The sequence below is a fragment of the Lathyrus oleraceus genome, chromosome 3 (genome assembly GCF_024323335.1).
Source record: "Lathyrus oleraceus cultivar Zhongwan6 chromosome 3, CAAS_Psat_ZW6_1.0, whole genome shotgun sequence".
NCBI lineage: Eukaryota > Viridiplantae > Streptophyta > Magnoliopsida > Fabales > Fabaceae > Lathyrus > Lathyrus oleraceus.
The window spans coordinates 432741233-432813321 of NC_066581.1; the positions used below are offsets into that span (position 1 = coordinate 432741233).

The following is a 72089-nucleotide window of genomic DNA, read 5'->3' on the forward strand; positions in this document are numbered from 1 at the left end:
TACAGTTTTAATCACAAATCCATTACATTTCAACCTTTTTTTTAGTCCATAAACCATTACAATACTACATTTCAACTGTCAATCATACTTTTCCATTAACTCATAAACCATTACAGCACACCATTCAAGATCCCATTAAAAGTTTCGATCAAATCACATTTAGCCATACATTCCATTTACATTACAACCCTATCCAGCTAAACCAAATCACTAAATCAACAAGTCAAATTGTGAATCCCTGCACATAGCAAAAGGTTAGAATCCATGAACCAAAGTTTGTGTGGAAGTAGAAGGCATTGAACGCAAAAGCTATGACATTCACCATTATTTAAACAGTACATTAAGTATAACATTTTTCAACATTCACAAACTGATAGCATCCACACGGCAGTAGCAGATCTCAAGTTGGCATGTTGAACCACTAACGAACTCACCATTAATCTTAGCCATGTTCATAACCGATTATGCCTAGCAGCCACAGCCAATTACATACCCGGTTTTCACAAATGGTTTAAATCCAAGGGCTCATCTCCTTTCCCGTGTTTTCTGAATTTTGGTTCCTAGCAGTGGGAACCTTCTCCTGGACTGGTTAAGGAATCCATAAAAGATATGCTCGGTGCATTCTCAAAAGCTACTCCACATTCCAATAAATGGGCCAAAGCTTGGCATGAAGGGGCATTGTCCAATACCACAGTGATGTCACACTTTAAGAGGTTTCCTAGACATTGCAGCAGTTTGGTGTTGCTGCTGTCGCCGGATACTTCTGTTCCATCGCAAGTAGAACTGTGATTTGATATAACCATCAATAAAATCAAAAGGCAAAGGGGCATCGTTCAGTTATATAAAAACGAGTTCTGATGACAACAATGAATCCAAGGGTAAAGGCTAATCGGTTGCTAGAGTCAGGGTCCTACAAAAGTTGTAAAAATTACCAAAGCAGGCCAAGTAATGCTGCTCTATCCTCATGAAACTCCCGACTCAAGTTCTTCAGATGATTTCCAGCTTTCTGAATTCAGAACATCATCACATGAAAATTATCCAGAATCCAACTTAAGTAGTTTATCATACATTTCCGTTCCTGAGGAGGATTACCTTGGCAATGTAGGTCCTGAAATACGACTTTCAAGTGGACATCGTTCAGTGGTTGAGGATACATCTTTTTCTGGATCAATGCAACACAACATTGGTGATGATCTCAGGATGAGTCTTTCTTCTGCGGTTGCAAGAAAAATGCCTGGTATACAATCTGAAGTTGCTTGCTTTGAAAAGGACACGTTAGAGAATAGGATGAGCACTCAATCTGCTTTCAATAATATGATTGAATCATTGGATTAAGAAACTGCTGAGCTGACTTCAAATGAGGGTATGAATCCATCTTCCCACAACCGTCGATTTAGCTTCAACTTAAGTCGAATCGGCAGAAGTTTCAGTTTCGAGGAAGGCCCTGCGGTTTCACAATTTTGTTCTAAGTATGTTTCTTCAAAGTCAGAATCTTCTATTCGTTGGGAAAATCCAAGCAAAGGAAAGATGAATAGCCAACTACGATCAACAGGCTGTCATCGGTTTGTCAGCAGCTAGCAGTAGCAAATAAGAGTGTCGATGGTGGTGTAAATGTGGTGCTTGCTGAAAAGGAAAAGGAAGGAACGGAAATGGATTTGGCCAAACTAGAATTGGATTTCATGGGGACGTCTGTAATACATTGGCTGACTTAAAGTAGTTTCAGTTCAATTGTCGCATACAATTACGTCAATATGGCCTCTCCCAGTTGGTTTATTGCTCCAGCAGGATGTTGAAGCAAGCATACTCATCACGGCATCCATGCCGCATACAATCTGCACAAACAATCCACATATGCAAACTTCAGCATACCCTGCATGATTCTCTCCAGTGGGACACCAACAAGTTCAAATAGTGAGAACTTCGGCGCCGGTTAAAACAAAGACAACAATGCATAAACCAGTCCCGATACATTCAACCTGTAACCTGCGAGAAAATCACACGTTACAACATCAATCATCAACATCCACTTAGAAACTAAACAGACATAGCAGGAAGTTCATGGTATGAGATAAGTAGTTACTTATCTGATTGTTTAGCCATTGGCCAAGACAATCCAAATCCTCACACTGTCTATGGATTACCAAACCACCAATTAAACAGAAATGGAAGAAATGGAGGTAATGGTGAGACTCCTCGAGATCTAAAAAGCAGGAATACGTGATGGTTTTAGTGAAACATAAACAAAACCTCAGGTTATTAGTTATGAAGATGACTCGTCTCGAATTTGCATGCAGTTTAAATACAAGCCTCCTTGAAGGATTATTCAACATCCTCGTTCCATCCGGTGCATAAGGATGTGTTTCAATATCAGCATGTTAGGACTAAACTGAACTTAAACCTTCAAACAAAACAATAGGCATGACAGTGCTGAAACTGTTCGGAGAGCTCTTCATCTTGGTGCCAATGTTAAAATGATTACCGGTGATCAACTTGCCATAGGAAAGGAGACTGGGAGGAGACTTGGGATGAGAGCTAATATGTACCCACCTGTTACCGTGCTTGGACAAGACAGAGATGCGAGTATTGCTGCACTTCCAGTTGAGGAGCTGATTGAGAAGGCATATGAATTTGCTGGGGTATTTTTAGAGCATAAATATGAAATTATAAAGAGGTTGCAAGAAAGGAAACACCTTTATGGAATAACGGGGGATGGTGTCAACAATGCTCCATCTTTGAAGAAGACCGATATTGGAATTGTTGTTGCCGAGGCCACAGATGCCGTAAGAGGTGCTTCTGATATTGTCCTTGAAGAACCCGGATTGAGTGTTATCATCAGTGTCGTCTTAACTAGTAGAGCTATTTTCCAAAGAATGAAAAAACTACACGATCTACGCGGTATCTATCATTATCCGTATAGTGTTTGGCTTCATGTTCATTGCACTGATATGGAAATTTGACTTCTCACCTTTCGTGGTCTGGATTATTGCCATTCTTAATGATGGAACGATCATGACAATTTCAAAGGATAAGGTGGTTCCATCTCCTTTACCCGATAGTGTCGCAACCTGAAAAATACAGTGTGCGAAAAAAACAACCGGCGAAAGAAAATGACAGAAGAGTCGCCACCGTGCGTTATTCATCCCAAAGGAGGGAAAGGAAACGCTCGAAGTAAACCTGAAAATAGGAAAGAAAAAGACAAGGTCTCGCAACCAAATCTTGGGTTCGGGAGTCGGTTATGCGAAGGGAAGGTATTAGCACCCCTACGCATCCGTAGTACTCTACGGGATCCACTTTTGTAGTTCTTGTCTAAAGGGTGTGAGTTTATCTTGTGCTGTTTACTAAAAGGTTAAGAGAAATGACTCGCGCGGATGTCGCATCCACTGCATACGTATCTCATCTGAATATGAGAATCAGAGTCTTCGTAGCTCGGCTGACCTATGGGTTGGGGGTAATTGTGCTCGCTAAGACATCGCGTCTTATGCCTACGTATCTCATCTGGAATGAGAATCAGAGCAAGCCGTAGTTCGACTAACTACGGGGTTATGGATTATGTTACGGGGTGAACAACGTTACTACGCAATCTACCGGATGCTCGACCTTTGGAGACTTACTCGCCTGTAGTAGAAGGAGTAAACGTGTTGCTTTGGGTTTTAGGTTTTGTTTGCGTTGTAGGAACGCGCATGCAAAGAGGAAGTCCTAGGCGGAGGAACAGTGCTACCTAAATTGGCATTGCAAACGGGAGACTATGCGAAGCCTCGCATCCTATGGGGAAACAATCACATCACACAAAACATATATCTTGAAATAGAAAAAATGCCACCAAGGGGCTCAAACATTGCCTCCTATCGAGGTCTTCCAGCTAAGAAACAGTAGAAATAAAAGGGAAGAAGTAAAATACCACACGGATCAAGATCCGAAGTTACAGCAATTAAAGGATAAGCGACCCTGAGATTCTCCCAAGCTGATGCCATCAAAGAAAACCAATCAGTACGGGAAATCGGAATAAACCTCCGGAGGGTATCCCTGCGAGAATATGTGAGCCCTCACAAAAACTCAACAAAAGGGGTTAGGCAAGCAGGATGAAATCAAAAGATAACAAGGCCATGGCAACACAAAGAACAGGTTAGAACAAAACGGAATAAAAGCAGATACTGTCACATTCGCGACTGCTTCGCCTAGCGAAAGCCTAGCGAAGCTTCGCTGCGTGCTCGCCTAGAGAAGTAGATAGCGAGCACCTGCGGGATTTGGATTTTCCATTGGTACCTGCACGATGTTAAAGATTCCAGATCCTATGGCATTCACCTCATAAACGAAATTGTTAAACAGTCAAGGCATAAATCACATATTCATACACAAATATAACCCTGTGGGCCAAGCCTGAGGTTACCTCATATATTCAGTATTCAAACCGAGGCATAGAGTAATAGGAACAGAGGCATACCTGATGAGAGACCTGTTAAAATTGGAAGGCAAGGCCGGATTGGCGAAGTAACGTTTAGGGTTTGCGTGAGGCGGAATGAACTTCTCAGGGCTGCCCGAAGGTTGCTGCAGAGTAGTTCCTAGGTTTGAAACTCCACGTGAACTCCACGTCTATTTCTCAGGGAATTTCCAAGTGTCTGAAACCCTACTGAAACTCTTATATTTATAGCTGATTTTCGTGGACTTGTGGGCTTGGAATGAGGGAGACCCAAAATTTGTTATATTTTAATTATTTATTTAATTTTTCTCTTTTTTTTTTTGGAAAAACTGAAGGGTAAATTTTGGGGTATTACAGCTGCCCCTATTCAATCAACTGGAGACCCGGAAAGAAGATAGCGGCGACTTTCGCATTCGAGGTATCAAGGGATTGAATACAATAAAAGCCCAAAAATTTGCACTGAAGTGAAGTGAAGTAACAATGTCTGTCAAAATCGGCAAAGAGATGGTCTTGAAAGAAGAATTCGTCTGGTACGGTGAAAGTCAGTCTGAATATCGAAAAAAGAATGTTAAATTGGATACCAAAATAAATGGTAACACAGAAATAACCATGGCCTGAATGCCGCTCATCAGTCTGAATACTGGAAAGGATTTCGATCTGATCATCGGAAAATGGGCCTGAATGCCACAAGTCGCATCGACCTGAACGTCGGAAACTTCTTCGATCCGAACACCGGAAAGACTTGGCCTGAATGCCACTTCGATCTGAATATCGGAAAAACTGGCCTGAATGCCACTTCGATCTGAATATCGGAACACTGGCCTGAATGCCACTTCGATCTGAATATCGGAACACTGGCCTGAATGCCACTTCGATCTGAATATCGGAAAAACTGGCATGAATGCCACTTCGGTCTGGATACCGGGAAAACTGGCCTGAATGCCACAAGTTGCATCGACCTGAACGTCGGAAACTTCTTCGATCTGAACATCGGAACACTGGCCTGAATGCCACTTCGGTCTGGATACCGGAAAACTGGCCTGAATGCCACTTCGGTCTGGATACCGGAAAATTTCATGCCTGTCAGCATTGGCAGAAATAGGGAATGATAATAGAGGCGGCGCACGGGCCAATGACACTTGTTGGCGATAACAAAGGCAAGTCATGAACCATCTTCAGTCTGAGTACTGGAAACAACTTCTAGCTTATCACTTGGGATACCGAGAATGTTTTATGCTTACATGCGTATGTTTGAATTTTTCAATGGCGTAATGCTCCATGAAAATGGAAATGCTACGCGATTTGGAATGATGCAATGCAATATGATTCTACATGCAGGGATGCGAAATGCTGGGTAGAATGCCAAGCTGAGGCAAGGGATCTGCTGGAGAAATGATCACCATCTTCTGGACTCTGGCCAGGCTGCTGAAGATACACACCACAATGAACTCTGTGGGGAGATGACTAGCCATGCGGTGTTCTGGCCATACCGAGACTCTGATCGGGGAAAGAATGGCATTGGAAGCCTGCTGCTGAGGAAAGCTACAATGGTTCTGGCAACCACGATTTGCGAGAGATGACTCAGCAGGGGGAGCAAACACTGATACGGTACCGAGGTTCTGCTTCAAGGAAAGAAACCATGGATCTGGCACTGGGATTATCGATCTGGCATCGAACTCTAAGGAGCAGCCACTTCTGCTGGAAAGATACAGTCTGGCACTGTCAACTCCGCTGGGGATATATAGTCTGGCACTGTCAACTCTACTGGGGAGTGTATGTCCTGAAACAAACGCTTGGGGAAGTACAGTGGTGAAAACCTGCTGGGGATTGAAGAATCCAACGCTCTAATCAGCTCTGCAGGGATAAGACACCGAATTTGTCTGTTGGCGACTTCACTGGGGAAGATATTCACGATCATCTGCAGGGAATTTTAAGGAAATGCCCCGAGGGTATCTGTTCTGAATAGACGATCCAAAGCACTTAAAATTTACAGTAATTTTAAATGTTTATTAAGCATGTACCTGTAAAGCCCTTATGTGTCATGATGCAATGTTTATCAAAAATTCGGACGTCATTTTTGCAAACAAAACAGTAAAATGAAAATGAAAATAGAGATATACTGAATAACGTGATTTTATTGATTGAACGGCCTCTGAATAGGCATTTACATCAGGAAGCAATCCCTAGAAAGAGGTAATCGCACAAAAGATAAAAACAGAAATTAATCTAATGGCAATGTGAAATGGATTTCTATTGGGTTCCAATTCTGCTATGACTTGCCCGTCTTCAAGATCCTCCAGATAATCAGCCTTCTGAAAGAGTGATTGGACTGTTTCCTATCCTTCAAAAATTTCCAGTCATTGGCACGAGATGAGATTCAGAACTACTCAGAACGCAGTCATTCGCTTAATCCCTAACTTTTGCCTGGATCGCCCTTTTCGGGTTTTCGATCCACCGGGATACCCATTTTTGCCTAAGTTGCCTTTTCAGGTTTTCAACTTACCGGGTGTACGATCTTTTTTTATTTTTGTCCCTAATTTTTGCCCGAACCTTTCCATTTTCTTGGTTCGTCGGGATGCCCATTTTTGCCTGGACTATTCTTTTTACTGTCCAGCGGGTCTATTTTATGCGAAGTATTTTTTAACTGCGTCTGAGTTCACAGGGGAAGCGAAGTCTTCACCCTCCATAGTTGCAAGCATTAAGGCCCCACCATCAAAAACCTTGGTGACAATATACGGTCCATCATAGTTAGGAGTCCACTTGCCCCTGTGATCTGTCTGAGGAGGAAGGATCCTTTTCAACACTAAATCTCCGACTTGGAAACAACGAGGACGCACCTTCTGATCAAAAGCTCTCTTCATCCGACTCTGATACAACTGTCCATGACAAATGGCTGCCATTCGCTTCTCTTCGATAAGACTCAACTCATTGAACCTTGCCCGAATCCATTCAGCTTCATCTAACTTGACATCCAACAGGACTCTTAGAGAAGGAATCTCCACTTCAACAGGTAGGACCGCTTCCATACCATACACAAGGGAGTAAGGGGTTGCCCCTGTCGATGTACGTACTGAAGTGCGGTACCCATGCAAGGCGAAGGGTAGCATCTCATGCCAATCTCTGTACGTAACGACCATCTTCTGCACAATCTTCTTTATGTTCTTATTTGCCGCCTCAACAGCGCCGTTCATCTTAGGACGATAGGGGGAAGAATTGTGATGCTGAATGTTGAAGTTCTGACACATCTCCTTCATCATTTTGTTGTTGAGATTAGAACCATTATCAGTAATGATTCTTTCGGGAATCCCATAGCGACAAATAATTTCTTTCTTGATGAAACGGGCAACCACATGTCTGGTGACATTCGCAAATGACGCTGCTTCGACCCATTTGGTGAAATAGTCGATGGCAACAAGGATGAAGCGATGCCCATTGGAAGCAGTCGGCTCAATCTTTCCAATCATGTCAATACCCCACATGGCAAACGGCCACGGCGAAGACATCACATTCAGAGGATTCGGCGGTACATGCACCTTATCAGCATAAATCTGGCATTTATGACACTTCCAAGCATACTTGAAACAATCTGATTCCATGGTCATCCAATAATAACCCGCTCTCAACAATTTCTTAGCCATTGCATGTCCACCGGCATGAGTACCGAAGGAACCTTCATGAACTTCCTGCATTAACATGTCCGCCTCGTGTCTGTCCACACATCTGAGCAAAATCATGTCGAAGTTCCTCTTATACAACACATCGTCTTTGTTCAAGAAGAAACTGCCTGCCAATCTTCTCAAAGTCTTTCTGTCATTGTTGGATGCCCCTGCAGGGTACTCTTGATTCTTCAGAAAGCACTTGATATCGTGATACCAGGGCTTGTCATCGACTACCAGTTCAGCAGCAAACACATGCGCGGCCCTGTCAAGGCGCATCACATCGATCCTGGGAGCATGGTTCCAACGAATTACCTTGATCATGGAGGATAGAGTAGCAAGCGCGTCTGCCATCTGGTTCTCATCACGAGGTATATGATACAATTTTACCGTTGTGAAGAAAGTCAACAGTCTTCTCGTGTAATCTCTGTAGGGGACCAGAGTGGGCTGGAGAGTATTCCAATCACCATTCACTTGATTAATCACCAGAGCTGAATCTCCGAAGATGTCCAGAGTCTTGATTCTCAGATCAATGGCTTGCTCAATGCCCAAGATACAGGCCTCGTACTCAGCTTCATTATTTGTGCACTCAAAAGTCAAACGAGCGGTGAAAGGTATGTGGGCACCTTTCGGAGTTGTAATGACAGCACCAATTCCACTTCCTCTAGCATTGACAGCCCCATCAAACAACAAAGTCCACTTTTCGTTCGGATCAGGTCCCTCCCCAACAACTGGCTCTTCACAGTCTTTCATCTTGAGAAACATGATGTCTTCATCAGGGAATTCAAACTTCATCGGCTCATAATCATCAATCGGCTGCTCGGCAAGGTAGTCTGACAGAATACTACCTTTGATGGCCTTTTGCGACGTGTATTGAATATCATACTCTGTTAAAATCATTTGCCAACGAGCGACCCTTCCGGTGAGAGCTGGCTTCTCGAATATGTATTTCACTGGATCCATCTTAGAAATCAACAAGGTAGTATGGTTCAACATATACTGCCTCAGTCGGCGAGCAGCCCAGGCCAAAGCACAGCAAGTTTTCTCAAGCTGCGAATATTTGATTTCACAGTCGGTAAACTTTTTGCTAAGGTAGTATATGGCATGCTCTTTTCGACCAGACTCGTCATGCTGTCCCAATACACACCCCATCGAGTTCTCAGTCACTGATAGGTACATTATCAGAGGTCTCCCAGGAACTGGAGGTATAAGGATCGGAGGTTTCTGTAGATACTCTTTTATCTTCTCGAAAGCCCTTTGACAATCTTCATTCCACCTGATAGCCTGATCTTTCCTCAGCAATTTGAAAATTGGCTCACACGTGGTTGTTAGGTGAGAGATGAACCTTGCAATGTAATTCAACCTCCCTAAGAAACTACGGACTTGCTTTTCTGTTCTTGGCTCAGGCATTTCCTGTATTGCTTTCACTTTGTCAGGATCCACCTCAATCCCTTTTCCGCTAACAATAAAACCCAGCAATTTTCCCGATCTCACCCCGAAAGTGCACTTGTTCGGATTAAGCCTCAGCTTGAATTTCCTCAAACGCTCAAATAATTTCTGCAAATTCACCAAATGTTCTTCTTCTGTCTGAGATTTGGCAATCATATCGTCCACATAAACCTCGATTTCATGATGAATCATATCATGGAACAGAGTTACCATAGCTCGTTGATATGTTGCTCCGGCATTTTTCAGACCAAACGGCATCACCTTGTAGCAGAAGGTGCCCCACGGGGTTATGAAAGTTGTCTTTTCCATGTCTTCTGGTGCCATCTTGATTTGGTTATAGCCAGAAAAGCCGTCCATGAAGGAGAATACCGAGAACTGAGCTGTATTATCCACCAAAACGTCGATGTGAGGTAATGGGAAATCATCTTTAGGGCTAGCTCTGTTCAGATCCCGATAGTCGACACACATCCGTACCTTTCCATCCTTCTTAGGTACTGGGACGATGTTTGCAACCCATGGCGGATAATTGGTGACTGCTAGAAACCCTGCATCCAACTGCTTTTGCACTTCTTCCTTTATCTTGACAGCCATCTCTGGTCTTGTTCTTCTGAGCTTCTGCTTGACCGGAGGACAACCTTCTTTGAGAGGCAAGCGGTGTACCACGATGTCTGTGTCCAGCCCAGGCATGTCCTGATAAGACCAGGCGAAGATGTCAATGTATTCTTGCAGCAATTTAATCAGCCCTTTCTTCACATTATCTTCCAAAGCAGCCCCTATTTTGATTTCTCTCTTGGCGTCTTCGGTGCCGAGATTAATCACTTCAACAAACTCTTGATGCGGTTGAATAACCCTTTCCTCTTGTTTCAACAACCTGGCAAGTTCTTCAGGGAGTTCACAATCTTCATCATCCTCTTCTTCAGCTTGAAAGATTGGATTTTCAAAGTCGAAGCGAGCCATAGCAGAACCGTTATCAATAGGATCCGGTGATGTGCATCTGCATGAGTGATGGTATGTGCTTATGAGTGTGAAAAAAAATGTGGAAACTAAACAAAACATTGCCATTTTTTTTTATTATTTTCTTTATTATATATTTTTTTTGAAAAACTGCAAAAAATAGAAAGACAAGGAACGAAATATTTGAATGCGAAAAGACGTCTTTTATTTATGATAAAAAAATGCAAGTGTCACATAGACGGGCCCTACAATGAGTCGTTACGCCCTGGGTGGAACGTAAGACTTGGATATGCATGAATAAACAAAGAAAATTACTCTTCAAGAAGAGTGACTTGAACAATCTCTTCAGAAGACCAATTGTTGATGACTTCACCCGGGATCCTCGGACGCACCCAGTTGTCGATGTCGCAGTCACTATCCCCATCTTCTTCGTTGACTGCAGAGACTTGACCATACTGAATGATGCCAGCACTGGAGAAAGTGATCGGCCCCTGAAGTGTTGAAGTTGTAGAAGTCAGAGCTGGCTGGTATCCAATCCCGAACTTATCTTCCTTAACTGGTAATTCCAACAGACGTCCCCAACCGGGAGCAACACCTGAATCCACCACGGCCTGTGCCTGCTTAAAGGATGAGATAGAGGCACCCGCTTTAACCTCTTCCACCGGAGCTGCATCCTTGATTTGAACTGACTCAAAAGCCTGACATAGAGTCTCATGAATTTCACCTCCTACTTCTACATACTTGAATGTAGACAGGTTACTGACCAGGATGTCCTCCTCACCACAGACGGTGATAATTCGTCCGTTGACCGGAAACTTAACCTTCTGATGTAGAGTTGAAGAGACTGCCCCAGCATTATGGATCCAAGGCCGACCCAGCAGGCAACTGTAGGAAGGACTGATATCCATCACGTAGAAGACAGTGTTGAAGGTTTGTGATCCAATCAGAATTGGCAATTCCACCTCTCCAAACACCGATCTCTTAGAACCATCGAAGGCTCTCACCATAAGATCTGAAGGTTTCAAGACCAAACCCTCTACTTCTAACCTCGACAGGGCCCTCTTGGGTAGCACATTGAGAGAGGAACCTGTATCCACCAGAACATGAGATAACATGGTGTCTCTGCATTCCAATGAGATGTGCAGAGCCTTGTTATGATTGCGTCCAGCTGGTGTTAAGTCAGCATCAGTAAAACCTAACTCGTTGCTTGTATGCACATTGGCGACGATCCCTTCTAGTTGGTTCACTGAGATCTCCTGAGGTACATATGCAGCATTAAGAACCTTCAGAAGTGCCTCCCTGTGTGCCTCCGAACACAATAGGAGTGAGAGAATGGATATCTTGGACGGAGTCTGAATCAACTGATCGACTACCTTGTAATCGCTTTTCTTTATGATTCTTAGAAACTCGTCCACGTCCTTTGCAAAAGTGGGCTCAGAACCATCTTGGGGTGCAGAGGTACCCTCATTCACGACTTGCTTGCCTTTGGTTTTCGCCACAGCATCAGCATTATCAGCTTGGGTAACCGGTGGTGAGAGCAATCTACCACTCCTGGTGAATCGCCAGATTCCACCAACATTATCTACTGCGGGACCTTCAAGTTCAGGCTTCTGACCCTCTTCTACTTTTAGTGGCCGTTCCACCTTATGATCGTGCGTATACACGCTCCCCCCATAATGCCACGGAATGGCCCTTTCACTGGTGAAGGGTAAAGGACCAGGGGTTGTGATGGTCATAGTAGGTCGTCGCACTGGTGGCGCGGGTTGCGCTTCTGGCACACTGATCTGATTAGTTGGATAGAAAATAGTTATAGTTGCAATGTCACAGTCGTACTCAGAAACCTCATTTGTTGGAGCATGAACATCCGAAACATCGGAATCAAGTTCAAATACAAAAGAGTCAACCGTATTGGAAAGAGTAAATACATCATCATGGACTGCAGAATCAGCAGGAACAACATCTAGGAACTCTTCAGTAGCACCTTCAAACCCTTCTTCCTCAACCCCTTCCATAAACTCTCGGACAGACAAATCTTCAACCTGGAGGATACCCTTGTCGAGCAAGGCCTGGATACCTTGCTGTAGTTTCAAACAACCCTTCTCCTGTGCAGCACAATCCAAACAAACTTTCCCACAACCGGGGAAAACATCGGCCTTCAGCAAGCATCCTTTGATATCCGACACCGGAGTCTTCAACTTCAACACATCCTTAATGAACTTGGCTTCTCCCTCAACCATGTTAACATTCGCACCACCATGCTGGGGCATGGGATTGTTAACGACATTCGGAGCCGGTGCAAGGTCGATGGCCTTTGAATCTATGAGGTCTTGAACTACGTGCTTAAAAGCTTTGCAGTTCTCAATGTTGTGGCCAGGTGCCCCAGAGTGGAAACTACACCTAGCGTTGGCGTCGTAACCCACCGGAAGTCTACCAACAGGAGGAGCCAGAGTGCGTAATTGCACAAGCTGTAGTTGTTGAAGACTAGAAAGCAACTGGGCGTACGACATTGGAATGGTGTCGAAACGCCGATCCATCATCCTTTGTCTCTGTTGATAAGCGGGTCTGTTACCCGGTTGTTGCTGCTGTTGATACTGAGCTGGTTGACGCTGCGGTGGTTGTTGTTGTAGTGGTGCTGCAGCTGGAATGGTCACCGCCGCAACATACGGTTGTTGATGATAATTCTGAAAATTATTCCTTCTAACACCTCTGTTCTGATAGGAAGCCAAAGAATTCACTCCCCCCTCTCTTTGCTTATGCCCTCCAACGAACGACTTTTTTACCCCTGACGAAGATCCTCCTCCACTTTGGATCTTGCAGGTCTTCAGGTAATTCTCCACCCTCTCTCCGGTAGAGACCACATCAGCAAAGTTGGAAGCATTGCACCCCACCAGACGCTCCAGATAAGGTCCAGGCAACGTATTCATGAACATGTTGGCCATTTCTTTCTCCAACATAGGGGGCTGAACACGGGAAGCTGTCTCCCTCCAGCGTTGAGCGTATTCCCTGAAGCACTCATTGCTTTTAAGAGACAGATTCTGAAGTTGAGTTCTGTCCGGAGCCATGTCTGCATTATACTGATACTGCTTCACGAAGGCCTCCGCCAAATCCCTCCAGCAACGGATGTGGGCTCTGTCCAGTCTCATATACCATTCCAAGGATGCCCCAGCTAGGCCGTCCTGGAAGAAGTACATAAGTAGCTTCTCGTCATCAGAGTATGCAACCATTTTACGGAAATAGGCTTGCACGTGAGTCTTGGGGCAAGAGTTGCCCTTGTACTTGTCAAAGACCGGGACTTTGAATTTCGGTGGCACTCTCACACCTGGGACCAGCCCTAAGTCAGCAACGTCTACTCCCAAAGGATTCTGTCCTTCCACTGCCTTCAACCTCTCTTCCAATCTCCTGAACATGGGGTCTACGCCATGACCCATGCCAAAGTCTTCCTGAAGTGGGGGAAACTGATCGTCCTGATCATCATGAACGGTATGTTGACCGGGGTTGGCATGCGGGATCGGGATAGTCCCCGGTCCACTGGGTCCGTTAACCTCTCCAGCTGGAGGTTCAGTCACTGTCTCTGGTTGAGCAGGGGGATTCCCCTGTATTATCTGCCTGAGCTCTTGTTGTCCCTGAGCCACCCCTTCAACCACATCCATGAATTGGGTCATGCGGGCCCTCATCTCAGCGAGCTCTGCTTGTACACCTTCCATTGCTCTCTGTTGATTCCTCCGGGTACCGTATCGGTGAATGCCTGAGTCAGCTATCCTGCTAATGGAACACCAAACAATATGAGAACACCGCAGCGGTACCTGTTATGCAAGATATGACAATGAATATGTAAATGCAATGACATGTTTATCAATTCCAAAAGGTATTCTACCCCCTTGATTCCAGTCTCACATCAGGTGGGTAGTGCAAGAAGGCCGAGTCATGGATAAACTTCTGAGATCAAGATGTAATAAAGGGAAACCATCATACAAATGAGTTCAAGGAAAGGGCCTTAGCCAAAAATACATCAAAGGAGGATCTCCACAACAAGCCTGTGGATCATCACTACATAACACCAAAGCAGTAAGTAAAGAGAGGAACAAACAAATCAGAAGTCAGCCTCCTGTATACAACCCATAAGGACCGTTCCTCACTTCATCCAGTAACGCCACCGTGTCAGGATGATCTGGAGATTCTGTCAAACGCCGGATAAGCAGATTCCTCTTGCGAATGTTCCTATCCAGTTCGTTGATGTGTTCTTTGTAGTAATTCCCATCATCTTCTCCAAATACCTCTTCAAGTCTGGATTTCTTCAAACTTGCCAGCGTCTTGAGTTCTTCGATATATCCTTGAGCCTCATTGAGTTGATCTGTGATATAACCATTAGTTGATCGGGTACACAGCAGCTCATGGTTCTTCCCCTTCAGCAAAGTCTTCAATTTCTCTATCTGACCAGTCAGTTCAGCCACCGTCTCTTCCTCCTTTGTCTTCCGAGAAGTTGAAAATGCATCCCATCGCTCTTGCCACCCAGCTAATTTACCACGAGCATCCATTAACTGCTGCTTGACTCGCCTCAACTCAGAACTGGATGATCTCAAGGCTTCGTCTGTCTTCCTGAAGAAATTCACCTCCACAGCAAATTTCCTTTCAGCTTCCTCTTGCAATTTGACGGCTTCCTCCTTCTGATATTCTGACTCATGGAATCGATGCATACAGTCTTGCAATTTCTCCCTTAACTCCGAGTTCTCGATTTGAAGTCCTTCCGTGGTGTTCTTCAACTTGTCGTACTCCTCTCGGCTCACCGTTGCTGACTGCTCAAGAGTAGGTGGATACAAAGGTTCTTCAATAGGAAACGGTAGACCAAACTCTTCGATTCTTCCTTGAAGCCATTCTCCATACTGAGGGTAAGCTCTACAATCTCCTTTCCCAAGAAAAATTCTTCCTTTCTTGATCACCTTGAGCCAGGCCTCAGCTGCCTTACGGGATACCGTCAAATCAGGCGAAGAATGGAAAAACAGAGACTCTTCCACATCCTTTTCCACCGGCGGAGTTCTTAAGGCATATCCAAACTGTCTAACTGCAAGAGAAGGATTATAGTTGATTCCTCCTTTTCTTCCTACCAACGGAACATTCGGGAAGTTCCCACAACTGTGAATAATATCTGCCCGAAGCAAACTCCGGTCAGACCACCAAGAAATATCTTCAGCTCTCAACCCCATCAATCTCTTTGACCAACTCAACGAGTCCTTGACATCAATGAATGCTCCTGACTTGGGTAGGTGAGAACTGAACCACTTATAGAACAAAGGCGCACAACAATTCAACAATCCTCCTTTTCTATTCTTATTCCTGTGGTGCACTGAATGAAAGAAATCTCCCAGCAAGGTCGGCACTGGATTTCCCAACACGAAGAGGCGTACGGCATCTACGTCTATAAATTTGGCGACATTAGGGAACAAGACAATCCCATACACACAAAGAGCCAACACAGCATTGAAACCCTTCTGGTCACCATCTTCAAGCTTCTTCTTTGCTTCTCCCAATAAGAAACTCAGATGAAAACCGTTAACTTCTCCCTTCTGACACATATTAGCCTTCAAAACTGATTCCCTCAAATATGTGGTTGAAGCAACCATGCTGAGATCGGGCAGACACTCCGAGCTGTAGAATAGCAACCGTGACTTGATGGGAATTCTGAGAAAACTGGCAATCTCCTCCAAAGTAGGGACCAAAACATAATCCGGGAATGTGAAGCACCTCAATGGAGGGTCATAGAACTGCAGTAGTGTGAAGAGAGCATCATGTTGATCTTTGGAAAGGACCGCGACGAAACTTAGAATTAAACCGTAATCCTCTCGGAATCCTTCTAGAGAACCAGGATCCATTAACTTCATCAGTTGTTGGATGGGCTCCAAACAGACCACCGGAAACTTGTAGGCGACGAGTCTCTTTCTGCCAATATCCATCTTAAGAGAACCAGGAAAAACCCCGACCGGAATCAAGAAGAAGATGTAAACCCCCTAGAAATGGATAAACATGTGTTAAATGATATGAATGCAAATGATGTGATGATGTGAATGCAATGCAGCGGCGTGTCAATCAGGATTGCTGTATCTGCTTGAACATTTGTCAGGTTGCACTGTCTGAAGAGAAAACCACTGAGGAATATAATACGAGATCAAAGCACTGCTCCAGAAAACCGGGTTGGTTGGAGGTTAAGGTTTCCTGAATTTAGCCCGCCCCTCACTGGTAGGTTCTAAGAACAGAAGTTCGTCAACTTCAGCCCTTCAGTCGCGAATAATACGTTTACCATTGAAGGTTTGGCATTATTACGGAATAAAAGACCTCCACTGACTCCCCTCAACAGGACATCCTAAAGCAAGTTCCCAGTCTCGGGGTCCTCGGATTGATCAGCGATAATGCGCCCACCAGAGCTAACATAATCACGTCTCGGAGGAGAGGCCTCGACTGAGTTCTCGGGAAATGGTCACCAGAGTCGACAATTTCTAGGGGAATATTATGTCGTTACGGAACATCCGTAGGACATAGTATATCCAAGAGAAACCTCGTCTGGGTGTGGTTCTTCACGAACGACTTAACGCAGCAACATGCCACGCAAGCCTCATGAACATCCACTCTAAAACCTGTGTGTACACTCAAGCCTGGGTAATGGGCTTATCTCTCGTAGAACATCCCATCCCAACAAACAAACAAACAGCAGCAGATACAGCAAACATATGTACATGAATGCAATTAGGCAAATAAGTAACTGCACAAAAGAATGAACACTCAATAAACAAGAAAACACACAAGCTAGGAAGGACTCGCTTAGGGAAGATGGACCAGCAAGAGGTCAACTTCTAAAGTCCCCAGCAGAGTCGCCAGCTGTCGCAACCTGAAAAATACAGTGTGCGAAAAAAACAACCGGCGAAAGAAAATGACAGAAGAGTCGCCACCGTGCGTTATTCATCCCAAAGGAGGGAAAGGAAACGCTCGAAGTAAACCTGAAAATAGGAAAGAAAAAGACAAGGTCTCGCAACCAAATCTTGGGTTCGGGAGTCGGTTATGCGAAGGGAAGGTATTAGCACCCCTACGCATCCGTAGTACTCTACGGGATCCACTTTTGTAGTTCTTGTCTAAAGGGTGTGAGTTTATCTTGTGCTGTTTACTAAAAGGTTAAGAGAAATGACTCGCGCGGATGTCGCATCCACTGCATACGTATCTCATCTGAATATGAGAATCAGAGTCTTCGTAGCTCGGCTGACCTATGGGTTGGGGGTAATTGTGCTCGCTAAGACATCGCGTCTTATGCCTACGTATCTCATCTGGAATGAGAATCAGAGCAAGCCGTAGTTCGACTAACTACGGGGTTATGGATTATGTTACGGGGTGAACAACGTTACTACGCAATCTACCGGATGCTCGACCTTTGGAGACTTACTCGCCTGTAGTAGAAGGAGTAAACGTGTTGCTTTGGGTTTTAGGTTTTGTTTGCGTTGTAGGAACGCGCATGCAAAGAGGAAGTCCTAGGCGGAGGAACAGTGCTACCTAAATTGGCATTGCAAACGGGAGACTATGCGAAGCCTCGCATCCTATGGGGAAACAATCACATCACACAAAACATATATCTTGAAATAGAAAAAATGCCACCAAGGGGCTCAAACATTGCCTCCTATCGAGGTCTTCCAGCTAAGAAACAGTAGAAATAAAAGGGAAGAAGTAAAATACCACACGGATCAAGATCCGAAGTTACAGCAATTAAAGGATAAGCGACCCTGAGATTCTCCCAAGCTGATGCCATCAAAGAAAACCAATCAGTACGGGAAATCGGAATAAACCTCCGGAGGGTATCCCTGCGAGAATATGTGAGCCCTCACAAAAACTCAACAAAAGGGGTTAGGCAAGCAGGATGAAAACAAAAGATAACAAGGCCATGGCAACACAAAGAACAGGTTAGAACAAAACGGAATAAAAGCAGATACTGTCACATTCGCGACTGCTTCGCCTAGCGAAAGCCTAGCGAAGCTTCGCTGCGTGCTCGCCTAGCGAAGCGGCTAGCGAGCACCTGCGGGATTTGGATTTTCCATTGGTACCTGCACGATGTTAAAGATTCCAGATCCTATGGCATTCACCTCATAAACGAAATTGTTAAACAGTCAAGGCATAAATCACATATTCATACACAAATATAACCCTGTGGGCCAAGCCTGAGGTTACCTCATATATTCAGTATTCAACCCGAGGCATAGAGTAATAGGAACAGAGGCATACCTGATGAGAGACCTGTTAAAATTGGAAGGCAAGGCCGGATTGGCGAAGTAACGTTTAGGGTTTGCGTGAGGCGGAATGAACTTCTCAGGGCTGCCCGAAGGTTGCTGCAGAGTAGTTCCTAGGTTTGAAACTCCACGTGAACTCCACGTCTATTTCTCAGGGAATTTCCAAGTGTCTGAAACCCTACTGAAACTCTTATATTTATAGCTGATTTTCGTGGACTTGTGGGCTTGGAATGAGGGAGACCCAAAATTTGTTATATTTTAATTATTTATTTAATTTTTCTCTTTTTTTTTTTGGAAAAACTGAAGGGTAAATTTTGGGGTATTACAGATAGCTGGAAATTGAATGAAATATTTGTTACTAGGATTGTTCTTGGAGGTTATTTAGCTCTGATGGCCTTAATATTCTTCTGGGCAATTAAAGAAAATCAATTCTTCCCTGATAAACTTGGAGTTAGGAACCTGAATCATGATGAAATGATGGCTGCTTTGTATCTTCAAGTCATTATAGTTATCCAGGCTTTGGTATTGGTGACCCGTTCTCGTGGTTGGTTGTTTCTTGAATGCCCTGGAGCCCTATTAGTCATTGCTTTCCTCATTGTTCAGCTGATTGCTACATTAATAATAGTATAGGCCAACTGGGGATTTGCAAAGGTACAAGGAATTGGTTGGGGTTGGGCAGGAGTTATCTGGCTCTACAGTATTGTCTTCTACATTCCACTCGACATGATGAAATTTGCCATGCCATACCAACAGCTGCAGTGTAACCATCTTCCAAGGATTGTGTTCCAAATGAGTTAGAATTAACTGAAAGTTTTTTTAAAATAATGTATGATGGCATGTCTGCACCGAATTTAACGTGACAGCGGTAAGCAACCTTATGCAGTAGGGTCGGTAATGCTTCGAACACGTCATCAAAACATCCCAAAGAAATAAACAACGCATGTGCAGACTTAACTTTAGATTGACGATCAACATCTTTAATTAAACCACTGCAGTTTGTGACAGCACTAATGCCCTCCTCTAGAAGCCCTTCAACATTATTAGGATAGACAGTGGAGAAAGTGTTGAGTAAAGATGATTGAGCTTGTTCAGTAGATGCCGCAGCTAGTAAACCTTTCACTTTCTCTACAGTAGTGAACTCTTTAAGGACCGCCTTGTAGCATGGTTCACAAGTTAAACAGCGACCCAATACAATACAAAACCGGAAGTAAACCTGCAACGCGAAAAGCCACATTACAACCAACATGCCGATTAACACCATTTAACAAAAATTACTAACACATTTTTCACTTAACTCGAGTTCCCATTTTTAACATAGCTAAACACTCGAGTTTCCACTAACTGATTTTGTCACTAACTAACTTTTTCCATATAACTCACTAACAAAATTCCATCTAACTGAGGAGCTAACAGAGTTAACGGTTTAACCACTTTCCTCTCCAAATTCACTAATGGTAACTGTTGCCCTAACGGAGCTACCCGAATTGCCCGATTCGGTTAACCATCCCCAACTCTATAAATTCATCTCTCACCCTCATTCATGAGTTTGGTACGTGATTCCTGCAAACTGATCCCCATCCCTCACTATTCGCTCTATTACCGTAACTGTTAGAGCTTCAACATCAGAAGCTCTAATCAGTTGAGTTTTAATCTCCATCACATCACTCCTTCGCTCGAACTCACGGTATAATCCCACAGCTCATGAGAAGTTTGAAGAAGAAGAAAAGTGAGAAAGAAAAGAATTATGAGATGAAGAGGAGAAGGATTTGAGAACTCGGAGTAACGTACCTGGAATTTCGGCGACCTCTGTATCAGTAAGTTCCCTTGTCTTCGCCGTTTTGCCTCATGTTAGCTACCTAGAGGTAGAAGAGGAATAAGGGAGTCAAATCCCTAACATGTGAAGCTTTGACTCGGAGAGAGTGTAATTTAATTTCAAGTCTCAGGTTTACGGTTCTTGGTCTATAGGCTTCGATTCAGGTTGTGTAAGGAGAATTGGACCTCTTCATGGAGATTTTCGAAATCAGAGGAGAAAGATGAAGGGATTAGTCTGTTATTTTTAGGCATCTCTAGTTTCGCCGCTGCCGAAGGCGACCTCCGGCGCGATGGAGAAAACGGAGCTCCGGCGAGTAGAGTTTGAGTTCAAACCTCTGGTTTTTGGATTTACCGCGCGGGTTTAACCTGTTCCCTTACATCTTGCTGACACGTGGCCCCTTTCCATTGTTTTAGTTTTGCTAATCATAATTAATTCGAAAGCTTGGATTTAGAAACAGTAGGTTATTAGGAATTATTAGATTTTGATTAGATGATAATTAACTTTGGGTATAAATTTGATTAATTTTAGAATTTGGATTTAATTGAATTTTAGGTTAATTAGATGAATCCTTTTAGAAATTAGAAATACCATTAGGATTAAATAATATTAGGATTAGAAGTAATTAGATAATCTCTTGGAGAGTAAAATTGTTTAGAATTTAGAATCAATTTCTATTAGAATCTCTAATTAGAATTTTAATTAAATGTTCATAATTGTCAAATGACTGTTTTGCCCTTAATGTAGAAATAGTCCAACTTTTGCATGTTCCCATCGTTTAGGCTTTGAGAAAATATTTCAAATAAACATTAACCCTTTAGGTAGTTGTACATCCACTTTCAACTAATTTTTCCCACCGATTAAGTTGATCAAAGTACGCTTTGATTGACTAAATCCTTTGAGTGTGCTTAATTCCCAAATCTTAGTCAAGTGATCAAAAGACCCTTGATCACTTGATAAAGCAAGTCCTTGTGATCAAGATGTTGGATATTGGATCTCCAAGTTCAATCAAGATTCAAAGATCAAGATCGAGAGTTCGAGCTATACAAATCAGTACAAGACAGGACTACCATTCAAGCACTACAAATGTCAAAATTCAACACTTGTTAATCATGAGCCAAGTTGTGTGCCATGAGTCTTAAGTAACAGAAAAGGAATGGAACTGGAGTATTCCTACCCGCATTCTGAATATCTTTGGGTGCGGGACGAATGACTTGTTTGCTCATCGTATTCACCTTTATTCATAGGCTTTAGCACAACTCGATTCAAGTGGATTAACAAGCCTCTTCATCATTCAAAGACAACCCTTCATCATGGGAAGCTGCGAGGAAATTCAAATTCAACACTCATCGATCACGATGCGAATTGCACGTCATGAGCCTTAAGTAGTAGAGAAGGAATGAGACTGGAGTATTCCTACCCCCATTCTGAATATCTTTGGGTGCAGGACGAATGACCTGTTTGCTCACTGTATTCGCCTATATTCATAGACTTTAGTGAAATTTAAATCGAATAATTGATAAGTCTTTATGCATAGATTAAAGCACAGACATGAAGATCAGACTGAAGATGAGACTTCCAACCGTTCAGGATTTCTCTTTCTATCCTTTTGTTCTCCCAGTAAAACTAAAACCATTTTGTAAATAAACTCAAAAACAATTAACCCTACGATTAGGATTGTACGATACGCGCCTTAAGCAATGGAGAAGGAATGAGACTTGAGTATTCCTACCCCCATTTTGAATATCTTTGGGTGCAGGACGAATGACCTAGTTTCTCATTGTATTCACCTCCATTCATAGACTTTAGTACGATCCGAATCATGACTCTCATTTTGGAATAAAAACAAACTCACCTCATCAAACTCAGTTTTGCCTTTGGGCTTCTTTTTCAGTTTAAAACCTTTTCAGAAAGGACGTGTTACTCCCGTTCTACCGTGAACGACACTTAAGCCTCCATGTGCGAGCAAGACATGTTTAACCGCTAGAGTGTGATCCGATTTCATCCATTCTACCGTAAACAGGCAGACGCTTAAAGCTCCCATGCTCGAGCATACAAGTCAGTCGACAGTAGAACGCGAACGTTAATAATGTCCATTAAAAACAACTAACACATCAGTCCTAGCTCCACGAACTACGGAGCTCTGATTTCCTCATTGCATGAATGAGGATACGTAGGCACGATGACCCAAATCCTTAGCGAGCACAATTATCTATTCCCTTCACCTTTTCCACACTTATCTATTAACCCCTATTTCCACCCTTTCGCGAGTAATCTTCAGATAATAACACCTATTCTTATGAAGAACATTCAAAACGGTTCCCATGGAGTACCATGGATGTTTGGGGTTCTAATACCTTCCCTTTGCATAACCGACTTCCTTACCCATTTCTATTTCCCCCGAGTTTTATCAATGTTTTCCCTTCCCTTAGAGGATAAATGAAGTTCGATGGCGACTCTATTGTACCTTTGAGCGTGCGACGCGCTCGAGTATAATTCGCATAGCTTCAGACACGCATAAGGGAGACATGATTACAGCCCATGATGGAAGTCTAATCCCCAAATCATCACACTGCTTGAGGAGATCTCAAGGGTCTGTCTCTTGATTTCTGCTAGACAGCTGTCTAGAAGATCCAAAGTCAGACGCATGATGCCCCACGTGTTGATCTATCTGATCTTCAGGAATACCAGGGGATTGGATCCTGAGGATTTCTGATTCAGATGACTCCTAACTGGTAGAAGTATCAGAGTCAGATCCAGATACCAAATGTTTATTTCAGAGTGTCATACCCCGATTTTAGATCCATCTACATTCATCCAGTATGCATCATGCATTCATTTTAATATAAACCCTAATTCACGTCTGAGGTCAATCGTTGACTTTCTAGTCAATTAGTTGACCAAAGTCAACCATCCATTCCCAAATCCATATTGTCTCGATTTTGATAAACATTGGTCATTATCTAGGCCTTTTCGATCATGGTGCTTTTAATTACAAAATGGATTCTAATTTAAGTTATTTGACTTTTTAATTTTTAATTTGATTTTAATTTCAAATTAAGTCTAATTTCAAATTTCAATTTAATCTTAATTGTTTTTTTACTAATGATTCAAACTCTAATTGATTTTAATTTTCAAATAAATGTTAGAAATGATATCAAATTAATTTTAACAAATTATAGATTAATTTGATTTCAATTGGTTTTATTGGTTTTTTATTTTAAATTGACATTTAGATGAGTCTTGGATTATTTCTAAAATCCATATCCATTTTTATAACCAAATATCCATTTCCATAAACCAAGTTACAATCATTCTTATTCTTTACAATCACTTCAATCAAGTTCAAATTACAGCCAAAACCTAATTACATGTTCATTTCTAAACCAATACCATTATACAACCACTACAATTTCTAATCCAAGGTTACAAGGTAACATTACCACATACATTTCATAAACTACATAACCATTACAACCATTTCATCACATTTCAAATTCAATAATCTCATACATTTCTACTATTACACAACATGAGCCAATGCGACAAGGTCCGAAACAGCTCCATTGCATTTTATCATCCAAGATTCCAAGCAAGCCCCGAACTAAGAAACTCGCATCCAAGCGGTTAACCTGCACCCAAAGTATAAAAAACCAGTGAACCAAACCACTACATGGGATGTTTAAGAAGGCTAAAAGGTAGAAATTTGTACATCAATTTCTCTCTCAAATAATAGCATCACATTCGGCCAACCTGCTAACAGTTTTTACTAACATTTGCATAATGAGTATCAAGCAGTAATATCCTATTTCACCAGCACCTTAACACTATTAGTCATTACCGACAAGTCCATACATTACAATATCAAAGTCCACAACAACCCATCCAATTGACTACCCAAACAAAACCAAAGTTCATGTTGGTCTTCCTTGTTCAAGGAGTCTTTCGATTATGCCTTCATGATTCATTTGGGCTCCTTGTGATTCTTAACCCATTTTCAAAACATGGTCGTCTCATGTAGATTGAGCACATCGGCCCTGCAACAATGGACCTTATACCGTCTAAATATTTTGTTGTCAAGGCCATTAGCAACAACCTGCAAAATGATATTGCAGTAAGCCAACCAAACACATCCATCACCATCAGAGTCGTACCTAAATCACCTAGCCACAAAAACTGCATCGAAATCTCTCGCTGACCGCCGCAGACAATAACAAAATATGAACTTAGTTGCAAGACATTTCTCAAGCTTCACAACTGAGCCTTTTAATGCTCAGTTTCAGCAAACCAGAGGCATAAGAGTGCAGGTGTATAACGGAAACCTGGAAGGGAAACTCCACTTGTGGCTCATGATTTTTTTTAGAACCTAAAGAAAAGAAGGGAAATCAGTTAATAGTTATCGACCATAAAAACTCATAACAGCTCAATGAACTTCTGGAACCACGAAATTCAACGGAGTTCCAATAACGGTCTAACAACCAATTTCTCCAATTGCTAAGCTAACTCATAAAATCGTCGACTCTAACTGAATCTACAACCGAAACCGATCATGAATTTTCACTAAGTTTTCACTGCAGTAAACAAAGTAATTGGTAAGGCGTTAAAATTCAAAAAAATACCCAAAAGAGAATTAAGACAAAATTAGAGGAAGAAAGCTAAGTTCATATTACCGTTTCCGATTTAACATCAAATAGGGCAATCCAAACTGAGCATACCGAAAGAATTTTGCAGAGACCCCTTTTTGATCTCCAGAGGCCAATATGAAACCCTAATTGTTGAGTATAAAAGGTGAGAGAGGAAACGAGAAGAAGGAGGGAAAAAAAATCTGAAAAGGCAAAGAAACCCTAAATTTTTCCAAACGAAAAATCTAACCTTGGAGACGGCGAGAAACCCTAGACCAAAAGAGGAGAGAGCGGCGACAGTGTGAAGAACTTAGCAAAGAGAGGAAGATCAAGCTCACCGTCACCGCCGAAGGTGAGCCGTCTTGTTCGATTTTCTTTTGGAAACCATGGCTTATTTTTTCTTTTCGTGTTTAGGTTGAGAGAGATGACGGTTGAGAGATGATGAGAGATTGGGGGTTTGAGAGTTGATAGCAATAGAGAGATGGAGAGATGGAGAGATGACGAGTGAGAGTGTCTGAGATTCTTCGTGAGGAAGATCTTTGGTTTTCTGGGTTCGTTATGTATTCCTCTCACGTTCCGAATACTCCTCTTTTATTTATTTTTTAAAAACAAGCACTTAAGCCATTTTAAAACTTAAGGCGTTTAGTTTTCCTTGTACCTTCTATTAACTAGTGTTTGTTAATGCTGTTTAGTGTTCCCAATCCATAATCTTTTGGAAACCCAACAGCCAGGCGGCTAGGGTTACCCTTTGGGATTCCTCCATTGTTTTAATTAGTTAACAGTAGCCCACCTCTTCTAATTAGTTTTTATTCTAAATTATTTTCAGCTATTCCTGTTCATATATTCAAGTTATTATTAAGATAATAGATGACTATAAGTGGCCTAGTGGAGAGAGAGCAGTTTCACTTGTTTTAGTGGGATGGGTTCGATGCTTGGGAGTAGCATATATCTCCCTATTTTTATTTTATGCTTGCTATTTCATTTAAATTTTTTATAACTTCTACTATTTATTTTACTTTTGATATTTTTATTGGATTAATTTAATTTAATTGTTAATTAGTTGTTAGATTTTAAATGTTTAGTTTTTTTAGATTTTTCTTAATTATTGATTTTTTTTTATTTGGGATTTGGTACGGTTAATTGATTTCCATGCGTTAATTAATTTAATTAGGTTATTAACATCCATGTTCATACCTTTACACATGTAAATAATCATATTCAAATTCACTAAACTTTCGATTTAAATTTCACTAACTTTCCATAGTTTCAACATTTAGTTTCATTTCCTCCCATTAGAATCTAGCATTCTGGTGGGAACTCGATTATATATATAAAATTAACTCAATTATATATATAAAATGAACTCCGTTATATATAAAATTGATTCGATATACATATAAAATTGTAAAATTAATTTTATCCCTATAATACAATTTAATTTTTAAACTATCTTTACAACCCGATTAAATTCTTTTTTTAAACACGAAAGAAGATGACCATTCAAATCTTGCATTCCGGTGGGAACCCTCGAAAAATTCGTCCTAAGCCTCACGTTTTGGATTAATCGTTCATTCTTTTTTCTTCATTCTTAAAACACTTAACAATTAACTTGGACAAAGAGAAGGACCGTTGGGATCAAGCATTCTGGCGTAACCCTTTGAATAGTTGATTCTCATCAAGTGTTCGTTGTCCAAATAATTTTCTTAAATAATCCGAATGAAAAAGGACCATTGGAATCTAGCATTCCAGTGGAACCCCGAGTGATTGACCCAGAGGCTCATGTCTCGTTCTCATCAAATATTCGTCCTTCAACCTCAAAAATACTTAACTCCTACCTTAACACTTTTTCAATAAAGATGGAAATGGAACATGGTGTATACCGTGCACTCCTGAGATTAAGATTCAAGGTGGATTCCTTGCTTATCTTAGCTCTCGCCATCATCTAAAATTGTCAATGCGGTTTCTTCAAACCCTTTCTCAATCAAACCTCAAAACACTTAATTTTTATCAAACACTTTTGCCAATAAAGATAGAAATGGAACATGGTGTATACCGTGCACTCCTGAGACTAGGATTCGAGATGGATATCTCGCTCATCCAAGTTCTCGCCATCACTCAAAATACATCCAACCAATCAAACTCTTTTCTCGCAGCCGCGCGATTAGTCAAAAAACCTTTTCCATAAACGATTGATTGACATAAGGTCACCAACACTCAAGGAGGAAGGCTCAGGTACATATACCTTGATTTCTGGGCCAGGTAATGAGAAAGGGAAAGGACCCTTGAAACCCCTCAAGGTTTTGTTCCACAAGGAAGATATCAGGGATGTGGCTAATGAGCTATCATTGTTTCCTGGTAAGAGCATTGAGATACCGCCTTGGATTTCCAATGTCACGACCCATACCAATGAAAGAAAAGGAGAAGTGAGTAGTGGATCCAAGAGGGTTGCGTTCAATGATGAGATTGAAGGAAAAGAAATTGAATATCATCATGCCAATGTCAAAAAGCATGTTGATCCCAACCTTCAAGTGGCTGAAAATGAGCAGTTAGCAATGCCCAAAGTGCCATACCAGTAAACACTACCATTTGGTCTTCATTACAAACAATCCTGGTTTGGTGGTAAACGTTAACCCATCGGCCGAATAAGTGTGAAGGTCTCAAGGGGTGTCCCCATAGGTTAATGGATCAAGTTTGAAGAAGTTATTCCCTAAAGCTGGCAATCATTTGGTTGTTTCAACACTTCTTTTGTAGTTTCCTCGCATGTTGATTGTTATTTGCTTTGAAGCATTGTTGTTTTATTTGAATTGGTAAGATTAATGAAATGTTTATGCATCTTTTGAATTAGTCCATTCGTATTCACTCGTTTTTCATTTATGTTAAAAACAAAAATACTCATCTCATTCACTTTTGTTTATCAAACCGTTGTGTTAACAAAGATTGGAAGGAGGATGATGAAAACGAAACACCTGAAATTGTTGTGGTATGCTTTTGAGTAAAACCTTGTCGATGATGTAAGGCATTGTTTCAAATCCCCAAACACTGAAGAAATAAGGAGTTAATCCCTAGTCAACCACTTTGAGCCTAGAAGTTGGTGTTTATTTCAGATCTAAAACCCTTAATCTTAACCTGGGGCAGGGTAGTTATGTTCAAATAGTTTGATTATGCATTCGATCTTTCAAAAAAAATTCGTCCATATGTACCCCCTCCAGTTAGGTTCAACCACATGTTATCCTTCGCGCACATGTTGAAGTGTCGAAGAAGTTGAGAAAAGCTAAAATTAGTGTTGGTTGATCCTCACCCACCAATAACCTGGCAGTCAACATGCGTAAAAAAAGAACAGAAAAAATTCCGCTAAGTCAAACACCACAAAATGACTTAGGCAAAAGTCAGGGCATCCCGATGGACCGAAAGCTTCAAAGAAGCGGTCTAGGCAAAATTAGGGATAAAGAAAATCAATCGAGAGAGGTCATTAAATCCTCAACAAAAACAAAATAAGGTGACTGCCATTTCAAGAAAATCTCACGTCGAATCCTCATTTTCGCTTTCGCATCTTCGAAGTCAAATGCGTGTATTGAATTAACTGAACATAGGAACTGGAGATCATCAAGAAGAAGGGGTGGGTAAAAATAAATTTTGAGCCTTATATCCTTTTGTTTCAAAAAATCGTGAACCAGGCCACGTTATAACCCTTAAAAGACCTAATTGAGACAAGGTTTATTTTGAAAGCATACTACAACAAGGTTGTATTAACCTAACTCCAAACGATTTTTGTTAATCATTTGATGGCATCAACTTGCATACTGTGAATGACTTGATCATCATTGTGTTCTTATCAATGACCCGCTCACTGTATTTCACCCCTTCATATCAATAAACTTTGAGTTCAAATTATTGCATAAACATTGCATTAAAATTACCATTTTTTTTGAATGCACAATCTTATTTGCGAGTCAACACTTAGCATCAAAGAAATTCCAACAATATGCAGTTGAGGAAATTGATAAAGTGAAAGAAGTCCAAACATGGGAAATCACTTTAAGCATCAGTTAATTCAAGCTAATCACCCTAAGGGTCATCTCGCCAAGAGTAATTTGCTTCAAGACTTAGACCGGGGCAAGCCACATCAAAGCTCAATGAGTCCAACTATCCAAAGGACAGTCAATCAAGAGTCTACCATTCCAACATTTGGTTAGTCAAGTTCAGACCACTGCAAGTTTCAAACACTTGGGGCAAACCATCTCGAGGTAGTCTCATGGCAAGTTGTTTCCAAACTCACTTTCAAGGTGAACATTTCCAAAGACCCAACGGACCGGGGTAAGATGAGCCACAGAGGGGCAACACCTCTTTCTTCATGCTTTCAAACCGCTCAAACAAATTCTGCCATACGTCAACAACTTTTGAGTTTAAGAGGAGTGCCCAAAAACTATGCTAGCATGATTCATTAATCCTCCAAAAGGATCCCATTGACTAAGTTGTGGTGTCAAGCTTGATAGAATTCTCCTTTGATAACATCTATCATAAAATATTTGGTTGGGTTCTCGGTGTTGAGGAATCATGATCTCCATAAAAAGCCTCTACAGCTCCCAGTCCACTCAAGTGTCAGCATTTTCATATCATGATCATTCATATATCATGCATAAAAAAGTTCAAACCATGCATAGCCGAAATGTACTTCGGGCTCATTTTGCATTGACCCGGGTCTTGTTATTGATCCTATACCCTTTGACCTCTAATTCCAGTTTGTATTTGGTGCCCTTAAACCAACATCCGGTTTTCGCAGTCATTTTCAAGTCCAATTGTTGTTGGCACCAATCTGTTAAAAGTTGGTTATAATCCATTACTTACGGTTAAAAGTCCAATTGTTGTTGAGCTTTGGTCCATTGTGAGGTCATGTATGAACCTGTTGTTTCCGTTATCAGGTCATATATGAACCTGTTGTTGAGCATTGTTAGGTCATATATGAACCTGTTGTTGAGCTTTATTCAGGTCATATATGAACCTGTTGTTGAGCTTTATTCCATTATCAGGTCATATATGAACCTGTTGTTGAGCTTTATTCATGTCATATATGAACCTGTTTGTTGAGCTTTATTCATGTCATATGTGAACCTGTTGTTGAGCTTTATTCCATTATCAGGTCATATATGAACCTGTTGTTGAGCTTTATTCAGGTCATATATGAACCTGTTTGTTGAGCTTTATTCAGGTCATATATGAACCTATTGTTGAGCTTTATTCCATTATCAGGTCATATATGAACCTGTTGTTCAGTGCTATTCAGGTCATATATGAACCTGTTGTTGAACTTTATTCCATTATCAGGTCATATATGACCCTGTTGTTCAGTGCTATTCAGGTCATATATGAACCAGTTGTTGAACTTTATTCCATGGTCAGGTCATATATGAACCTGTTGTTGAGCTTTATTCAGGTCATATATGAACCTGTTGTTGAACTTTATTCAGGTCATCTATGAACCTGTTATTGAGCTTTATTCAGGTCATATATGAACCTGTTGTTGAACTTTATTCCATTGTCAGGTCATATATGAACCTGTTGTTGAACTTTATTCCATTATCAGGTCATATATGAACCAGTTGTTCAGTGATATTCAGGTCATATATGAACCTGTTGTTGAACTTTATTCCATTGTCAGGTCATATATGAACCTGTTTTTGAGCTTTATTCAGGTCATATATGAACCTGTTGTTGAGCTTTATTCCATTATCAGGTCATATATGAACCTGTTGTTGAGCTTTATTCCATTATCAGGTCATATATGAACCTGTTGTTGAACTTTATTCAGGTCATATATGAACCTGTTGTTGAACTTTATTCCATTATCAGGTCATATATGAACCTGTTGTTCAGTGCTATTCAGGTCATATATGAACCTGTTGTTGAACTTTATTCCATTATCAGGTCATATATGAACCTGTTGTTCAGTGCTATTCAGGTCATATATGAACCTGTTGTTGAACTTTATTCCATTGTCAGGTCATATATGAACCTGTTGTTCAGTGCTATTCAGGTCATATATGAACCTGTTGTTGAACTTTATTCCATTGTCAGGTCATATATGAACCTGTTGTTGAGCTTTATTCAGGTCATATATGAACCTGTTGTTGAGCTTTATTCCATTATCAGGTCATATATGAACCTATTGTTCAGTGGTATTCAGGTCATATATGAACCTGTTGTTGAACAATATTCCATTTTCAGGTCATATATGAACCTATTGTTGAGCTTTATTCCATTATCAGGTCATATATGAACCTGTTGTTCAGTGCTATTCAGGTCATATATGAACCTGTTGTTGAACTTTATTTCATTGTCAGGTCATATATGAACCTGTTGTTGAGCTTTATTCCATTATCAGGTCATATATGAACCTGTTATTCAGTGTTATTCAGGTCATATATGAACCTGTTGTTGAACTTTATTCCATTATCAGGTCATATATGAACCTGCTGTTCAGTGCTATTCAGGTCATATATGAACCTGTTGTTGAACTTTATTCCATTATCAGGTCATATATGAACCTGTTGTTCAGTGCTATTCAGGTCATATATGAACCTGTTGTTGAACTTTATTCCGTTATCAGGTCATATAGGAACCTGTTGTTCAGTACTATTCAGGTCATATATGAACCTGTTGTTGAACTTTATTCCATTGTCAGGTCATATATGAACCTGTTGTTGAGCTTTCATTCCAGTATTACCAGGTCATATATGAACCTGTTGATACACTCTTCTTGAATTTTTCTGAGTTTGTTAGGTCATATCTGAACCTGCTGTCAGAACTTCTTGATATTCCCCAGCATTGTCAGGTCATATATGAAGCTGTTGTTGTGCTTTATTCCAGTATTGTCAGGTCATATATGAACCTGTTTTGAAGAGTCTTTCTATATGTTTGTTTCAGTGTTATCAGGTCATATATGAACCTGTTGTAGCATTTTTTTCCCTTATTCGGGTTTAGTAAGTCATATGTGAACTTACTACCGAAATCTCTTGTATTCTAAGTATTGTTTATCAAATTTCACTTTGAGTACTCCCCAGTGTGTGTCTGATTCTCCAGCAGGATTTGTTTTCCCCAGCAAATTTGTTTTTTACCATTTGTCTGTCTCCCTGTGGACCATCAGCATTCCCCACAAATTGGTCTGCCTAGTAGCATCTCCTGTTAAGGGTTCACCATATCCCTAGTAGATAAAAATTACAAAAAAGAATCTTGGATCAGCACATATCATATCATATCATATCATGTCATAGAGATTCAGAATCAAAATCTGGGTCTTCTTAGTATTTAACTATCTCCCACTATGATCATATCCTGCTTCATATTCTCTAGTTGAAGATACTTAAATAGGGGCAACTGTCATACCCCGATTTTAGATCCATCTACATTCATCCAGTATGCATCATGCATTCATTTTAATATAAACCCTAATTCACGTCTGAGGTCAATCGTTGACTTTCTAGTCAATTAGTTGACCAAAGTCAACCATCCATTCCGAAATCCATATTGTCTCGATTTTGATAAACATTGGTCATTATCTAGGCCTTTTCGATCATGGTGCTTTTAATTACAAAATGGATTCTAATTTAAGTTATTTGAATTTTTAATTTTTAATTTGATTTTAATTTCAAATTAAGTCTAATTTCAAATTTCAATTTAATCTTAATTGTTTTTTTTTACTAATGATTCAAACTCTAATTGATTTTAATTTTCAAATAAATGTTAGAAATGATATCAAATTAATTTTAACAAATTATAGATTAATTTGATTTCAATTGGTTTTATTGGTTTTTTTATTTTAAATTGACATTTAGATGAGTCTTGGATTATTTCTAAAATCCATATCCATTTTTATAACCAAATATCCATTTCCATAAACCAAGTTACAACCATTCTTATTCTTTACAATCACTTCAATCAAGTTCAAATTACAGCCAAAACCTAATTACATGTTCATTTCTAAACCAATACCATTATACAACCACTACAATTTCTAATCCAAGGTTACAAGGTAACATTACCACATACATTTCATAAACTACATAACCATTACAACCATTTCATCACATTTCAAATTCAATAATCTCATACATTTCTACTATTACACAACATGAGCCAATGCGACAAGGTCCGAAACAACTCCATTGCATTTTATCATCCAAGATTCCAAGCAAGCCCCGAACTAAGCAACTCGCATCCAAGCGGTTAACCTTCACCCAAAGTATAAAAAACCAGTGAACCAAACCACTTCATGGGATGTTTAAGAAGGCTAAAAGGTAGAAATTTGTGCATCAATTTCTCTCTCAAATAATAGCATCACATTCGGCCAACCTGCTAACAGTTTTTACTAACATTTGCATAATGAGTATCAAGCAGTAATATCCTATTTCACCAGCACCTTAACACTATTAGTCATTACCGACAAGTCCATACATTACAATATCAAAGTCCACAACAACCCATCCAATTGACTACCCAAACAAAACCTAAGTTCATGTCGGTCTTCCTTGTTCAAGGAGTCTTTCGATTATGCCTTCATGATTCATTTGGGCTCCTTGTGATTCTTAACCCATTTTCAAAACATGGTCGTCCCATGTAGATTGAGCACATCGGCCCTGCAACAATGGACCTTATACCGTCTAAATATTTTATTGTCAAGGCCATTAACAACAACCTGCAAAATGATATTGCAGTAAGCCAACCAAACACATCCATCACCATCAGAGTCGTACCTAAATCACCTAGCCACAAAAACTGCATCGAAATCTCTCGCTGACCGCCACAGACAATAACAAAATATGAACTTAGTTGCAAGACATTTCTCAAGCTTCACAACTGAGCCTTTTAATGCTCAGTTTCAGCAAACCAGAGGCATAAGAGTGCAGGTGTATAACGGAAACCTGGAAGGGGCGCTCCACTTGTGGCTCATGATTTTTTTTAGACCCTAAAGAAAAGAAGGGAAATCAGTTAACAGTTATCGACCATAAAAACTCATAACAACTCAATGATCTTCTGGAACCACGAAATTCAACGGAGTTCCAATAACGGTCTAACAACCAATTCCTCCAATTGCTAAGCTAACTCATAAAATCGCCGAGTCTAACTGAATCTACAACCGAAACCGATCATGAATTTTCACTAAGTTTTCACTGCAGTAAACAAAGTAATTGGTAAGGCGTTAAAATTCAAAAAAATACCCAAAAGAGAATTAAGACAAAATTAGAGGAAGAAAGCTAAGTTCATATTAACGTTTCTGATTTAACATCAAATAGGGCAATCCAAACTGAGCATATCGAAAGGATTTTGCAGACACCCCTTTTTGATCTCTAGAGGCCAATCTAAAACCCTAATTGTTGAGTATAAAAGGTGAGAGAGGAAACGAGAAGAAGGAGGGAAAAAAATCTAGAAAGGCAAAGAAACCCTAAATTTTTCCAAACGAAAAATCTAACCTTGGAGACGGCGAGAAACCCTAGACCAAAAGAGGAGAGAGTGGCGACAGTGTGAAGAACTTAGCAAAGAGAGGAAGATCAAGTTCACCGTCACCGCCGAAGGTGAGCCGTCTTGTTCAATTTTCTTTTGGACACCATGGCTTATTTTTTCTTTTCGCGTTTAGGTTGAGAGAGATGACGGTTGAGAGATGATGAGAGATTGGGGTTTGAGAGTTGATAGCAATCGAGAGATGGATAGATGGAGAGATGACGAGTGAGAGTGCTTGAGATTCTTCGTGAGGAAGATCTTTGGTTTTCTGGGTTCGCTATGTATTCCTCTCACGTTCCCAATACTCCTCTTTTATTTATTTTTTAAAAACAAGCACTTAAGCCATTTTAAAACTTAAGGCGTTTAGTTTTCCTTGTACCTTCTATTAATTAGTGTTTGTTAATGCTGTTTAGTGTTCCCAATCCATAATCTTTTGGAAACCCAACAGCCAGGAGGCTAGGGTTACCCTTTTGGATTCCTCCATTGTTTTAATTAGTTAACAGTAGCCCACCTCTTCTAATTAGTTTTTATTCTAAATTATTTTCAGCTATTCCTCTTCATATATTCAAGTTATTATTAAGATAACAGATGACTATAAGTGGCCTAGTGGAGAGAGAGCAATTTCACTTGCTTTAGTGGGATGGGCTCGATACTTGGGAGTAACATATATCTCCTTATTTTTATTTTTATGCTTGCTATTTCATTTAAATTTTTTATAACTTCTACTATTTATTTTACTTTTGATATTTTTATTGGATTAATTTAATTTAATTGTTAATTAGTTGTTAGATTTTAATTGTTTAGTTTTTTTAGATTTTTCTTAATTATTGATTTTTTATTTATTTGGGATTTGGTACGGTTAATTGATTTCCATGCGTTAATTAATTTAATTAGGTTATTAACATCTATGTTCATAGCTTTACACATGTAAATAATCATATTCAAATTCACTAAACTTTTGATTTAAATTTCACTAACTTTCCATAGTTTCAACATTTAGTTTCATTTCCTCCCATTAGAATCTAGCATTCTGGTGGGAACTCGATTATATATATAAAATTAACTATATTATATATATAAAATGAACTCCGTTATATATAAAATTGATTCGATATACATATAAAATTGTAAAATTAATTTTATCCCTATAATACAATTTTATTTTTAAACTATCTTTACAACCCGATTAAATTCTTTTTTTAAACACGAAAGAAGAGGACCATTCGAATCTTGCATTCCGGTGGGAACCCTCGAAAAATTCGTCCTAAGCCTCACGTTTTGGATTAATCGTTCATTCTTTTTTCTTCATTCTTAAAACACTTAACAATTAACTTGGACAAAGAGAAGGACCGTTGGGATCAAGCATTCTGGCGTAACCCTTTGAATAGTTAATTCTCATCAAGTGTTCATTGTCCAAATAATTTTCTTAAATAATCCGAATGAAAAAGGACCATTGGAATCTAGCATTCCAGTGGAACCCTGAGTGATTGACCCCGAGGCTCATGTCTCGTTCTCATCAAATATTCGTCCTTCAACCTCAAAAATACTTAACTCCTACCTTAACACTTTTTCAATAAATATGGAAATGGAACATGGTGTATACCGTGCACTCCTGAGATTAAAATTTAAGGTGGATGCTTTGCTTATCTTAGCTCTCGCCATCATCTAAAATTGTCAATGCGGTTTCTTCAAACCCTTTCTCAATCAAACCTCAAAACACTTAATTTTTATCAAACACTTTTGCCAATAAAGATGGAAATGGAACATGGTGTATACCGTGCACTCCTGAGACTAGGATTCGAGATGGATATCTCGCTCATCCAAGTTCTCGCCATCACTCAAAATACATCCAACCAATCAAACGCTTTTCTCGCAGCCGCGCGATTAATCAAAAAACCTTTTTCATAAACGAAAGACATACTGTCTTAAGGTGATGCAAAACAATGTTTCGGCCACGATTGTTGAGTCGAGATAAGTGACGCTTTTCTGAATGTAGATTTATAAATTCGTTCGATGTGTGGTATGCATCCACTCCTCATCTGTTTTGGGTAAAACAATGTTTTCGTCGATTAATACAATATAGCTTTCGCTAAAATCGACCAACAAACAAACATTTTTCTACCCAGAACTATGTAAGCCTTGATTTCTCTTTTGAGATACGTAGGAGTAGGATTTGTAAATCTTGTCAGGCCCACTAATAAAAAACTTAGGTTTAGTCCTTCGTCAAAAAATCCAAAAACATCTCTTCTCTCTTCTATTTAATTCTCTCCCTCATTATAACTTAAGAAGACTAACATAAGCTAACATTCAAAATGAAACTAACTAAACGGTTCCCGTTGAATACAATGGACGTGAGGGGTGCTAATACCTTCCCCTTGCGTAACCGACTCCCGAACCCTAATATTGGTTGCGACAACCATAATCATTGTCGTTTTGTCTTGGGTTTATCGATATTTCCCCTTTCCTTTTTTGGAATAAATAAAGTTCGGTGGCGACTCTGTTCAGTCCATCATTGTGAGCGTGCGATCGCGCTTCGCTTTAAAGTCGTATCCCCATTTTTCGAGGTGCGACACAGAGCCTAATTTTTCTATTTTAGAGAAGCACATTTGGTTTATTCTGGGCCAATTTCAATTTTTAAATGTTTCAGAATAAATGAGAGTCTTCAGCGAGGGGTTTAGTGAAAATATCAACCCATTGATGGTCTGTATCAATAAATTTTAATGATATTACCCCTTTCTGAACATAGTCTCTTATAAAATGATGTTTTATTTATATTTTATTAGCTCTGGAATGCAAGATAGGGTTCTTACTTAAACATATGGCAGCAGTATTATCACAGAAGATATGAACGTTACTCTCAAAAATCTGAAGGTCTTCTAGTTGATTTTTCATCCAGAGCATCTGAGTAGTGCATAGTGAAGCTGATATATATTTTTCTTATGCAATAGACAGAGCGATGGTTGACTATCTTTTGTTGACCCAAGATATGAGATTGTTTCCCAAGAACTCACAGTTCCCAGATGTACTTTTACGTTCCATTCTGTCTCCTGCATAACCTGCATCACAATATCCAGAGAGACTATACTCTGATGTTTTCTCATACATCAGGCCAAGGTTAGGAGTTCCTTTCAGATACCTTAGGATTCTTTTAGCAACTGTTAAATGAGATTCCCTTAGATCTGATTGGAATCTGGCACAAAGACATACACTGAAAAGAATGTCAGGACGAGTAGCCGTCAGATAGAGAAGAGAGCCTATCATACCACGATAGAGCTTCTGACAAACCTTTTGACTAACTTCTTCTTTCTCCAGAATGCAGGTTGGATGCATGGATGTCTTTGCAGGTTTGCATTCTTCCATTTTGAATTTCTTCAGAATGTCTTTTATGTATTTGCTTTGATATACCTAAGTAGCTTGTAAAGCTTGATTGATTTGAATTCCCATAAAGAACTTTAGTTCTTACATCAAGCTCATTTCAAATTCTGCCTATATTAACTCAGAGAATTCTTGACAAACAGAGGGGTTAGCTGAACCAAAAATAATGTCATCAACATATATTTGGAATATCATTAGATCATCTCTAATGTTTTTACAGAAAAGTGTAGAGTCAACCTTTCCTCTAATAGAGTCATGTTTCAGAAGAAAGTTGCTTAGTCTTTCATACCAAGCTCTAGGAGCTTGTTTTAGACCATACAATGATTTTTTTCAGTTTAAAAACATGTTCTAGACATTTAGAAATTTCAAAACCTGGGGGTTGATGAACATACACTTCTTCTAATAAATAACCATTAAGAAATGTGCTCTTGACATCCATCTGATATAATTTGATGGAATGATTTACAGCGAATGAAACAAGTAAATGAATGGATTCTAACCTGGCGACTGGAGCAAAGGTTTTGTTGTAGTCAATGCCTTCTTGTTGACTGTAACCTTGTGCCACCAGTCGTGCTTTGTTTCAGACTACTTCTCCTTTTTTGTTCAATTTGTTTCTGAATACCCATCTTGTTCCAATAATATGAGTTCCTTTAGGCTTTGGGACAAGATCCCAGACGTCATTCTTTGAGAATTGATCCAGTTCTTCTTTCATTACCAGAACCCAATCATTGTCTTGAAGTGCCTCATCACAAGAAGTAGGCTCAATTAGAGAAACTAATCCTAGACGAGTTTCTTCAGATATTTTGAATGTTGACCTAGTTCTGACAGGTTTATCCTTGTTTCCCAGAATCAAATCTTCAGAGATGTTAGGGAGATTTCTTGATCTTTTCTGGATAGTTAAGATTTCAGTTGCATCTGGAATTTGTTTCTCAATTTCTTCTGATGCTTTAGTCTTTTCGTCAGAGCCTGCAAGAGTTATCTCCAAATCTGCAAGTTTCTCAACTATCTTTGACTTTTCAGGGTCAAGCTTATCATCAAATCTAACATGTATTGATTCCTCCATAATTTTGGTTTCTGTGTTGTATACTTTGTAGCCTTTAGAGCATTCTGAGTATCCTAACATAATACCTTTTTGTGCTTTTGAACCAAACTTGTTCAGATGTTCTTTAGTATTAAGAATAAAACATGAGTATCCAAAAGGTTGGAAGTAAGAAATGTTGGGGTTTCTTCCCTTGCACAGTTCATAGGGAGTCTTCTCCAGAATAGGTCTTATAGAGATTCTATTCTGAATATAACACGTTGTATTTACTACTTTAGCCCAAAAGTGCTTAGCCACATTTGTTTCATTGATCATTGTTCTGGCCATTTCTTGGAGTGTCCTATTCTTCCTTTCTACAACTCCATTTTGTTGTGGAGTTCTAGGGCAGGAGAAATCATGTGATATTCCATTAGAATCAAACAGTTCTTCAAAGAACTTATTTAGGAATTCACCACCATGATCACTTATGACTCTGATGATTTTATAGTCAAATTCGTTTTGCACTTTAGAACAAAAGCTAGTAAATGCAGTGTAATCTTGGTTGTTCAACCATAAAAGCCAACCAAATACAACTATGCAATACCATAGCTTCTTGCATATGCACTCAGACCTGGAATAAATGCACCTTGAAGCATTACAATTAATCTAGCAACTTGGACATGGATTCTGTAACATACATTTCAAACCAAGTTAGGAAACTAACATGAGCCAACCAGATAATACTCGCTGCATCCTCTACACAATAACTCACACCAGACTTCCAGCATACCCAATCTCCCAAAATGTGCACAGCCAACAACCATGTCACATGAAGTTATGCTGAGGTAAAAAAAGGAGGCAATGTTGGTAAGCTATACCTGCAGAACAAGGACAAGTCAGAACATCCTATGAACCCATGCAAACCATGGCCAAATGCAAGACAACAGCAAACCTACATCATGGCAATACAGTCCATCAGAGCACTATCATCATAACCACTATGCAGCACCACATCATTCTGCAATAATCCAAAATAAGACCACATAAAAGCAGTGAATTTGCAAGACTTGCTACCATTTTAAGCATCCAATGCATTGGCCATGAACCTGTAGACAACCAAGTCAAAACCATAACAGGGTTGCAAGACCATGATGCAGAAATTTGGAAGTGACTTATGAGGATTCCACATAGAATGCACACCTGGTTTTACCTAAGTCCCATATTAAGATGGAAAATTTTCCCAATACCATAGCTACATACCAAGATGCTCAAGATTGGAGCCTAGTAACCTGCAGTGAACATGAGAATCATGATGCTTTAACCTATTGCTAATAATCAAGTTAGAACCTACTGAATATTTTCCAAACTCAGAACACCATGACTTTACATTCAACACTTGTTACCCTGCAAACTACAATTGGCAATGCACCAGTCCTGCAACATTCAAGACAACATCATCACAAACCATCCAACTTGACCAAGGCATCAAGACCCTGCAACTTGCAGCAATAACATGCAATGTATATCAATGTCAAATGCTAAGCTGCAAAATCAGGCATTGAGTGGACCTGCAACAGACTTGTTGTAATGCCATGAAACATGAACCAAATACAACACAAAACCTTCTACCACCTGAGTGAGTTCCTAGATCCTGCTAGCAAGGCAACTTGTCATGGCAATAGAAACAAAATTCAGCCTGCAAACCACAAACATGATTACCATATGACCAAGCACCTCAAGGATTAATTCATGAGTATTACATTGGTTCACAAACCATGCACAAAGGACATAACCCATGTCAGTTCATGCCCCTATTCTAAACCTGCATCAAAACATCAATCCAAGGCAGTGCAAAAGGAAGCAAGAGATGTGTGCAAGCAGTGGAAAAATAAACAGGTGTGAGTTTGTAGAGCAATGATCAAACCATAAGCCAAAACATGACACTCACCATAATGCAAAGTCATTGACTATAGACATTCAAAGGTACCTGTTCATCAGGTCATGAATCAAGGTGTAAGACCAAAGCCACTTAAATGATAACCTGCAGTAGCCAGTTTCAAATTTCAAAGTCATTCATGCATTAACTAACATAACCTAACTAAACTAACTGAGTTTCTATTTCCCAACTAACTGAGTTATCAATTAACTCAGTGAGTCAACATTAACTAACTTCAAGCCATCCCTAACTGAATTCAATCCTAATCCCAAGCCTAACCTAACTTCAAACCTAAACTCTATTTAAACAATTCATCACTCACATTCAATCACCTTTGCATTTGCTGGAAAATTCGCTCTCACTTCTGCAACATTGCTTCCCTCACCTTACTAAAAGCTCTCATTTCCATAAGCCATTGAAGCTTCACATTGAAGCTTAAATCTGCTTGAGTTAAACCTCATCAATCTCAGTTCATTATTTCCAAGTTTCAGAAGAAGAAGAAGAAGATAAGGCGAAGAGAAGAGGACGAATCGTGCTCAAGAATTCACCTGTTAAACTTTTCGGTAAGTTATTTCTCTTTCGTAATGTTTTCTTGCTTTAAGCTTATCAGAGTGTAGAACATATGAAGGAGAATCCAAGCCCCATAGTGGTAGAGGCCAATGAAGGTAGAGAAAAACAAGAAAGGGGGGGGGGGGGGTTGAATTGTTTTGACAAAATAGAACTTTTTGGAATTTAGACACACGCAGAAACAAATAAATTCAACACATAGTTTTATACTGGTTCTCATGAAATTTAAAGCTACTCCAACCCACCCGGCCAAGGTGATTTCGCCTTCAACAAGGACTTAATCCACTAATCTTGAAAGATTACACAAACAATCGTCTAAGAGAATAAAGATCTCTTAGCCCTCTCAAGTTTACAAACTTCACAAGTCACTTGAGGAAATTTTTTAGCAAGTTAATAGAATTACAATAATGATTAATGCTTCTAGATAAGTAGAAATTACACAATGTAAGAGCAAAGAATTTTCACACGTTAGAGCAACAACTCGTGTGAGATAATGAATAATGAATATAGTATGAGTGTTGTATTCTCGTGTGTTTCAGGGTGTGTTCTTTGAGAATCATTTTGTCCTTTATATAGGAGTGATGAGAGGATCGTTGAGGGATGTTAATGTCAGAATCCTGGGTAATGATGGATGATTAATGTCATTAATATTTGTGTTCTTTCCAAAACAATTTTGGGGCGCCATAAACTTCTTCCTGAATTAGATTCTTTCCATAAGTGAGTTCCTTTATAGCTAAGTATTCTGAATTAGATGGATCAAACTTCAAAGTCTCTATTCAAAAGAGTATCATCAGATAGATGCTTGTTGCTGATTGTCTTCAGAGCTTCTTTTCACTTGATTTCATCATAGCGTAAGACTTCAGATTCTAGAGTCATTCTTCTGCTTCAGAGTGTCTGATGTCTCTTGTTTAGTATACGCTTGCATTGATCAGAGTCAGAGCTTCTGCTTACGTATCTTCTAAGTGGTATCTCAAAACTTGATTTTGTATCTGATGAGTGTCTATCTGTCTGTTTTGATTAGAATCCTGCATACTTAGAAAATTTCGTTAGGGTACCATTTTTGTTTCATCCTTTGGGATCATCAAAATCTTAGAGATACATTGTAGAAATAAATTTGTTCTTACAATCTCCCCCTTTTTGATGATGACAAAAGAAGTCAGAGTGATGATGAAACAGTAAATAATATCTCAAAAATAGATAAAAACAAGGGACTCCTCCTGAGTTGAATCATCGGATTTCTCATAAGTTCTTACCAGACCTTCCTTGTATGGTAGTTGGTTTGTCCCTTAGCTGATATCCTGCATAACTTTAGTTCTCATAAATCATTAAGATATTAATGTTCGCAGTGCATTCAGAGGTTTAGATATGTATTTTCATCAGAGCTGTTTTAGCTCTCCCCCTTTTTGTTAGACTCAAAAAGACATAAAAAATAAAGCAAGAAACAGATATTCATATATATGAGAAAACTTGGTACAGATAGGCAGCAATTCAGAAAGATAGCATAAATAAGAAAACATAAGGAAAACATAAGAAGAAGGAAACAAAAAAGGAGCCTAAGTGCCTAAGGGTTTGCAGGGGGAGGCATCCTTTGGAGGAGTTGAGTCAACAAGTTCTGAATGTTATTGTTGATGGAGTCCTGGTGATCCAATCTTGCCCTCACGACTTGTTTCTCCTTCTGCAGTTCCTCTAGAGTTTTCAATACCAGAGGGGCAAAGCTAGAGTTAGATTGCTCCCCCTGAGTCAGAGCATCAGCGTTGGCCTTTGCAGCTTCTTCTGCAGCAATGTGTGCTGCTTCTTCAGCTTCGGCTTTTGCTTTTGCCTCAGCTTCAGCAGCAGCCTTCTCTTCAGCTTCTCTGATTCGTTGTTCCTCCTTCAAGCGAGCTTTCTCTTCTGCTTCCTTTCTGGCCTTTTCCTCAGCCTCTCCGACCAAGCGATCATGTAGCCTTACTCCAGTATCTCTAACAAAGTCGTTGCGGACTTATTGAAAGAGGTCTTTCAGTTTGAAGGCTTCATAGGTCATCCATCTGATTACTCTGTTCCAATGAATCCTCACTGCAGAGGGATCATCACTGATGCCAGAGTTTATAGACAGAGACTTGATCTTCTCCACTAAAGACTCTACAAATAACGTAATTGCTTTTTCTAAGGTGGGGAAGGCAGGTTCTGGTTCTTGGTTGGGGGATGGAGATGTTGGAGGTGTTTGGGTGGTGTCAGCGGGAGTTTGAGAAGTATGGATGATGATGTCCTCAGAGGGTGGTATGGTGGGGGTATTAGAGGGTGGTGGTGTTGTTTGTTCAGGTGGTGGATTTGCTGGTTATTCAGAAGGTGATGTTTGTGGTTGTTCAGGTGGTGGTGGATTTTGTTGTTCAGGAGGTGGAGTGGTGGTTTCTGGTTCATGATGTGGTTGTTTCTGTGAGGCAAGAGCACGTGCCTGAAGTTGGGCTAGTGTGGGGGATTGGGGGTCAGAGGGTTCTGAGTCTGATGAGAGAGTGTAGTATGGTGGGGATGAAGATGTAGAAGATGACGGTGAGGTGGTTTTGTTCAACATTTCTTCTTCAGAAACAGGTAAGGTAGTGGTTGAGAGATTGAATTTTAGAGATGGTGGGTTAGAGGGTTTGGTGGTGGAGGGTGGTGTTTATGATTGGGTGTAGATGGGAGTAGTTTGGGGAAGAGAAGAAGCAAGTGGCTTTAAATTTACCAAGCGAAAAGGAGGCAAAGACTTACTTGGAGAATCAGTAAGAGGGATTAGAGGTCTTGACCTAGAAGTTTCTCCTAATTTTTCCTTCTTTGCCTTCTTGGACTTCCCAGATGGCTCCCGTTGTCTCTTCATGAAGTTAGGTGGACCCTCAGGTAGCCAATCCACAGAGAACTCAAAAATGTCCACTTCTTGGCTTGCAAGGTCTTGCAGATAATGGGCCACCACTTCTGGAGGATCAATCTTGGAGAAGAGGTAGAGGCCGTTGGGAATCTTCCTCTGGTCCTTGAGTGCTTCCTAGGATGTATCTAGAGTGGGTTTAGCCCCGACTTGCTCAATCACCCCCCATGCTCTTCAGATTGCGAGTATTCAGAGGTCTTCCAATGTCAACAATTACATCCTCCATTAGATTGTGATAGATCAGGTGATCCACCAGCCCACTCCCGATCAGAACATCGGAGATGAGTCTTCCCAGAGGAATGTAGGTTCTGGGCTTCATGTTGTTTCTGGTATCCTTGATAGAGTCTCTGAGGTATTTGAAGAGCAGCGCTGACAGGTTCAGTTTTAGCCTTTTATGAAGGCAATAGAGAATGCACTTTTGGTCTATATTGATGTAGTCAGAAGAGTTGGAAGTTGGGTAGTGATGGATGGTGCCCATGATGATCTTCAACCAGACTCGGAAGTTCTAGTGAAGTTCCTTGTTTTTGGAGTGTTTGTCTTCAGCGTTCTGTTGAAAGATGGTTGGGGCAATTTCCTGGGACAAGTACTTTGCCCTAGGGTTGATGTTGCAGATTCTTCTTCCCCCTGTATTCTCCATGTTCAGAAGGGAGGTTGTTGACTTCTCAGTGATGACTATTTTGACTCCCAGAACATGAGAGACGATGTAGTGATCATCTGAGTCTACGAAACTTGAGAACTCCTTTACCAGATAGGTGTAGACAGGACTGTAGAGTCTCTAGAAATAGGTTTCCCTACCCTTTCATTCTTAGTTCCTCAGTGAGGTATATACCATTGCGCTTCATGTTGTCAAAATCTACCAGTGATTCACACAGTACTTTAAGCTTGTCAAAGGGCGTGGCAAGATGAATATGAGGTTCACGGTCTAGAATATGTGGTTCTTTGTAGATTGGGGTAGAGAGAACACCAGTTGTAGCAGTTGTTTGTTGAGAAGAAATAGGTGTTTGATCCGTTGATTCCATTTGTTGAGAATAGTTGTAGACGGATTGCTGTTGAGCATCCATGAAGAACTTTGATGAACTTGTTGGAAAAGTAAAGAACTTTGCTGAGATAATGATGAACTGATGAAGATGATGAACTTGAAACAGAAGAGGGGTTTGTGTAAGGCGTGAGTGTAAAAGTGTGAAATTGTCATAAGTGAAAATTATAAATACACAAAGAGATGCATGAAAAACGACAGTGTTAGAGGCAGTTGAGAAGTTAGGAAATTAACGATGCACATTAACCAAGTTGACACTGTCATACCCCAAAATTTGCCTCCTATTTTTGCTGTTCTACCAAACTCGTGATTCTAACCTCATTCATGTCTCATGCATACTCATCATTGATTCATGATTAACATTGATTAACAAGCATGATAGATTCAAAGTTTGTGGTTAACAAAGCAGGTTTGGATTGAAGATTTTGGTATTATTCATCGTGTGGGCTGCAACCCTGATTCTAGGTCTTTAGGGATCTTCTTGCTTGGCCTCTATACACGAACTGGGTTTCTAAACCCTAGTTGTAGGGTCATGATTTGAAATGTTGCTTATGGGGCTTTGTGCTTGATCCAAAACCATAATCAGGGATAATTGGTGTTCAGGGTCATGACTTGGTTGACTTTGGGACTCGGGATTCATCAAAATCTTAGCATTGATCTTTGACGTTCATGAATCAAGGGATTTATTTTGAGGGGGTGGAAACCCTAGTTTCTATCTATGTCATCATCATCAGTGGGGGATACTTCAAGACTGACGTTTCATCTGATTCATCCGGTCCGTTATGGATGGTTCACGGGCTTAGAAGATTCATGGTCCTGATTCATTGATGGAGATTAATTCAAAGCTTTGCATGGTCGTGATATGCTACGTGGTTGATATTCATCTGGTTTAGTTCTGAGCACGGAGTACCTCAAATATATTGTGGTCCCTATTCAATTGTCCATGAGAGAATATGCAGTTTTACCTAAGTTGACGTTTGGTCAACCATTGACTTTTTGGTCAACCAGTTGACCAAAGTCAACTGATTCTTTTCCTAAACTTCTATCTCCACTTCTCCATAAACCATCTTTGATTCAGCTTGATTCATTTTTAAACCAAGTGCTTCACAATACTCGACCATTAAAAACAATTCACAAGTCTATTCCAATTTTCTTTGATCATGGCCGAATACAAGACAATTCCGCAATCACTTGAGTTAACCATCACAATCACATTTCAATTCCATATATAAATCATGTTACAATTTTAATCACAAATCCATTACATTTCAACCTTTCTTTTAGTCCATAAACCATTACAATACTACATTTCAACTGTCAACCATACTTTTCCATTAACTCATAAACCATTACAGCACACCATTCAAGATCCCATTAAAAGTTTCGATCAAATCACATTTAGCCATACATTTCATTTACATTACAACCCTATCCAGCTAAACCAAATCATTAAATCAACAAGTCAAATTGTGAATCCCTGCACATAAAAAAATGTTAGAATCCATGAACAAAAGTTTGTGTGGAAGTAAAAGGCATTGAACGCAAAAGCTATGACATTCACCATTATTTAAACAGTACATTAAGTATAACATTTTTCAACATTCACAAACTCATAGAATCCACACGGCAGTAGCAGATCTCAAGTTGGCATGTTGAACCACTAACGAACTCACCATTAATCTTAGCCATGTTCATAACCGATTATGCCTAACAGCCACAACCAATTACATACCCGGTTTTCACAAATGGTTTAAACCCAAGGGCTTGTTGGTGTAAGCCCTAGAGACCAATACTTTTGGTACTTGTATTGAATTATTTATTAATAATAAAAGGTTTTTTCTTTATTATGTTTGTTTAATAAAGTCCCTAGAATAGCTAGTCCATTTAATGTATCAAGTATGACTTAATCATGAGATCACATTAAACATAAGGACACTATTCTTAAAGTATCCGTAGTCGAGCTTTATTGTGAAATGGGATAATATTAAAGCATGAAGACTATTATGTTTATAGACTGATGATCACATCTCATGGATCATGGATAAGGAGTTATCAAGTCTTAAACATATGTATGAATATTAAGAGTAATATTTATACTGGATTGACCCGCTATGAGAATACTATATAGAATGTTATGCAAAGTGTCATAAGTTATTCTCATGGTGATAATGGTGTATACCACCCTTCGACCTGAAACCACTATGAACCCTAGATGTAGAGTCGAGTGCCTTATTGCTGATCAAACGTTGTCCGTAATTGGATGACCATAAAGACAGTTGATGGGTACTCCACGAAGCATGCTAAGGGACATGAGTGACCTAGATGGAATTTGCCCATCCTGCATAATAGGATAAATGTCTATGGACCCAATATTGAACTAGACAAGGATGACACGGTCTATGCCTTGTGTTCAATATACGCAGTGACGTGTTGCTAGATACCGCTCACTGTTTATTATGTTAAATACGTGATTTAATATAATTGCCAATGCCGCGAAAACCTATAGGGTCACACACAAAGGACAGATTGATGAGAGATAGAGTAATTAAGGAATATTGTAATGTACAATGCCCTTAAGTGAATTATAGAACATCGTAAGGTACAATGTACTTAAGTAGAATACGAAATATGGTAAGGTACCACGCGCTTAAGTGATTTTGGCATATTATAAGATATGGGCCATATACAGTTGAGTGAGCTTTTTAGCTTGCAGCCCATAAAAGTGGTTCTATAAATAGAACCCTTGGATAGAAGCATTGTCACACTTGCAATTTCGTTTCTCTCTCTCTCTCTCTCTCTCTCTCTCTCTCTCTCTCTCACTCAAAGCCTTCATTCATAACAGCTAGCACTGAGATTGAAGGAATCCGTTCGTGTGGACTGAGTAGAGGCGTTGTCATCGTTCGACGTTCGTGATCGCCACAAGAGGTAACGATTCTATCACTGATCATGCCCATTCGTAAGGATCATTAAAGGAGAAATTTTAAATTCCGTTACGTTTTGGATCGCCCTTCTCCTTCAGTGGTATCAGAGCCACTTATTAGGGTTAATGACGGCACAAGGGTTGTGTTGTCAAAGACTTATGCATTAGGGTTAATGACGGCACAAGGGTTGTGTTGTCAAAGACTTATGCATTAGGGTTAATGACGGCACAAGGGTTGTGTTGTCAAAAAGTTATGCGATTAGGGTTGTGACTGCGCAAGAGTTTTGCTTTAAAGTATCAAGTGTTGACGCGAAAAACGACGTCGATTTTAAATGAATTGTTCATTAAAATTTTCGGCCAGGGGCGCTGCCCCCTTGACCACCGTCCGCTGACTGGGCAGCGGAACACCCGTTCCCACTAACCGGGCAGCGGACCCCGGCTAACTCTGCGTAGTGTGAATGGTCGCTAAAATTTAATTTGGTTTTAATTAATTACAAGAATTAAAATTAACAATAATAATAATAATGTGTTTATTATTATTGTCTTGTGGTGATCGGTTATGACCTTAGTTTTCCTTTATTTTGTTTTGGGTTTTAAAATACGACCTGCGTGTCGTGCCTCTCTTTAATCTCTTAATGTAACTTCTTTTCTCATCTCACTCCCTCGTATGTAAAACGAGTTTCTTTTATGTAATGTAATGTTATGAAGAAAGAGAAGAATTCAATATCAAAGGAGGACAACCTTGAAGATCTTGCTTGGAGAAGCCTAGATCGTTATTAGGTTAGCTTAGGTTCTCTCATTGGCTTGAGAGAACAATTGCGCTAGGGGCCATAACTGTTTCATTATGTATGTATGTTGATGCATGTGTATGTATGTTGATGCATGTGAGAGACGATTTATATGATAAATAAGCCGGTGAGATCAGAATAATTGCAAATTCCCTCAAATTAAATATTAAGTTTATGCTTTCCAAGTTTTAGCACTCATCAAGACTAGTATCGGATAATGTAGGTTTCGCCTACACGAGGTGCATGTTCTATATTAGTAAGGTGCGATGGGATAATTGTAATATCCAATTGTTAAAACAATGGGTCAAACTTAACTAAACAAATTATAATAAGATTATATATGTTTAGAAGCAAGAGTTGGAAATGATCCATGTAATGGATTGGAATAAAGAGTTATTCACCCAACTAAAATATTCGAGAGTTGTATTAGATACAATTGGAAGGAGTTCCTACCTAAATAACCTAGTTTTGTGTAATCCGCCTACGCGGACTTAAAACAAAGTGAAATATGGATCTCGACCCACTAGAAAATCTTCCAACGGGATTTTCCGAATCAAATGGTAAGGGTCATTTGTTTTGAGTAAAATAGTGGGAGCATATTTAATTAAAGGCCTAACTAAATATGTTATTGATACTTATATTTTCATTATTTTCATGTAGATTACCATGACAACAAACACGTCTAACAACATTTTGCGATCAATCCTTGACAAAGAAAAATTGTCTGGGACAAATTTTCTGGATTGGCACCGAAACCTGAGGATTGTCCTCAAACATGATAAAAAGTTGTGTGTCTTGGAGACACCTGTTCCTGAAGAGGAACCTCCTAGTTCTGCACCTAAGGCAGAAAGAGATGCTTATAAGAAGCATGTCGATGATGCCAATGAAACTGCTTGTCTCATGCTAGCTTGCATGAACTCAGATTGCAAAAGCAACATGAGAACATGGCAGCGTTCGATATGATCGAACACCTGAAGATGCTCTATCAAGAGCAAGCAAGGCATGAAAGGTTTGAAGTTTCAAAAGCCCTTTTTCAAGGAAAGTTAGCTGAGGGAGCCTCTGTAGGTCCCCATGTGCTCAAGATGACTGGGTATGTGGAAAACCTTGAGAGGTTGGGTTTTCCCCTCGGAAAGAAACTTACGACTGATTTGATATTACAATCGTTGCCAGATAAATTCAGTCAATTTGTCCTAAATTTCAATATGAATGATATGGACAAATCTCTTCCTGAACTGCTAGCCATGTTAAGAACTGCTGAGCAGAATCTAAAGTCAAAAGGGAAGTCCATTCTGATGATCGAAAATGGAAAGAGACAGAATAAAAGGCCCACCAAGAAGGGTGATAAAGGGAAAGGCAAGGAAGTTGCCAAACCCAAACCCACTGTTGCTGCTTTGAAGCCTAGTGGAGGCATAGCAAAAGAAGGCACCTGCTTCCATTGCGGTAAGACCGGACACTGGAAGAGAAACTGCCCAAAGTACCTGGAAGATAAGAAGAATGGAGTAGAGACTTCAACTTCAGGTATTTTTGTTATTGAAATTAATTTATCTTCTTCTATATCACGGGTATTAGATACTGGATGCGGTTCTCACATTTGTATCAATGTGCAGGGACTAAAAAGGAGTAGAGATTTGGCAAAAGGCGAAGTCGACCTACGAGTTAGCAATAGAGCAAAGGTTGCTGCTTTAGCCGTAGGAACTTATGTATTGACTTTACCCAGTGGTTTAATAATTCAGTTAGAGAACTGTTATTATGTACATGCAATTAGCAGGAATGTTATTTCCGTTTTTTGTTTGGGCAAGTTTGGTTTTTATTTATAATAAAGAACAATTGTTACTCAATTTATTTGAATGATATATTCTATGCTACTGCACAAATGAACAATGGACTTTATGTCATTGATCTTGAAATGCCTATTTATAACATTAATACTAAAAGGATGAAACCTAATGAGTTAAATCCAACTTACCTTTGGCATTGTCGATTAGGCCACATAAATGAGAAACGCATTTCCAAACTCCATAAAGATGGACTGTTGAACTCTTTTGATTATGAATCATATGAGACATGCAGATCTTGTTTAATTGGAAAGATGACAAAGTCTCCATTCACAGGAAAAGGTGAAAGAGCTAATGATCTTTTGGCCCTCATACATACTGATGTATGTGGACCACTGAACATACCAGCCAGAGGAGGTTTTCAGTACTTCATCACATTTATTGATGATTTCAGTAGATATGGTTATGTGTATTTAATGAAACACAAATCAGAGTCCTTTGAAAAGTTCAAGGAATTCAAGAATGAAGTACAAAACCAACTAGGTAAGAATATTAAAACTCTTCGATCAGATCGAGGTGGTGAGTATTTAAGCCTAGAGTTTGATGACCATCTGAAAGAGTGTGGGATCCTATCCCAACTTACTCCTCCTGGAACACCCCAATGGAATGGTGTATCTGAGAGAAGAAATCGAACCCTGTTAGACATGGTCTGATCCATGATGAGTCACGCCGATCTTCCAAACTCCTTTTGGGGACATGCACTATTGACAGCAGCTTACACACTTAACCGTGTTCCATCCAAAAAGGTTGAGAAGACACCATATGGGATATGTAGTGGTAAGAAACCACATATGTCTTACATGAAGATTTGGGGTTGCGAAGTTTATGTGAAACGACAAATTTCAACTAAGCTTGAGCCCAAATTTGACAAATGCTTATTTGTGGGGTATCCTAAAGAAACAAGAGGGTATTACTTCTACAATACTTCTGAGGGCAAATTGTTTGTCGCTCGAACTGGAGTTTTCCTAGAAAAGGATTTTATTTCCAAAGGAATTAGTGGGAGGAAAGTAGAGCTTGAAGAAATTTAAGAATCACAAAGCATCGATACACCTATGGAGGAATTAGAGCAGGAAACACAAGTAGTTGTGGAAGAGCAACCTGCTCAAGTAGAACAAGACCAGCGTAGGTCAAGCAGGATACGTCACCAACCTGAGAGATATGGATATCTCATAACTGATCAAGGTGATGTATTACTCATGGATCAAGATGAGCCTGTGACCTACCAAGAGGCCATAACTGGTCCCGAGTCTGAGAAGTGGCTAGAAGCCATGAAATCTGAAATGGATTCCATGTACACAAACCAAGTTTGGACCTTGGTAGAGCCTCCTGTAGGAGTTAACCCTATAGGATGCAAGTAGGTCTTCAAAAAGAAGACTGACATGGATGGTAAGGTACATACCTATAAGGCAAGACTGGTTGCAAAAGGATATAAACAAATTCATGGGGTTGACTATGATGAAACCTTTTCACCAGTTGCAATGCTTAAATCTGTTCGGATTTTACTTGCTATCGCTGCATATCATGATTATGAAATATGGAAGATGGATGTCAAAATTGCTTTCCTTAATGGGAATCTTCTTGAGGATGTGTACATGACACAACCTGGAGGATTTGACATACCTGAAGAAGCCCTAAAGATATGTAAGTTACAAAGATCAATCTATGGATTGAAGCAAGCTTCTAGAAGATGGAATCTTCGTTTTGATGAAACGGTAAAACAATATGGATTCATCAAGAACAAAGATGAGCCTTGTGTCTACAAGAAGGTTAGTGGGAGCATGATCATTTTCCTGGTATTATATGTAGATGACATATTACTCATTGGAAACGATGTCCCTACCCTGCAACAAGTAATGTCTTGGTTGGGGAAATGCTTTTCTATGAAGGACCTAGGTGAAGCAACCTATATATTAGGAATCAAAATCTATAGAGATAGATCACAAAAACTGCTTGGCCTAAGTCAGAGTACGTACATAGACAAAGTGCTGAGACGCTTTAATATGCATGATTCCAAGAAAGGATTCATACCTATGCAACATGGCTTGTGTCTATCAAAAACACAATCCCCTTCAACTAAGGAAGAAAGGGATCGCATGAATAAGATTCCATATGCATCTGCAATAGGATCTATCATGTATGCCATGTTATGTACTCAACCAGATGTCTCGTATGCTTTAAGTGCAACGAGTAGGTACCAATCTGATCCTGGTGATGCCCATTGGGTAGCTGTCAAGAATATCCTTAAGTATTTGAGAAGGACTAAGGACTCATTCTTTATATATGGAGGTCAGGAAGAGTTGGCTGTAATTGGATACACCGATGCTAGCTTCCAGACAGATAAGGATGACTTTAGATCGCAATCTGGTTATGTGTTTTGCTTAAACGGTGGCGCTGTGAGCTGGAAAAGTTCAAAGCAAGATACAATTGCTGATTCTACAACTGAGGCCGATAATGCTGCCTCAAGTGCAGCAAAGGAAGCTGTTTGGATCAAAAACTTCATTAGTGAACTTGACATAGTTCCTAGCATTGTGGATCCCATTGGTCTCTATTGTGATGGTGCTATCGTACAAGCTAAGGATCCTAGATCTCACCAACGATCCAAACACATACTTAGGTGTTATCACCTCATTCGAGAGATAATAGATAGAGGAGATGTGAAAATATGCAGAGTACCTACACTTGATAATATTGCTGACCCATTGACAAAGCCTCTTGCACAACAGAAGCATGATGGCCATGCTAGATCTATGGGCATTAGGGGTATGCCTGATTGGCTCTAGTGTTAGTGGGAGATTGTTCGCGTAAGCCCTAGAGGCCAATACTTTTGGTACTTGTATCGAATTATTTATTAATAATAAAAGGTTTTTTCTTTATTATGTTTGTTTAATAAAGTCCCTAGAATAGCTAGTCCGTTTAATGTATCAAGTATGACTTAATCATGAGATCACAATAAACATAAGGACACTATTCTTAAAGTATCCGTAGTCGAGCTTTACTGTGAAGTGGGATAACATTAAAGCATGAAGACTATTATGTTTATAGACTGATGATCACATCTCATGGGTCATGGATAAGGAGTTATCAAGTCTTAAACATATGTATGAATATTAAGAGTAATATTTATACTGGATTGACTCGCTATGAGAATACTATATAGAATGTTATGTAAAGTGTCATAAGTTATTCTCATGGTGATAATGGTGTATACCATCCTTCGACCTGAAACCACTATGGACCCTAGATGTAGAGTCGAGTGCCTTATTGCTGATCAAACATTGCCCGTAATTGGATGACCATAAAGACAGTTGATGGGTACTTCACGAAGCATGCTAAGGGACATGAGTGACCTAGATGGAATTTGCCCATCCTGCGTAACAGGATAAATGTCTATGGGCTCAATATTGAACTGGACAAGGATGACACGGTCTATGCCTTGTGTTCAATATAGACATAAGGGCAAAAGGGTAATTATACACATAATTATTATCACAGAAGGGTTTGTTAGATCACATGACATTTTCGTGTCTTGGGTAGCAGCGATGTGTTGCTAGATACCGCTCACTGTTTATTATGTTAAATACGTGATTTAATATAATTGCCAATGCCGCGAAAACCTATAGGGTCACACACAAAGGATGGATTGATGAGAGATAAAGTAATTAAGGAATACTGTAATGTACGGTGCCCTTAAGTGAATTATAGAACATCGTAAGGTACGGTGTACTTAAGTAGAATACGAAATATGGTAAGGTACCACGCGCTTAAGTGATTTTGGCATATTATAAGATATGGGCCATATACACTTGAGTGGGCTTTTTAGCTTGCAGCCCACACAAGTGGTTCTATAAATAGAACCCTTGGGTAGAAGCATTGTCACACTTGCAATTTCGTTTCTCTCTCTCTCTCTCACTCAAAGCCTTCATTCGTAGCAGCTAGCACTAAGATTGAAGGAATCCGTTCGTGTGGACTGAGTAGAGGCGTTGTCATCGTTCAACATTCGTGATCGCCATAAGAGGTAACGATTCTATCACTGATCATGCCCATTCGTAAGGATCATTAAAGGAGAAATTTTAAATTCCGTTGCATTTTGGATCGCCCTTCTCCTTCAGGGCTCATCTCCTTTCCCGTGTTTTCTGAATTTTGGTTCCTGGCAGTGGGAACCTTCTCCTGGACTGGTTAAGGAATCCATAAAAGATATGCTCGGTGCATTCTCAAAAGCTACTCAACATTCCAATAAATGGGCCAAATCTTGGCATGAATGGGGCATTGTCCAATACCGCAGTGATGTCCCGTTATACTTTAAGAGGTTTACTAGACACTGCAGCAGTTTGGTGTTGCTGCTGTCGTCGGATACTTCTATTTCATCACAAGTACAACTGTGATTTGATACAACCATCAATAAAATCAAAATGCGAAGGGGCATCATTCAGTTAAATAAAAATGAGTTCTGATGACAACAATGAATCCAAGGGTAAAGGCTAATCGGTTGCTAGAGTCAGGGTCCGGCAATAGTTGTAAAAATTACCAAAGTAGGCCAAGCAATACTGCTCTATCCTCAGGAAACTCCCGACTCAGGTTCTTTAGATGATTTCCAGCTTTCTGAATTTAGAACATCATCAGATGAAAATTATCCAGAATCAAGCGGGAGTAGTTTATCATACGTTTCCGTTCCTGAGGAGGATTACCTTGGCAATGTAGGTCCTGAAATACAACTTTCAAGTGGACGTCGTTCAGTGGTTGAGGATACATCTTTTTCTGGATCAATGCAACACAACATTAATGTTGATCTCAAGATGAGTCTTTCTTCTACGGTTGCAAGGAAAATGCCTGGTATACAATCTGAAGCTGCTTTCTTTGAAAAGGACACGTTAGAGAATAGGATGAGCACTCAATCTGCTTTCAGTAATATGATTGAATCATTGGATCAAGAAACTGCTGAGCCGACTTCTCAGAAGGGTATGAATCCATCATCTCACAGTTGTCGATTTAGCTTTAACTTATGTCGAATCGACAAAAGTTTCAGTTTCGAGGAAGGCCCTGCGGTTTCAAAACTTGGTTCTAAGTATGTTTCTTCAAAGTCAGAATCTTCTATTCGTTGGGATAATCCAAGCAAAGGAAAGATGAATAACCAACTACAATCAACAGGCTGTCATCGGTTCGTCAGCAGCTAACAGTAGCAAATAAGAGTGTCGATGGTGGTGTAAATGTGGTGCTTGCTGAAAAGGAAAAGGAAGGAACGGAAATGGATATGGCTAAACTAGAATTGGATTTCATGGGGACGTCTGTAATACATTGGATGACATAAAGTAGTTTCAGTTCAATTGTCGCGTACAATCACGTCAATATGGCCTCTCCCGGTTGGTTTATTACTCTAGCAGGAAGTTGAAGAAATCATACTCATCACGGAATCCATGCCGCATACAATCTGCATAAACAATCCACATACGCAAACTTCAACATACCCTGCATAATTCTCTCCAGTGGGACACCAACAAGTTCAAACAGTGAGAACTTCGGTGCCGGTTAAAACAAAGACAACAGTGCATAAACCAGTCCCCATACATTCAACCTGCAACCTACGAGCAAATCACACGTTACAACATAAATCATCAACATCCACTTAGAAACTTAACAGACATAGCAGGAAGTTCATGGTATGAGATAAGTAGTTACTTATCTAATTGTTTAGCCATTGGCCAAGACAATCCAAATCCTCACACTGTCTATGGATTACCAAAGCACTAATTAAACAGGAATGGAAGAAATGAAGGTAATTGTGAGACTCCTCGAGGTCTAAAAAGCGGGAATACGTGATGGTTTTAGTGAAACATAAACAAAATCTCAAGTTATTAGTTATCAAGATGAATCGTCTCGAATTTGCATGCAGTTGAAATACAAGCCTCCTTGAAGGAAAATTCAACATCCTCGTTCCAGTCGGTGCACAAGGATGTGTTTCAATATCAGCACATGTTACAACTAAACTGAACTTAAACCTTCAAACAAAATAATAGGCATGACAGTGTTGAAACTGTTCAGAGAGCTCTTCATCTTGGTGCCAATGTTAAGGTGATTACCAGTGATCAACTTGCCATATCATATTAGACTTGGTGTAAGACCCCAATTTTGGCCCTAAGATCCCTCATGGCATCATAACATTGCATTTGCATAGCCTCAAGGATCATTAGCATCTTGGTTCCCTTTGCCTTTGGGTGGGACCTTCTGTGAGATAGTTTGAGATCACCAAGCATGCTTGAATTGTATATCATTGCTTTTCTCATTTTGTTTACTAACCAAAAGCACAAAAATATGTCACTAACATCTTTTGTTTTGTAGCTTGAGCAATCACAAGGTCCAAAGCTTCAAGGAGATCATTAGTACAAAGACATGGTCAAGAGGAGATGATAGCAAGCATGGTAATGGTTCCTAAAGCTCTCATCCATCAAATATGACTCCCTAGTACCTCAATGCATCATTTTGATCAAAGCAAGACAAAGGGTTTAAGGTTTGTTCTTCAGAGAAACCCTAATTCATCTGTGCATCACAATGCCTTGCTCATGAAGCAACCTCAGCCCATGATCAAATACAATCAAGGGAAGTTCTTTAATTCATAATTTCATGCATATTTGAACTTATTTGAGTGTCCTCAATCATCAATTCTTCAAGATATGAGGCATGGACTTGAGAAGTTGATCAGTCAATTCATCTGACTATTTTGAAATGCACTAAGACCTAACGTTTTATGTGTTGGTCAAATGGAGATGGTTCCAAAATAAAAAATGTTCTTAAGGACAATATGAACAACTTTCATGTTCATAAAAAATTGATTTGAAGCTTGGAAGACCATCTGCCTCAAGGATCATTAGCATCTTGGTTCCCTTTTGTGCAAACATTTAACCTTTGCTTTCAAACATTAGAAACCTAAGCCTTATGCTTTTGATTTTCAAACTTTCTTTTCACAATACTTATTCTGAATTGAATCTTTAAGTCAACTTTGACTATTTTGTACATACTTCTAATTGGTAAATATAACCCATTCAAATTTCCTTTTGTGGTTCCAATGACCACTTCTTAATCCAATTTTTCCATAACCTTTAGCTATTAGGTTTGAGTTATCTTTGTGGTAGATATAATACTCACCTATATCCTTAGTGATGGACAATGAGTCTTCCATGCTTATTATAGGGTTAACCCCTCACTAGCATGTTGAAGCTATCCTCACATGGTGGATTTATGGTTTGGTTGAGTTTTCTCCCTTTGATAACAAAAGACCTTAAGGCTTTTGGACCAATAAATTCACCAACTTGTTTTTGAGATTTTTACCCCGAACAACGAGGTTTTGATCCTAATATTTTTTAAGATGGTACGTAGGCAATGGGTTTATCCATCCAAACACAAATTGTAATTAACTTGTATATTCTCTTCTCATCTTTTCAATCATGTTTGCACAAACAAATATTTTCACAAAACAAACAACCTTTGCAACAAGTATGAAAAGGGCTCCCTAGGAGTACCTAGGATGTTTTGGGTGCCTAACACCTTCCCATTGCATAACCAACCCCCTTACCCAGATCTCTATTTCTTTTACTAGTTTTTGTTAAAACTATTAAGTTTTTGTTCGCTTTCTAACCATTCCTTTGGATAAATAGAAGTGCGATGGCGACTCGACTTTGTATGATTTACCTTGGATTTAGTCAATATCTCTAATGGTAACGAATACCCCGTTACAGAAAAGTGGCGACTCTGCTAGGGACGATTTTCCTAGTGGATTTGGCCAACTTTTCATGCTTGTTGTATTGTATTTATCTTGTGACATATTTTTGTGAAATTTGGGATTACTGTATTGTATGTAATGATTGAATTGCTTGATATTAATTCCTTGTATACTTGGTGATCTTTGTGAGATGAGTTCTATACCCGGACTCGAGTGCACTTAGGATAGGAGAATGGCGTAGTCTTGTTGACTTGTGTGGAGTTATTCCTTAGCAAGTTGACTTGCAAGTCCATTCACTTGGTGGAGGTCATGTTGGGATCAATAATGTCACACAAGTAGTTATGGTTAGACATTACTCTTTCCAATGTAGACCTTAGAAGCCAAGGACCTTAGTTTACCAAGCCCATCTTGGCCTATTTTTAGGATGTAGTGCGAAAGTCGTTCAAGTGTAAGATTTGATACGATTGTTACGCGATACTACAATCATAAGAGTCTCTCTTGAGAATATTTTTTGGAATACCAGTAGTCGTTTCTCCGATAATATCCGAAAGATGGGATGATGACTATGGGAACCTCATGTAGAACATGTTTGGCAGTTTAAACCCTAGTACACTCCCGTTGGGTGGTTTTTAACCGAGACTCCATGCTCGTGACTTACAACAAACCCTTGATTCATGGTTGATCCGTTCATGAATCCTTAATATCAATGGAACTTGGGTGTTGATAAGGTGTAAACCATAATCCACCAAAATGGATGATTGATATTAAGGATAACATGATCCATCCCATGACCTTTGTTTGGTGTGTTTTGCTTGATCCTTGAGTGTGATTGTTGCATTCATGCATTCATGCACCCATTTGCATCCATATCATCAATAATGAAGAAAATTTTCAAGGAACTTAAGGGGTTTAGTTGCAAAATTTTCAGACATGGAAAGACAAAGAAGGAATACAAAGAAGTACAACTTCAGGCAACTAGATTTGAAAGAGTTAAGGAATCTGACATCCTATGTATTGGATCCTTTGGGTTTCAAGGCTCGTTTTGGGAAGCTTCTTCCTCTTCTGACTACTCAGGTGGATGAAGGGTTGATGAGTGTATTGGTGCAGTTTTATGATCCCTTGTACCGTTGCTTCACGTTTCCGGATTTCCAGCTTTTACCTACGCTTGAGGAGTATGCCTATCTTGTGGGTATACCTATTCTAGACCAGTTGCCGTTCAGTGGCATGGAAAGTATTCCTACTTCTCAAGAGATAGCTGACATGTTGCACATAGATGAATCTCTGGTTGGTGCTCATATGACTACCAAAGGTGGAATTCAATGTCTCCCTTCTGAGTTCCTCATTGCTCAAGCTACTATATATGGGAAGGCCATGAGTGAGGATGCCTTTGAAGCCATATTTGTACTTCTCATCTATGGATTGGTATTGTTCCCCAACATCAACATGTTTGTGGATGTGAACGCTATTAGGATCTTTTCTACTCTTAATCCCGTTCCGACTCTGTTGGGTGATGCTTATTTCTCTTTGCATATGAGGAATGCAAAGGGTGGTGGCGCCATTGTATGCTGTTTGCCTCTGTTGTATAAGTGGTTTATTTCTCACTTACCGCAGACGATCGCTTTCAAGGAGAACAAGGGATGTCTACCGTGGTCCACGAGACTTATGTCTCTCACTAATGATGATATCTCTTGGTATAACCGTGTGTATGATGGTATGCAGATTATCGACTCTTGTGGTGAATTCTCCAATGTGCCTCTTCTCGGTACATGTGGTGGGATTAACTACAACCCTGTTTTAGCACGTCGTCAGCTTGGGTTCCCCCTAAAGGATAAACCCAATAATATTCTGTTAGAGGGTGTGTTCTTTCAGGAGGGTAAAGATCCCCAAAACTTGAAAGCTAGGATGGTCCGTGCTTGGCGCAAGATTCATAGGAAAGGAAGGAAAGAGTTGGGTCCTAAGAATTGTGTTGCTATGGAGCCTTACACTGATTGGGTTAGGAAGAGAGCTTCTGGGTATCTCATGCCTTACGAGTATCCGAGACCTACACCTATGATTATGGATGGGCCTTCAACCCTCCCTAATCAAGGAGAAAAGGAGTTGAGAGACGAAGACCGTTCACGTGCTTGGATCCGTGAACGCGAAGAGTTGCTTCAGCAGATTAGAGAGAAGGACGCTTTGATAGAGTTCCTCGAACATCAGGTTATTGATGATCCTGATGATGCATGGACTTCTCTACTTCCTCAGTCTTCCAAGTTTTGGAAGAGGAAGTATGATCGACTCGCCAAGGAGAAGGCGGATATGGAGGCAGCCTACGAGAGAGAGGTGAAGAGGCTTCGTGCATCCTATCTTCCTGTGTCCCGAGCTTTAGATGATTGTTTCTAGGGACCCATAGGATGATTATTTTCCTTTTCTCTTGTATATGATTGGCAATGCTGTACTTCTTTCCCCGATATTATTTGATGAAATATTTCCATATGTGATAAATGTTTAATATTTCCAAATTTGCAAATAAAACCCTAAAGTTCCTTTGAAATAAAAAACAAATCATATGCACAAACATTGCATGCATCATGTGCATAAGCAGGTTTTGTTTCCAGCTTCTTGTCCTGTGGTCTAACTCTGTGTCCTTCATTTATTTTGAAGACAAGCTGACTCACCGGTACTACACTAGAGCCAACATTTCAAGATTGATGGATCACCTAGAGCAAGAGAACCGTGAGCTGAAAGAGGAGGTGGCCAGACTGAGTGCCTTGATGGAATCATTCTTGGCTGCCCAGAGCCAGTCTTCTCCGACGCCTTCAACTCCTCCCCAGAGGACAGTCATCTCTGAGATTGTTTCCTCAACCGTGCCTGCAGCCAGTGCATATTTTGCTCCAGCGGCCATGCCAGCCAGATTCCCGTGGGGGATGCCTCCCAATTTCATGCCTGAGGGTCCTGCTCCAATCTTTGCTTCTATGCCGACATCTAGCCCGGTCCTTGCTGTTCCTCCTCCTGTCGTGCATACCATACCCAGGGTAGACGACACCATTTATCATTTTGAGCCGTTTGAGGGCCCAGATGTCTATGAAAAGATGGACGCTATGAATGATCAATTTCTTGAGCTTCGCAAGGAATTGAAAACTCTTCGAGGAAAGGATCTTTTTGGCAAGTCTGCTGCCGAACTGTGCTTGGTTCCCAATGTGAAGATCCCTGTGAAATTCAAGGTCCCTGACTTTGAAAAGTACAAGGGAAATACTTCTCCTCTCAGCCACCTGGTCATGTATGCCAGAAAAATGTCAACTCAGACCGACAATGATCAGTTGCTCATCCACTACTTTCAGGACAACTTGTCCGGTGCCGCCCTGCGTTGGTATATGGGTTTAGACAACGCGAACATCCGATCCTTCAACGACCTTGGCGAGGCCTTCGTCAAGCAATACAAGTACAACGTGGATATGGCTCCCGATAGGGATCAATTGAGGGCCATGTCCCAGAAGGACAAGGAAACATTCAAAGAATACGCCCAGAGGTGGCGAGAGTTGGTAGCACAGATCGTGCCTCCGCTAGAAGAGAAGGAAATGACCAAGATCTTTCTAAAGACTTTGAGTTCATTCTATTATGAGCGGATGATCGCTAGCGCTCCTTTTGACTTCACCAAGATGGTGAATATGGGGATGCGTCTAGAAGAAGGGGTTAGAGAAGGACGTCTAACCAGGGAAGAAGGCTCTTCTGCCAAACGTTATGGGGCGTTTGCAAAGAAGAAAGATGGAGAGGCACATGTTGTGACCTCCCATGTGAAATCTAGAAGACCCTCTGTGAGGAGGAAGACCGTGCGTCCCGCCGGTAACCAGCACTAGGTGGCTCATATAGAACCTATTTTCAGAGACAATCAACAGTATCAACAACATAGTAACAATCAGCAACCACATCCGTAATATCAACAACAACAACACCGACCGCAACAGCAGCCCTACCAGCCTCGAAACAATAATCAAACCAGCACGATTTACGAGAGGAAAAGGGTCACCTTTGATCCTATTCCAATGACGTATGCAGAATTATATCCCTCTTTGATAGAGAGGAAGTTGATTACTCCGAGAGACCCACTGGCTATACCTGCTAACCCGCAGTGGTGGTATAAGCCCGAATTACATTGTGTCTACCATTTTGGTGCTCCCGGCCACGACGTGGAGAATTGTTACCCTTTGAAGACCAAGGTTCAAGACCTTGTGAGGTGTGGCATTCTGTGTTTCGAGGACGTAGGTCCTAATGTAAAGAAGAACCCATTGCCCGGGCATGGGAAATCTGTCAACATGGTCCAGGGCTGCCCTGGCAAGTACAAAGTCAAATATGTCAGTCATATTCGACAGTCTCTTGTCGAAATGCATCGTCTGCTATGTGATTACAGTCATTATGAGCACGACCATGATAGATGCCGAGTATGCTCTGTTAACCGATTGGGTTGTCGCCAGGTGCGCAAGGATATTCAGGAAATGCTGGATGAAGGAGTCATTGAGATTCTTCAGAATAGGAATGTTGACGAAGATGAGCCTGAGGTCAACGTAATTTCCCCAGTATTCCGGATGCCCGAGCCTGTTATCATCAAATATGATGGTAGCAAGCAGAAGGCTTCTCCTGTTCTTATCATTAAGCCTGCCAGTCCTGTACCGTATTCTTCCGAGAAAGCCATCCCCTTTCGTTACAACGTTGTTGCTGTAGAAGATGGGAAAGAGGTGTCCTTACCATCTTCCTCTGTTGTTAATATCGCAGATGTTAGTGGTTTGACCCGCAGCGGTCGTGTGTTTTTAGCACCTCTCAAGCCCCAGGCTAATGCTGATTTTGTTGAACGCCTGATTGGGAAAGCTGTGAGCACCCCGAATCCGACACCTGTTGTTAAGCCCTCCTCTACATTGATAACTCCTACTTCTGTTGGCTTGAGTGGCAATGTGAAAGAAGACTACGATGAGATGCTGAGGCTTATCAAGAAAAGTGAGTACAATGTTGTAGACCAGCTTCTACAAACACCATCCAAGATATCTGTGTTATCATTACTTCTGAATTCAAAACCACATAGAGAGGCACTGCAGAAGGTATTGGATGTGGCATATGTAGATCATGATGTCACAATAGAACAATTCGATAGCATTGTTGCAAACATTACCGCTTGTAACAACCTGAGTTTCTGTGACTCTGATCTCCCTGAGGAGGGAAGAGACCACAACTTGGCTCTACATATATCTATGAACTGCAGAGACGACGCCATGTCCAATGTGCTGGTAGACACTGGGTCATCACTGAACGTATTGCCAAAAACCACTCTTTCTAAACTATCATATCAAAGGCCTCCCATGAGGCAGAGTGGAATTGTTGTGAAAGCTTTCGATGGGTCGCGCAAAACAGTGATTGGGGAAGTTGATCTCCCAGTCAAAATTGGACCAAGTGATTTCCAGATTACCTTCCAGGTTATAGATATCCACCCATTGTATAGCTGTCTCTTAGGCAGACCATGGATTCACGAGGCAGGCGCCGTGACATCCACCCTACACCAGAAACTGAAATTTGTGAAAAATAAGAAGCTGGTAGTGGTAGGGGGAGAAAAGGCTCTCCTGGTTAGCCATCTGTCTTCCTTCTCGTATATAGATGCTGAGGATGAAGTTGGAACTCCTTTCCAAGCTTTATTTATAGCTGAGCCTATTGAGAAGAGAACTCCTTCATTTGCTTCCTACAAAGATGCAAAGTTAGCCATTGAGTGTGGCGCAACTGCTGGTTTAGGAAAAGTGATTGAGCTAGAAGACAATAAGTCTCGGGCTGGCATAGGCTTTTCTTCTGGGGTCTTCAACACCAAAGGGTTATTCAAGAGTGGAGGTTTCATCCATGCCGGTCAGGATGAAGAAGCTGCTGCTGTCTTGAAAGAAGATACAGAGGATTCTGGCAATTTCATCATCCCTGGAGGGGTCTGCAACAATTGGGTCGCTATGGATATTCCTACAGTTATCCACAAGTCAACGTAATGGTCACTCTGTTTAAAAACCCTTCTCCCATGCCAAAAGGAGGAGTGATGACATTGTTGGCAACATAAATACAATGATATTTTCATTAAATAAATTCATGTTAAATGTTTGTTTTTTCAATCATTTTCCCTTTTTTCTTTTTTGCATAAAATTGGTGATCACATAAAACCCTAAAAAATAAAAAAAAATCAATCTTTTCATCTGCATAATGATTGCCTTGTTTGAATTCTAAAGCTTTTCATATCCAAAATCATTATGCAGGTTAATCAAACCCATTGAAAATAATGATCCAACACCATCTCCCAATTTTGAGTTCCCTGTATTTGAGACAGAAGAAGATGATGTTGAAGAGATTCCTGACGAGATTACCCGTCTACTTAAGCATGAAGAGAAGATCATTCAGCCACATCTCGAGAATCTGGAAACAGTCAACTTGGGATCTGAGGATTGTGTTCGTGAAGTGAAGATTGGGGCACTCCTTGAAGAAACTGTTAAGAAGAGGTTGATTGAATTGCTACGAGAATATGTTGACGTCTTTGCTTGGTCGTATGAAGACATGCTAGGTCTAGATACTGATATTGTGCAACATTTCTTACCTTTGAAGCCTGAGTGCGTGCCTGTGAAGTAGAAGCTCAGAAGAACCCACCCTGATATGGCAGTGAAAATCAAAGAGGAAGTTCAGAAGCAAATTGATGCAGGGTTTCTGGTGACTTCTACATATCCTCAATGGGTGGCCAATATTGTGCCCGTGCCCAAGAAAGATGGAAAAGTCCGGATGTGTGTGGACTATAGAGACTTGAATAAAGCTAGTCCGAAAGATGATTTTCCTCTACCACACATTGATATGTTGGTAGACAATACAGCTAAATTCAATGTCTTTTCATTTATGGATGGATTTTCCGGATATAACCAGATCAAGATGGCACCCGAGGATATGGAGAAGACAACATTCATCACACCTTGGGGAACATTCTGTTATCGAGTGATGCCCTTCGATTTGAAGAATGCCGGAGCCACGTATCAACGAGCTATGACCACCTTGTTTCATGATATGATGCATAAGGAGATTGAGGTATATGTTGTCGATATGATTGCTAAGTCAAGAACGGAATTTGAACATGTAGAGCATTTGTTGAAGCTTTTTCAGCGTTTGAGGAAGTACAAGCTTCGTCTGAATCCCAACAAGTGTACATTTGGAGTCCGTTCCGGCAAGTTATTGGGCTTTATCGTTAGTGAAAGAGGTATTGAGGTTGATCCTGCAAAGGTCAAAGCAATACAAGAGATGCATGCACCCAAAACTGAGAAACAAGTCCGAGGCTTTCTTGGCCGCTTGAATTATATTTCCAGATTCATATCTCACATGACTGCCACATGTGCGCCAATATTCAAGCTCCTCCGGAAAGATCAGTCTCATGATTGGACCAAGGATTGCCAAAAGCTTTCGACAGTATTAAAGAGTATTTGTCTGAACCTCCGATTCTATCTCCGCCTATGGAAGGAAGACCTTTGATCATGTATCTGACTGTTCTTGAAGACTCAATGGGTTGTGTCCTCGGTCAGCAAGACGAATCAGGGAAGAAGGAGTATGCCATTTACTACCTGAGTAAGAAGTTCACTGATTGTGAGTCTCGATACTCAATGCTTGAGAAGACATGATGTGCTTTGGCTTGGGCTGCTAAGCGCCTACGCCAGTATATGATAAATCATACGACTTGGTTGATATCCAGAATGGATCCAATCAAGTACATCTTCGAGAAGCCTGCTTTAACAGGAAGAATTGCCCATTGGCAGATGTTGTTATCTGAGTATGATATTGAGTATCGAGCTTAGAAGGCTATTAAAGGTAGTATCTTGGCTGACCATTTGGCACATCAGCCTATTGAAGATTATCAGTCAATTCAGTATGACTTCCCGGATGAGGAAATTCTGTATTTGAAAGTGAAAGATTGCGATGAGCCTACACTCGATGAAGGGCCAGAGCCTGGTTCCAGATGGAGCATGGTGTTCGATGGCGCTGTAAATCAGTATGGAAATGGTATTGGGGCAGTGATTATTACTCCTCAGGGCACGCATATTCCTTTTACAGCAAGGCTAACTTTCAAATGCACGAATAATATGGCTGAGTATGAGGCCTGTATTATGGGATTGGAGGAATGTATTGATCTAAGGATCAAGCATCTTGATGTATATGGTGATTCGGCCCTCGTTGTTTATCAGATTAAGGGTGAATGGGAAACGAATCAGCCTAGCCTCATTCCATATAGAGATTATGCAAGGAGGATTTCGACGTTCTTTACTGAGGTTGATTTCCATCATATTCCTTGAGATGAGAATCGGATGGCAGATGCTCTCGCTACGCTAGCTTCAATGATTGTGGTAAAACTTTGGAATAAAGTTCCCAATATCACCGTGATGCGCTTGGATAGACCAGCTCATGTGTTTGCGGTAGAAGAGGTGAAAGATGATAAGCCATGGTATTATGACATCAAGTGTTTCCTTCAAAACCAGGTTTACCCGCCTGGGGCATCTGTGAAAGATAGGAAGACTTTGAGAAGATTGTCAGGCAGTTTCTACCTCAATGGCGAAGTGCTTTATAAGAGAAATTTTGACATGGTTCTGCTCAGATGCGTGGATAGACACGAAGCAGACCTGTTGATGACTGAGGTCCATGAGGGTTCATTTGGTACTCATTCCAATGGACATGCCATGGCTAGAAAGATATTGAGAGCATGCTACTATTGGCTGACAATGGAGTCTGACTGCTGCAAATATGTGAAGAAATGCCATAAGTGTCAGATTTACGCGGATAAGATTCATATTCCTCCGACACTTCTGAACGTGATTTCATCTCCATGGCCTTTCTCCATGTGGGGAATTGACATGATTGGCATGATAGAGCCAAAAGCATCTAATGGGCACAAATTTATTCTCGTAGCAATTGATTACTTTACTAAGTGGGTTGAAGCGGCATCGTATGCAAATGTGACCAGGCAGGTGGTCGTTAAGTTTATCAAGAATCAACTCATATGCCGCTATGGTGTGCCAAATAAGATCATTACTGATAATGGATCTAACTTGAATAACAAAATGATGAAAGAGCTGTGTAGTGAGTTCAAGATTGCGCATCATAATTCTTCGCCTTATAGACCCAAGATGAATGGGGCTGTTGAAGCTGCTAATAAGAACATCAAGAAGATTATCCAGAAGATGGTTGTCACGTATAAGGATTGGCATGAGATGTTGTCATTTGCTTTACATGGATACCGCACGTCTGTCCGCACTTCAACAGGGGCCACCCCTTTCTCTCTTGTTTATGGCATGAAGGCCGTACTCCCAGTATAGGTGGAGATCCCATCAATGAGAGTCTTGATGGAGGCCAAGTTGACTGATGCTGAATGGGTTCAGAGTCGTTATGACCAGCTGAATTTGATAGAAGAGAAGAGATTGACTGCCATGTGCCATGGTCAGTTGTATCAGCAGAGAATGAAGAAAGCTTTTGATAAGAAGGTCAAGCCTCGTGTGTTCTGAGAAGGTGACCTTGTGCTCAAGAAAGTCTTGTCTTTCGCGCCCGATTCCAGGGGCAAGTGGACTCCAAACTATGAAGGTCCATATGTTGTTAAGAGAGCCTTTTCAAGCGGTGCGTTGATACTAACAACTATGGATGGGGAGGATTTCACTCGTCCTGTGAATTCAGATGCAGTCAAGAAATACTTCGCCTAGAGAGAAAAACAGAATAGCTCGCTAAGTTGAAAACTCGAAGGGGCGGCTTAGGCAAAAATGAGCGTCTCGGTGGATTGAAAAACCCTAAAGGGCGGTCTAGGCAAAAGTTAGAGACATAAAAAATGAATGTTTGTATCCCGCTAAATTGAGTACCTCATCCCGAGGCAATCTAGGCAAAAATTAGGGATTTGGCAAGTAACTGCATCCTGACAAGACTTTGTTCTACAACTGTCATCCGTCGGGGGATCTTGCTCATTCTTCATCAACCGAAGCTTCAAATACATCGAATTCAGAATTGGTGGAGAAATGGTCATTATGTTCAATGTAGCCCTTTTCCAATATATATCACCAATTTCAAACTTGTAAAGATCTATGGAGTCTTGCCATTTGCAGACTACCATTCCATCAAATAAATTTGAGCCTTTTATCCAATTATTTGCATTCTTATTTGTTTCTATTCAACAAACGTTTTGCATGCTTTTAATTGAGAAAATATCGTTGTTTTGAAAAAATGAATTCTTTTTCATAACTTGTTTTTAAACAAGGTGAACATTCACAATGATGAAAAGGATACTTAGGAGATCCTCAGTGCTCTCCCAAGGATGGTATGATCTCCAACAAGATAAGACATTTGTTCATATTCCTGGCCTGACTGTATTTTCTTTCTCCGGAGCCCTGAGTGGTATGCTTGTTGAGATATTCACCTCTCTTCCCTTCAGCGGGGTAGCAACCTTTTCTCCTCAGCAGACGTGATCCCCTTGGTGGGTACGGTAGTTGGTGGTTGATCCCCAGGATCCCTTTATCCCTTGAATAGATTCCCCAGTAGAGTTGCTTATGTGGCAGATTCTATCTGTGCAATAAACTCTTTTCCCCAGCTGGGACTGATGATTCATCCCCTGTGGAGGCCTTTGCTCCCTGGTATCTCTGATTCCCGACAGATCGGATACTCTCTGGTGATCTGGCTTTCTCTCTTGAGATGTAGTACCGGATGTTTGATTCCTGTGAAGCCTGTTTATGTTAGAAATGTCTGTTCGTCAGCATTCATCATACCTAAATTACGCATGTGTGCATATAATTTTTCAAACATTCGGATATTCATATTACATTTTTGCCATATATCTTTTGTTTGTTATCCTCTGCTAGTTGGTAATGTATTTCCAAGCAGATGTCGGTGGCTGATCCCTCAATATAGAGAGTCAGCCCATTAAGCAGAAAGTGTTTATCTTTCCTTCCGCATTCCCCACTGAGTTATATCCTCGTGGACAACGGTTGTTTTCGCTTCCTCCCATCACATATATTGGGATGGGTTTCCCTATTGAGTTATATCCTCACTAGGACGAGTCTTGATTCAGTTTGCCTTTTCGGTTTGATCCTAAATTGGCCTCTTGTGACTGTTTCCTGCGTTTCCCCGTGGTATAAATGAATAATTGCTCAGTAACCAGTAATCATTCATCTTATCCCCAATGGAGTCTGTGGTTTACTACCCTTATACCGGTAGTTGTAAACTCTATTTTCTCCCTTTGCAGAGTTAACCTTATTGTTCATCCTAAGTTGATGACGATTACTTTTCCGTGGTTTTCTACCTGGTACCCGGTAGATGTAATCCCCTCCTTGACGGTTATCATTATCCAATATTCGGTATTGATATTCCCTCCTTCTTTTGGATAATTACTCTGATTAGACATTTTATCCCCAGCAAGTCATCTTTCATACCGGATGCCAGTAATGTTTGTTGCTCCCCTTGATTGGTCATCATTATATACCTAGTTGTGGTATCCCGATGCCTTTCTCTTTGTCGGTCGATTTATCCTTTATTAACCCAGTAACCGGTTGTGGATAATCTTCCATGCGAGTATATTATCTACGTTCTGACGGTAATAGATAATATATCTCATGCACTCTTTGGTCGAAGCTTTTGTTCTTCCCTAGTCGAGTAAGATTCGTATCCCTGTTTTTGGAATCGAATGTCCATCCCTTAATCGAGTTTGCTTTTTGCCCTCTTTTCGGATGATGAGTGTTTTGGGAATATTCCCCAATTCACGCTTTGGTCGGTCACCTATTATATGCCCAGTAACCGGTATCCCTGGTGTTCCTTCCTTCTGCTCCCTATTATGACTTTTTGTCCCCTGTGGAGTCAGATTTTCCTGAGTTGAAATATACCTTTTAGGTCTTCCTCAGATGATTTGGTTGATTGATATCTCTCGCCCTTATACCGGTCTTAGATATTCATTCTTCCCGAGCATGTTGTTCTCTCACCCTTATATCGGTGTTCAGATCACACGTCTCTTTGAGCTTATTACCTAGTAACCGGTAATACCTCATCCCGTTGCTTCCCCAGAAGAGTCCTTTTTGGATATCCCCAGTGAGATCCCTTAGTGGATTATCCTCACCTGAGTCTGGATTTTTATCCGAAGTATCCATAGTGGATAATTTTTGTTGTATTGGCATATTCCCCAATACATGCATCTTCGAGTCAACTCGGGTCTTCCCATTGATTTCTGCTCCCCAAGTTCCAAGTCGTGACCTGCTCACGCGTTTTATTCCTTTTCTTATCCCCATGAGAGTCCTCAGAGTCTCTGTCCCATTTCATGAGCATATTACTCAGATGGATTGTCAAATCCTCCTGATCTTTTTCTTTGTGGACACATATCTCCACATAGTATTACCTTTTGCATACATACATTTGCATCATGAGGTCTCTTAGGGACCAAAATTCGTCTATTTGTTATTATTTAAGCCTATTCTACCTCGTCGAAACGAAGATTTTAACCTTCACTTCTCCGGCTAGAATGACGTTAAATAGGGGCATCTGTAAGACCCCAATTTTGGCCCTAAGATCCCTCATGGCATCATAACATTGCATTTGCATAGCCTTAAGGATCATTAACATCTTGGTTCCCTTTGCCTTTGGGTGGGACCTTCTGTGAGATGGTTTGAGATCACCAAGCATGCTTGAATTGTATATCATTCCTTTTCTCATTTTGTTTACTAACCAAAAGCACAAAAGTATGTCACTAACATCTTTTGTTTTGTAGCTTGAGCAATCACAAGGTCCAAAGCTTCAAGGAGATCATTAGTACAAAGACATGGTCAAGAGGAGATGATAGCAAGCATGGTAATGGTTCCCAAATCTCTCATCCATCAAATATGCCTCCCTAGTACTTCAATGCATCATTTTGATCAAAGCAAGACAAAGGGTTTAAGGTTTGTTCTTCAGAGAAACCCTAATTCATATGTGCATCACAATGCCTTGCTCATGAAGCAACCTCAGCCCATGATCAAATACAATCAAGGGAAGTTATTTAATTCATCATTTCATGCATATTTGAAATTATTTGAGTATCCTCAATCATCAATTCATCAAGATATGAGGCATGGACTTGAGAAGTTGATCAGTCAATTCATCTGACTATTTTGAAATGCACTAAGACCTAACATTTTATGTGTTGGTCAAATGGAGATGGTTCCAAAAGAAACAATGTTCTTAAGGACAATATGAACAACTTTCATGTTCATCAAAAATTGATTTGAAGCTTGGAAGACCATCTTCCACTCCAATACATTATAGGTCATTTTGACTGAAACCCTAATTGTGGGTCAACTTCCCAAGGACATAACTCATTCATTTTTTATGATTTTGAGGTGGGATCAAATGAATTG

The 72089-nt window shown here is 40.3% G+C and overlaps 2 pseudogenes; both read left to right on the forward strand.

Annotated features, from left to right (window-relative positions):
- The first annotated feature begins 948 nt into the window (after positions 1 to 948).
- Positions 949 to 19532, forward strand: LOC127131583 (plasma membrane ATPase 4-like; annotated as a pseudogene).
- Positions 19533 to 55448: 35916 nt separating this feature from the next.
- Positions 55449 to 72089, forward strand: part of LOC127131584 (plasma membrane ATPase 4-like) — a 21695-nt pseudogene continuing 5054 nt past the window's right edge.